This window comes from Gossypium arboreum, chromosome 3 (genome assembly GCF_025698485.1).
Source record: "Gossypium arboreum isolate Shixiya-1 chromosome 3, ASM2569848v2, whole genome shotgun sequence".
Classification (NCBI taxonomy): Eukaryota; Viridiplantae; Streptophyta; class Magnoliopsida; order Malvales; family Malvaceae; genus Gossypium; species Gossypium arboreum.
Genome location: NC_069072.1, coordinates 17,507,354 through 17,579,442, shown reverse-complemented (window position 1 = coordinate 17,579,442; position 72,089 = coordinate 17,507,354). Strand labels below are relative to the sequence as shown.

At 31.4% G+C, this 72,089-nt stretch overlaps 2 protein-coding genes and 4 long non-coding RNA genes across 10 annotated transcripts; 4 read left to right on the top strand and 2 right to left on the bottom strand.

The window, feature by feature from the left end:
- Window positions 1-1,466: 1,466 nt before the first annotated feature.
- On the bottom strand, window positions 1,467-3,810 carry LOC128290114 (uncharacterized). The gene is made up of 3 exons (XR_008279757.1): window positions 3,615-3,810; window positions 2,654-2,695; window positions 1,467-1,773 (listed from the first exon to the last, which is right to left on the bottom strand). It is a non-coding gene; the product is annotated as an uncharacterized LOC128290114 (long non-coding RNA).
- Window positions 3,811-13,658: 9,848 nt separating this feature from the next.
- On the top strand, window positions 13,659-15,935 carry LOC128290153 (uncharacterized). The gene is made up of 3 exons (XR_008279793.1): window positions 13,659-13,787; window positions 14,704-14,745; window positions 15,646-15,935. It is a non-coding gene; the product is annotated as an uncharacterized LOC128290153 (long non-coding RNA).
- Window positions 15,936-24,807: 8,872 nt separating this feature from the next.
- On the top strand, window positions 24,808-25,925 carry LOC128290120 (uncharacterized). The gene is made up of 2 exons (XR_008279762.1): window positions 24,808-24,896; window positions 25,697-25,925. It is a non-coding gene; the product is annotated as an uncharacterized LOC128290120 (long non-coding RNA).
- Window positions 25,926-39,649: 13,724 nt separating this feature from the next.
- On the top strand, window positions 39,650-43,249 carry LOC108454283 (BTB/POZ domain-containing protein At1g67900). The gene is made up of 4 exons (XM_017752698.2): window positions 39,650-40,577; window positions 40,663-40,732; window positions 40,821-42,086; window positions 42,531-43,249. Exons 1-4 carry the CDS (start codon window positions 40,519-40,521, stop codon window positions 43,029-43,031), a joined length of 1,896 nt encoding a protein of 631 aa, XP_017608187.1. The 5' UTR covers window positions 39,650-40,518; the 3' UTR covers window positions 43,032-43,249.
- A 4,097-nt stretch (window positions 43,250-47,346) lies between these two features.
- Window positions 47,347-52,525, top strand: LOC108454352 (uncharacterized). Of its 5 annotated transcripts, none has more exons than XR_001866711.2 (7): window positions 47,347-47,685; window positions 48,483-48,649; window positions 49,582-49,615; window positions 49,680-49,758; window positions 50,797-50,978; window positions 52,023-52,120; window positions 52,255-52,525. It is a non-coding gene; the product is annotated as an uncharacterized LOC108454352 (long non-coding RNA). The 5 variants fall into 5 exon arrangements; XR_008279966.1 differs by having other exon boundaries at window positions 47,371-47,685; window positions 48,483-48,611; window positions 49,680-49,817; XR_001866713.2 differs by having other exon boundaries at window positions 47,371-47,685; window positions 49,680-49,802.
- A 12,543-nt stretch (window positions 52,526-65,068) lies between these two features.
- Window positions 65,069-65,840, bottom strand: LOC108456510 (uncharacterized). The gene is made up of 2 exons (XM_017755069.2): window positions 65,699-65,840; window positions 65,069-65,573 (listed from the first exon to the last, which is right to left on the bottom strand). Exon 2 carries the CDS (start codon window positions 65,552-65,554, stop codon window positions 65,243-65,245), a length of 312 nt encoding a protein of 103 aa, XP_017610558.1. The 5' UTR covers window positions 65,555-65,573; window positions 65,699-65,840; the 3' UTR covers window positions 65,069-65,242.
- Between the last annotated feature and the right edge of the window lie 6,249 nt (window positions 65,841-72,089).

Below are 72,089 nucleotides of genomic sequence, written 5' to 3'. Positions count from 1 at the left end.
GATTTAACAAATTAAATATACATACCTATTTGAAATTGTAATTACCTTGTAATTAGCTCATGGAATACATACCAAATATAATCTCCTAGAAATAAAGATTTAGCAAATTAAATATACATACCTCTTAGAAATTATAAATTGGATGGAAGAGTCAATTCTAGCAAATTAAATTACACCTGCAAACAATAAACAACCATGAAATAAAAAATAATAACACCATAAACAAGAATTAAATAAGAATTATAAACATGATCCATTAACTAATTTTCCAAAGAAAAGCTATAAATTATTTAATTTAAGGATAAAAACCAAATTTATATTATTGTTTATGTATTATGAAATACATAAATAAATTAATGAATCCTTTGGATAATTTCTTTGTTTCTGCTTGTTTGGTTACTGTAATATTACTGAGTTGCTGCCAATTTCAAACTCATAAATTGAATTTGCACTAATTATTTAATGTGGATCATAAAGTATGTACAAAATGTACAAAATTCAACATGGAGAAAAAAGAGAAGCACTTTGTCATAGGCAAGTGAAATAATACCACTCCCATTCTTATTCTATATACAATATGTCACCGAATAGTATGACTATATCCTAGCACTATCAAATGGAAAAAGAAAAAGGTTATACAAACCCAATGAAACTCACACATACCATAATATACATGACATCAACATCATATACAGTTATCGAATCCTGGTCCAGCTTAATATATAAACTTCAAATTTTGACATGCCCATCCACAATTTTAAATAGTTAAACTCAAGCCTATTTAAGTTTGTTCATATTATTTTTTTAATATTTACATTATAATATATTATGTTTAATATTCATATGATATAAATTTCTTAGTGTATAAAAATAAAATAAACATAATATATTATAAAATTAAAAAACGAGGTAAACCAAACCAAATTTGAACCTTAAATATTAAAGCTCAAGCCAACTACTTTTAAACTCAAACCCATTTTGTCAAAACTTTAATCCCCAAATAAAACTCAAGCAGCAAGTAAGGCATGATTTAGCACAAATATAAACCAAGAACAAGAATCAGCAACTGACCCTAACAATGGGATGTGCTGGCCTAACACGTAGAGCTAGAGATGTCAGCACATTCCCTCCACCATTTCTTCAATATAAGGATATGAAGCTGCCTGCAATGTTGCACCCTTCTTACCTCAACAGTTTCAGTTTATAACAGAGTTGCTTAAACCTAATACATAGATAAGAGTACCTGTAACACCCCAAACCCGACCCAGAAGTTATGGCCGGATCCGACATGCCACATCAAAAATGTTAAAAAAAAAATTTCCATTCTAAGTCCAGAAAATCGTACTTGATGTTCAAAAGATTAATTCATTAAGGGTTAAAGTGAATGGATACCGCCATTGCCACACCTTAACGTCATGGATATTTCTAGGAAACCGATTTGATTAAGTCATTTTTAGGAAAAGTGATTAATTTTGGAAAAATACTTTCATTGCGGAAGCTTTGCTTATTGTCGTGTTATTTTGAAATCAACTGTTGTTTTTGAAAACGCGCCCTAAAGCTATCCAATTTCAACAGTTAAAATAAGTATTACCTATCTTAGTAATACATATTAAAACTATCAAAATAATTAAGCGGCCTTATTACATTTAAAAACCCAAAACTTCAAACGTAAATAAAAGGATGTCCAGTTCACCAGAAGAAAATCAAACTTTCAGAACGGGTGGCCACTCTGAATTCCCTCACAGCTCCAAACCCACTATGGTTGGGGATTTCCTGCGTGGATGAAAATAAAAGGGTGAGTTTGGGGAAACTCGGTGTGTAAGGAAAACCCATTCAAAGCCCAAGTCAGCTCAAGCCTATTGGGCCTAAGCCCATTCAGTAAAAGTGGTCTGGGCCGTAACCCTTTCAGATTACAATAAACCGGGCCTTAGCCCTTATTCAGATAAAAGATGGCCCATAGGCCCATTTCAAAATACATGCAACATCAATAACATATGCAAGCCCATTTGGGAGACTACTCAACCCACTTACCACTACACTCCACCCGTACCAGCCATACACTCCATGTGGGAATAGCTCAACCCACCCAAATTTCAACACTCCACAGTTGGTGACCTTGTCGCTCGATTATCAAATAAATTGAGGCAAAGCCTCTAGTATGTGGACAAGCCACTTTCAGTACGTCCTCCGTCAATATCCCAATCCCATGCATCAGATAATAACAACATGGCATGCAGAAATAACAACATCAAACATGCATTTAGGTCAATTTAACCCTAGGGGTATTTGGTAATTTATCTCCTAGGGGTAAAGCGTAAATTTTTCACTTTTAAAGGTATTTCAGTAATTTATCTATTTTAGGGTTTTTCATGCATATTCCTACCTTTCACGTACTAACAGAATCACTACTGAGGGTTCTTACCGAATTGGGCTGATTGGCCCATCATTCCAATTTTGGCCCATTAAGCCCAAAAATATCGAGGCACGTAAATCATGCACTTTGCAATCCAAACATTGCAGCTTACCAAAAACATTAATCAATTTACCTCACGAGCATTCGCACACTTGAAAATCTACAAAATACCGGTTTTCGGCATTTCGACTTTTCAACTTTTTCCGATCTAGACTAAGAAAGAGGGTGTTAGTTACACACCTGTTTGCGACGATATGCTGACGAGATCCACACATGAACCGCCTACAATTGGATTACTAACACGTTAATCTAACTATTCAAATACAAACTACGTATTAACCCCTTACAATATTCAGCCAACCACACCTACAGATCATAGTAAGCTTATAAGAAAACAATAAGAAACTCATTAACAAATTTTTGTCAATGTTTACCACATAATCATAATTTCACTGCAAGCTGTCTTCCTGAGCGACAGTCAGTAAATCATTTATAACTGGAGCTACGAAACTCCAAATCAAATGCCGTTAATTTTTCCTGAAAATAGACTCATATATCTTCTATCCATAAAATTTTCAGAATTTTTGGTTTGGCCAATCAATACCAGATTTTTCTCAATGTTTCCCATGTTTCACTGTTTGACTAATCTGACCACCCTTCATTACGAATCAAATTTCTCATTGTACAGAATTCAAAATATGTTCTTGTTTATTTCATTATAAACTAGACTCAATAAGCTTTAATTACATAATTTATTTAGCTTCTAATTCTTCTCCCACAATTTATGGTGATTTTCCAAAGTCACGTTACTGATGCTGTCCCAAGCAGATTTATTACCAAATCACTCTTTCATACACCTATCTTGCATGCATGTTATTTAAACATGTATATCACCAATCAATCATCACATATCTATGATTTTTACTTAAGCATAATCTCCATTTCATCATTTTAAAGCACAACATGTTAGCCGATTTTTCCCTTTAGCATCTAAGGCACATGTATGCTCATTTGTTTGGCTCAACTTCACATATCTTCCATTTTTCATCAAAAGAACATGAAACAACAACCATTTCCTTCATTTTAATTCATGACCAAATGCTCACAACACAACCAAAAACCAAAATATGCTTCAAGAGTTAAGGTAGAATCAATAAGAACTCATGAACCTCAAAATAGAAGCAAGGTACCAAGAACTTACCTTCAATTTTCCTCCTCCTAATGACCGAATACTCAAGAGCTTTCTCCTCTCCTTTCTCTTCTCTAACTTTCAGCTATGATGAACAAAGATGGACAAAACTTTGTTCTTTTCACCCCTTTTTCTTTTAATAAAACTTCATATTTCATCCATTTAATTCTTTAATACAAAAGACATGAAATTCTTATCATGAAACATTTACCTAACCCATTATCATGAAACATTTACCTAACCCATTATCATGGAACATTTACCTAACCTATTGTCAATTTGTATCAATTTGTACCATAAATTATGGATATCAAGTGCACATTTTATCTACAACAACATGATGGTTGGCCACTTCATGTAAAATGGGAGGTTTGTCATGCAAATCCTCCTATTTTGCACTCCTATTTATTTGGCCACTTCAATTTAGCCTATAGCATTTTCAAACATTTTCACATAGGTCCTATTTCATAATTTCACTCCCTTTTTCTTATGGAACAAAAATTAACTAAAATTACCGGGTTCTATCTTAAGCTTGGGCCTTCTAGAGGCCCACAACATAATTAAACCTATGCCAACATTCACAGGATTCCTGAAAATTGGGGCGTTACAGTACCTTTAAAATCAGAGCTCCACCAGTTGAGTGGCCAAAAAGGAGGCAAGGTACACCTGGGTTCTCTGTTTTGATCTTTTCCAAGAAAAACCCCTGAAGCAAGACAAGAGACAGTGCTTAACACCAAAAACTTGAAACCCTAATCCTAAAATGACCCAAACCAAAAACAATTCAACCCAAAACTACCGGAAATCAAAATAACCCAAAACTGAATATCCTGAACCCTAAAATGACACAGATATGAGATGACCCGGCTGGAAAATACCAATGAATCAGAATAATTTCAAGCCTAAATGAAACCGAACCGAATTTACCTAATCTGAAATCAATCTGACCCGCCAAGGTCTAGGTTCATTAGTAAATGGTTTACCACCAAAATAACTCTTGTTCATTGCAAAAAATAGCTAAATCAATAACAAAAAGAAATACTAAAACACAAATATCAGTAAAAACCCTAATTCTTACCTTGAACTATTTTCTTCAACCCCAAAGCCGACTTCTGAAACCCTTTGTTAATCTGATTTTCTATAGATGGGAAATCAATGGCCAGTGGGAAATCAAAGTCTAGGTTCAAATTGGGGAAAAAGATTGTTTTTTTCAGATGTCGAAATGGGGAAGAAGACACGATCAGTACTTTAGGGATTTGGGACTAAGGAAAATAGGGGAAATGAAGGGGAGAACGAGGAAAATGTTTATTGTTATTGTCTGGGTAAAAAAATAAGGCAGCAAAATGACGATGGTTTGACCAAAACAATTTGACATTTGCGGCGTTTTCACCGTAGCGCCGCTAAAATGGTATGCTATTGCGGCGTTTTACCAAAACGCCACTAATAAACCAATAAAACGATGACGTTTTACTATAAACAAAATCATCTTTAGCGGCGTTTATAAACTAGTGCCGCTAAATCCGAACCTATTGCGGCGCTTTGCACAAACGCCACAAAAAACCCATAAAACGGCGCCGTTTAGTTTTAAAACATGACGATTTTTTGCGGCGTTTTTCCAAAAACGCCGCTAATTTTTTAAAAATTAAATTATTTAATATATAAATAAAAACAATATAAATTAAAAAAATAAGTTATATAGCCAAAAACTTTAATTTTATTTTAAATAATAGTATTTTAATTTTTCATTTAAATAAATAATTTTTAAATTTAACTAATATTTAAAAGAGCTACATAAAATCAAATCTAGAAAATTATTGAAATTGTGAAATCATTAAAATTTGATATTATTTAAGATATATAAATTAAAAAATCAGTCATATACCTAAAAAACTTTAAAATTAATTATTTTAAATAGTAGTATTTGAAATTTTAATTAAAATTTTTAACACTAATTATCCTAACCCTTAACCCATGTCCTCTTAACCCCTAAACCCTAATTATTCAACCCTAAACCATTAACCCTTAATCCCTAAAATTTAAACACTAAACCCTAAACCATGTCCCCTTAACCCCTAAACCCCTCAACCTTGAACCATAAACCCTAATCCCTAAACTTTAAAAACTAAACCCTAAACCATATCCCCTTAACCCCTTAACTATTAACCTTTAACCCCTAGACCCTCAACCTTTAAATCTTAACCCCTAAACCTTTAGCCCTTGAACCATAAACCATAATCCCTAAATCCACAATCAATAATCCATAAACCTTAAAATAATATTAACCTATAAACCATAAACCCTTAAACCCATAATTAATATTCCCTAGACCCGCATGCATAATTCATAAACCGTAATTAAAATATTAACTCGTCATAATCGACAAACCATAAACCCTAAACCATATATATACCTTAAACCATGCATAAACCTTAAACTATAATAATGATAATTAATTAAATATTTTGAAATTAATATCATCTCTTTTATGATTATATAAGAATTTATTTAATATATAAATTGACAAACAATCAGTCATATATATACCCAAAAGCTTTAAAATTATTTTAATATATACTATATAATTTTTTTCATTTTTAACAAATATTTTTATATGTTTTTATTTTCAATTTTTTCTACGTGTCATTAATTTAGGATTAATTTATAGTTTAGGGTTTCAAATTTAAGGTCTATATATAGTTTATGGGTTAGGGGTTAAGGGTTAGGAGTCAGGGTTAATGGGTTAGGATTTATGGTTAGGGCAGTATTTAGAGTTTTAAGGGTTTATGGTTTGAAACTTAGGGTTTAAAAGTTTGGTAATTTAGGGGTTTAGTGGGATAGGGTTTAGAAAATGGTGTAGTTAATTTATATTGTTTATAAAGTCAGTTTCAGATATGATCAAAATTAAATCGAAATCAAAATAAAAATTCGTTATAATTTGGTCCTATCCAAAATAGATAGTTACACATCCATATCAATTTGCTACTTTTTTATTTATTATTCAATAAATAAGTTGTTATATTTTAATATATTAAATTTAATATTATCTCTTTTACAACTATATAATAGATTATTTAATATATAAATTAAAAATACTAACTATTCTAAACCTTAAACCCTTAACTATAATCTCTAAAACCCTAGATCATAAAATATAAACCATCAACCCTAAACCAACCCTTAAACCCATAATCTATAAATCTTAAAATAGTTTAGATCTATAGCGGCGTTTTTCCAAAAAGCGCCACTAAAAGTTAAATCTATTACGGCGTTTTTCTAAAAGCGCCATTAAAACTCAAATCTATAGCGCCGTTTTTGAAGAAACGCCGCTATTGTCACTATCTTTTAACGGCGTTTTTATACAAACGCCGCTATAGGTCGACCTATAGCGGCGCTTTCTGAAAAACGCCGTTAATACTCAAACCTATAGCGGTGTTTTTTATAAAGCGCCGCTATTGCCACTAAAGCTCACAATAAACGACGCCGTTCTGCTTAATCTTGTAGTGGCGTTTTTATAAAAATGCTGCTATAGGTCGACCTATAGCGGCGCTTTCCTAAAAACGCCGCTAATGCTCGATCTTTAGCGGCGTTTTTGGTAAAACGCTGCTAATACTCGATTTATTCAATTTTTAGTGGTGTTTTCTATTCAAACGCCGCTAAAAGCGCCGCTAAAACTCTGTTTTCTTGTAGTGTATGAATATTATTTGTGGCATTTTATTTTCATTTTCGTATCAATTATTCTCCATACATGATTGAAATCAGGTTATATTCTTGGTTAGTTATATTTAAGTGTTTGATAGTTGATTAAATAAATTATATTATCTTCACTCTTCCATTGTCGTGTTTTATGCTTACATATATTATCCCATATCATTGTTTTCCACTTGGTTTAAGAAATGTGGTCTTATAAAATCTAAATCTTTACGATTAATTTCGTCTTATTTCAAGTCACATTAATGCGTTTTAAGCTAGTTTTATAATTATTCATTTAAAAACTCTTTAAAACAAAGGCGATGTTCGATATTTGGCAATTCGCGGAATCGTGCCCTATCGTGCTGGGTTGCAATTTCTCGTTTGCTCAAAATAATCGAATGTCCTTTTAGAATTTTACTCATGTTTTCTAAAAACTCTTTAAAACGAGGGAAATGTTCGATGTTTGGCAATCCGGAGAGTCGTGCCCTATTGTGCTGGGTTGCAATTTCCCGTTTGTTCAAAATAATTGAATATCTCTTTAGAATTTCACTCATGCCTTCAAAAATTCTTCAAAATGAAGGTAATGTTCGATGTTTGGCAATTCGGGGAATCGTGCCCTATTGTGCTGGGTTGAGATCTCCTGTTTATTCAAAATAATCGAATATTCCTTTAGAATTTCACTCATATTCTCTAAATTCTAAAATAAGGTAATGTTTGATATCTAGAAATTCGAGGAGTCGTGCACGACTGTGCTGGGTTTCTATTTTCTCGTTGGACAAATAATTGGGCATCCTTTTGCGGTTTTCAACATATGAACTTTTGGAAGACGAAATTTATCGTGTTTTCGAGGGTATAGAGGATCGTGTCCTACCATGTTGGATGTGATGCTGTATTCCTTTGAAACAAGAGAATTTTGACGACCAACTTGGGCCATTCAAATGTTTATAAAAGGAACTACATTTCAAAAAAACATTTTTAAATTTTAGACATAAGGACAGTATTAAATCGATTTGGTACCAATTTTGGGCGTAGTGAGGTGCTAATCCTTCCTCATACGTAACCGACTCCCGAACCCGTTTTCTCATATTTTTGTAAGACCAAAATCGTTGTTTTAGTAAAAAGAAATATGTTATTAAAATAACCAAAATTCTAGGTGATCTGATCACACCTAAACAAAAAAGATTGGTGGCGACTCCACGTTTTATTTTCAAAAAGTTGATTCCCCGTTTTTCTTTAAATTTGAAAGCTGGTTTCGACAAGGCATTACCGGACTTAAACGCAAACAATCAAGCAATCCGAGCTATAAAATTTTGTTCAAATTTAAAACTTTTCAATTTCAATCTTAAAGTCCCTTATTTGGGCCTAAGAGGCCTTAAACGTGTTATGAAAGTAATTAGGGACTAAGCCGGGAACTTTGGAAAGTTCGGGAAAATTTATGAAATTTTTCCATGAAGCGGAGCTACACGCCAGTGTGGACACAAGGACACGCCCGTGTGTCTTCAACACTGTAACACCCTTAACCCGAATCCATCGCTGGAACGAGGTTACAAGGCATTACCAAACAATTCACAGCTTAAGAGAGAGAGAGAGAGTCATTCATAACTATGCATTTTTTTTAAAAGAAATTAAGTTCAACTAAATAAAACATATATGCATCTCCTTTATAACATTCAAATATCTAATTTTAAATTAAATGTTATCATGGAAAATCATATGTACAAATATAATAACATTCAAACTCTTATACCAATTCATGCCATTAAATCAATACAATTTGGCAATATCAAATATGACATTATAAATCATTATATGAACAAAATATACAAAATGAGTTACAACTCAGTCACATACCATAATTTATTTATAACTTGGTCTTACGCAACTAATTACATAATATCATAATCCATCTAAATTATTATCTTACAACCGTGAGCTTATACTAAACACTATATACATATATATAGCATTCACATTATTAGCTAATGTTTTATACATGTCAACTCAAAATACATTCATCCTTTACACTTTTACCGAAACACAAGATTAAAAACCACAACATATATATATGTATATTTCTTGAGATCACGTACATGCATATATTAATATTATATTATGTACCAAAATATAATAATATGGGCAAGTACCAAATCGCAAGTCAGTATTCACCTTATCTAAAATTTCAACATGTAACACCTTAATCAACTTAACAACAAATTTTTACATATATATTATATCATAGCACGAATCATAGTTGAACCAATCAAATACACTTATCAATATATATGCCATAGCCGATTTTTCGACCACATAAATATATATATACCATAATCATCAACCAGTTCCAAAGCGAACATCACATGATAGCAATAGCCGAATACCAAATTCACAAGTACCTTTATCCATACATAACCTTAGCCAAACCATACTTATATATGTCTAAAGTCATCAACCACTCCAAGCATATAATACCTACCACAATTACTATGCATTAATAGTACATAACAGTATAACCAAGACGTACATAAACTATAAGCATCATAACCAAATTCAAACATAAAGTTAAGCGATTTTCGCATGGCTTAGATTACACATAACCAAAAATCCAACATTACAAAACATAATCCAGCCTATACATGCCATAATTCTAGTTCAACTTATAAAGGTACCGAATACAGTCGATAGTGTAATTGACTTTGCTGACGATCCCCAAGCTCTTAACTTGAATCCAAAAATCTATAAAACAAACAGAGTAAGCTTTTATAGCTTAGTAAGTCATAACCAAATAAACAACCTAATAATATAATCAACTTAATTTAAACTAAACCGAATTACATTATCATTCAACTTCCAAAGCCTTATGGCTTTATACAACCTATTATACCTATACTCATATACTTAAACTCAAAAAAAATCATAATACAGTATCATGAACTAGTACTACTTATTTGGCTGAATATACATGGTCATATTTACACATATCCAAGAATCAATTCCATAATATTCACATCATTTTTCCATAAGGCCGAATATACATACCATAGTCACAAATGTCATTCATTTGCATCACACATATTTTGTAACAAGTAATCAAGTCACATACTTACCTTATTCAAAGTAAACAACAAGTTAATTCATACGTGGCCATTTAGCTCGTTATACACATTTGGTTACAACTTATCTTTTCCTGATGAACCATTCAAAATTGGATAGGACACTCAGATAATCACACATATCATACAATGCCAACGTCCCAGATGTGATCTTACATGTAGTCACATATCGATGTTACTGTCCCAGACAGGGTCTTACTCGCACACATATATCGGAGTCACATGTAAATGCCATGGTCTTACTCGTACACATATACCGGGATCCTATGTCATGACATATGTATCCTAACTATTCCTAAGGTTCATACGGGACTTTCGAATGTCGTAACTCGGTCGAAACGAATGCATGAACAAGGTTACCATGCTTATACACATTTGGCAATAGCATATATAGATTCATATATTTCATTTCAGCATGTATACTTTGTATTTAATAAAAAATTAAGTACGTCTATTTGCTTATAAACTTACCTCGGACGATATAAAACGAAATGGGACAGCTAGTCGACAACTTTCGTTTTCCCCCGATCCAAACCCGATTTCTTTGGTTCTTGATCTAAACATATTCAAATTAAGCTCATTCAAACATATTTTCATTCAATTTAGTTCAAAAACACATAAATGGCAAATTATGATTTTACCCGTGACATTTATACTTTTACAATTTAGTCCCTATTGCACAAAACACAAAATATGCAAAATTTCACTACACTTATGTTAGGCCGAATGTTACCCATATTCCTACAAGTCCATATATTTCATTTATTTCATATTTTAGTCCCTCAAATTATAATTTTTGCAATTTAGTCCTAATTACTCAAAATCATTAAAAACTTCAATACAAAACATGTTAATCTAAAACATATCTTTCATATTTCATCATCAAACAACGAAAATCACAAGCTCTAAATAATGGCACAACTCAAAATATTCATCAAAATTAAAAATTCAAGCATGGGTCTTGAAGATAACTTAGCAACGATCTCAAAAACGTAAAAATTATCAAAAACTGAGCTAAACACGTACCTTGATTGAGCTTAAAAGATGGTCGAACCCTAGCTTCTTTTATTTTTTTCTTATTTTTTTATTTTGGCAAGAAGAAAACATATGAAAGCTTGTTTTTAATTATGGTATGTTATATCATATAATAACATTTTACTTAATTACTTATTTAACCATTACCGTCCACTTTAATTACCGATGGGCTAAATGCAACATAAACCCTCCACATTAAAAGAACAACCACTATTCGAACCTTTTTAAAAATAACCACCAAATTTTCATTTTACGCGATTAAGTCCTTTTATTAAATCGGACAATCAAACGATAAAATTAAATCACGAAAATTTCACACACACAAATTCACACATAATAAACACAGAAAATAATTTTTAAAATATTTTTATGACCCGGATTCATGGTCCCGAAACCACCATTCTGACTAGGTTCTAAATCGGGCTGTTACAAACACGCCCATGTCCTTAGGCCGTGTAACTCTCTGACTATGATGTCATCACGCAAAATGAACCACATAGCTAAGCCACACGCCCGTGTGCTAGGCCGTGCCCTCCACACGGTTGAGACACATGGTCGTGTCTCTGCTCTTGTGACTAACACTTAGGCTAATTTCCAAGCCTTTGTGTTACCTTTAATTTACACAATTCATTACATATATTAAGGACACATATCATAGCATCATTTTAATGATTTAACCTCCTTCAATAAGATATATTCTTAACATTAACATGTCATTATTCACATATTTCGCATACTCGTGCAATATTAAGTCTAGATGCGAACGTCCATAACCATTAATCTTACTATTGCACCACCTTTACTAATAGTCTAGAATTATTCACTTATCATTTGTGTCACTAGACTTTGAGCATTCAAGTTCAATCAACATCATCATCTCTTTTTTTCTTTTTCCTATATCATGCATTTTCTCATAGCAATGAGTGGTTCGATTGGTCATGAAGCATTCATCATACACACATGTTATACACCAACATGCATTTTCAACAAGCATATCCACATCACAAGCATTAGGACTTAACATGAACAAATAGGCTTACAAGCCATAATCATTATAAGCCACATCTCATGGCTATATACAATGAATCATTATAAGCCAATACATTTGGCTACTCATAACAACATCTATCATAAAACTAAGTCCCTATACATGCCACTCACTTGGAATCGCTAGCATATATATATTAATATTCCAAAGATGATGTCTCAATAGTGTGATGCTGCCTTCGATGATCTCTAATCCCGAGCCTACCTGAAAACACTAAGAAAATAGAAAGGAGGGAGTAAGCTTTACACTTAGTAAGCTCGCATGAAAAATAATAAGCAATGTGATCACGTGCTATTTTTAAATTCTTTCTATTTATTCAAAGTCTAGTCAAGCTGTTTTCCTGAGTCACGGTCACTAAATTATTCATATCTGGAGCTACAAGACTCCAAATTGAGAAACATTAATTTTCACTGAAACTAGACTCACATATCTTCTTACCATAAAATTTTCAGAATTTTTGATCAAGCCAATACGTATATTTTATTCCTTAAATTTACCCCTGTTTGGCAGTTCTAACCTCTCTTCACTATGAATTAATTATCTCATAGTACGGAACCCGAATGATGCTTCTGTCTATTTCCCTTGAAAATATACTCATTAAGGATTTTACGCATATAAATTATAACCCATAATAATTTTTTCACAATTTTTAATGATTTTCAAAAGTTAAGACAGGGGAGTCCGAGATCGCTGTAATTCCCCAATTTTCGAGAATTCTGTGAATGTTGGCATAGGTTTAATTATGTTAGTGGGCCTCTAGAAGGCCCAAGCTTAAGATAGAACCCGGCAATTTTAGTTAATTTTTGTTCCATAAGAAAAAGGGGGGTGAAATTATGAAATAGGACCTATGTGAAAATGTTTGAAAATGCTATAGGCTAAATTGAAGTGGCCAAATAAATTGGAGTGCAAAATAGGAGGATTTGCATGACAAACCTCCCATTTTACATGAAGTGGCCAGCCATCATGTTGTTGTAAACAATATGAGCACTTGATATCCATAATTCATGGTACAAATTGATAATGGGTTAGGTAAATGTTCCATGATAATGGATTAGGTAAATATTCCATGATAATGGGTTAGGTAAATGTTCCATGATAATGGGTTAGGTAAATGTTCCATGATGGGCATTTCATGTCTTTTGTATTAAAGAATTAAATAGATGAAATATGAAATTTTATTAAAAGAAAAAGTGGTGAAAAAAATAAAGTTTTGTCCATCTTTGTTCATCATAGCCGAAAGTTAGAGAAGAGAAAGGAGAGGAGAAAGCTCTTGAATGTTTGGTCACTTGGGGAAGAAAATTGAAGGTAAGTTCATGGTAGTTTGCTTCTATCTTGATGTTCATGAGTTCTTCTTGATTCTACCTTAACTCTTGAAGCATATTTTGGTTTTTAGTTGTGTTGTGAGCATTTAGTCATGAATTAAAATGAAGGAAATGGTTGTTGTTTCATGTTCTTTTGATGAAAAATAGAAGATAGGTGAAGTTGAGCCAAACAAATGAGCATGCATGTGCCTTAGATGCTAAGGGGAAAAATCGGCTAACATGTTGTGCTTTAAAATGATGAAATGGAGATTATACTTAAGTAAAATCATAGATATGTGATGATTGATTGGTGATATACATGTTTAAATAACAAGCATGCAAGTTAGGTGTGAAAGAGTGATTTGGTAATAAATCTGCTTGGGACAGCAGCAGTAACGTGACTTTGGAAAATCACCATAAATTGTGGGAGATGAGTTAGAAGCTGCATAAATTATGTAATTAAAGCTTGTTGAGTCTAGTTTCAAATTAAATAAACGAGAACATATTTTGAATTCTGTACAATGAGAAATTTGATTCGTAATGAAGAGTGGCCAGATTAGTCAAACAGTGAAACATGAGAAATTTTAAGAAAAATCTGGTATTGATTGGCCAAACCAAAAATTCTGAAAATTTTATGGATAGAAGATATATGAGTCTATTTTTAGGAAAAATTAACGGCACTTGATTTGGAGTTTCGTAGCTCCAATTATAAATGATTTATTGACTGTTGCTCAGGAAGACAGCTTGCAGTGAAATTATGATTATGTGGTAAACATTGACAAAAATTTGTTAATGAGTTGCTTATTGATTTCTTATAAGCTTACTATGATCTGTAGGTGTGGTTGGCCGAATATTGTAAGGGGTTAATACGTAGTTTGTATTTGAATGGTTAGATTAACGTGTTAGTAATTCAATTGTAGGCCGTTCATGTGTGGATCTCGTCAGCATATCGTCGCAAAAAGGTGTGTAACTAACACCCTCTTATAGACTAGATCGGCACAAGCCGAAAAGCCGAAATGCAGAAAAGCTGGTATTTTGAGATCTTGCGAGTGTGTGAATGCTCATGAGATTAATAGTTTGATGTATATGGTAAATTAAAGTGATAAGACTGCAGAGTGCGCGATTCTGTGCATTTTGATATTTTTGGGCTTAATGGGCAAAAAACGGGATAATGGGCCAACGGGCCCAAATTGGTAAAAAAATGCGGTAAGTGTTTCTGATCGTACGTAAATGGCTATGTTATGTATAAAAACCTTAAAAATAGTTAAATTACTAGAATACCCCTATGTATGCAAAATTACCATTATACCCCTAGGGTTACTTTTGACTGAAAAGCATGACGATCTGATTCTGTATGATGTATGCCATGGTTATATATCTGTTGCATGGGGACTTGGGTTATACTATGGAGGAAGCGTCTTGGTGGCTATGCCACAATTATCTGATTTGGTGGCTCTGCCACATATATCTGTCCTGGTGGCTATGCCACAATTATTCGATCTGGGCGCCACATATATCTGCTCGTGGCTCGCCACAATATTCAGATCTGGTGACTTCGTCACAATATCTGGCAGCCTCGCTGCGATTTCTGTGGTGTGTAGCGGTTGGGTGGGTCGAGTAGTCTCCCCACATGGTGTAAGGCTGGTACGGGGGTGTTATGGATGAATCTGGGTTGGGTTTCTGCATAAACATGTAATATATGTTTTGTTCTGTTATGGGCCTATGGCCTTTATTCTAAATTTCTATTCTGGGCTAAGGCCAACTTATTCTGTTTCTGTGGGTTGAGCTGATTTAGACTATGGTTGGGTTATTTTACACACTGAGTTTCCCCAAACTCACCCCTTTTATTTTCATCCACGCAGGTAATCCCCAACCATAGTGGGCTTGGAGCTGTGAGGGAATTCGGAGTGGCCACCCGTTCTGAAAGTTTGATTTTCTTCTGGTGAACTAGATATCCTTTTAATTACGTTTAAGATTTTGGGCTTTTAAATGTAATAAGGCCGCTTATTTATTTTTGATGGTTTTTATATGTTTTATTAAGATAGGTAATATTTATATTTAACTGTTTAAATTGGATAGCTTTAGGGCGCATTTTCAAAAACAGTAATTGATTTCAAAATAACACGAAAATAAGCAAAGCTTCCGTAATGAAGATATTTTCCAAAATTAATCACTTTTCCTAAAAAGGACTTAATCAAATCAGTTTCTTAGAAATATACATGACGTTAAGGTATGGCAATGGCGGTTTGCATGTCTAGGATTGGATCCGAAGGGAGTTTGGTACTTAAGCAGTCCGATGGACTCACCTTCTCTTTTCCGGTTTCCTACCTGGTGCACAGCTTCCATTCACTTTAACCTATAATGAAATCATCTTTTAAAACACTCAGTAAGTTTTCTTTCTGGAACGGAAATGTTTTGAATGCTTCGATGTGGCATGTCGGATCTGGCCATAACGTCTGGGCCGGGTAAGGGGTGTTACAATCACTCTGACCCTGTTTCACAAAAATTCAAATATCTCATCATATGAAATTCCTTTGCTTACACCGTTTCCTTTATCTGAAATTAGACTCGATAAATTTTAATTTCATATTTTACTCAACCTCTAACCCAATTTTCGCTATTTTTGGTGGATTTTCAAAGTCAGACTGCTGCTATTGTACTAATCTATCTTAGTGCAACATAATGATAACCATCACAAATTTGTCATAGAAATTATTCTCATAAATATCACTCATTCATTTGCACTCTTATCACAAGTCCATTTCATTTCACATAGCAAACACATGCTCATGGGTTTCGAGTATGTACCTGTGTTATCTCTTAGCACAACCACTCATCCAAACATGACAATAATTTCCATCTAAGCATAAATGAGTTTATCATTTCAAGTATTTCCAATCCATTTCTCATATTAATTCCTGTTGAATTCCTCGGAATCTAGATGGATATCACATTTATCGTCAAGTCATGCAAGTGATCATTTAAAGTACACACTCCTGCGAACCTCTCTCATTACGGCCGGATTACCAGTCCAAGCTAAATCCCCCGTATCATAACTCACAGAGTGTTGTCGAGATTACCAGTCCAAGCTAAATCCCTTACAATGACATACACTCTCATAAGCTCAGATCTGAATCACCAGTCTAAGCTAAATTCAGTCCTTAATCGGATTACCCATCCGGGCTAAATCCTTAATGCACTCATATTCTTCGGGAGGCTCGATCACTTAAGGAACATCCGTTCGGGCTAGATCCTTTCTATATTGAGATCAGCGGATTACCCGTCCAGGCTAAATCCTTTTCTGCAACACATGCAGGATCTCATGTCATGTAAACAATGATTTATCCATCGGATATCCCTTTTTATTCAATCAGGAATTTTCTCTTTTTATCAAGTATATCAATATGCATAGATGATCATGCAATGTACATTCAATTCAACATATTTTCATGTTTATTTAGGCATTAGTCCATACAATAAAAATAACATATCACCTAGTTTTCATACAAACTTATTCATTTCATTGAAAATGTCAATTTCCATCAAATGTCCATTAGCGTCAAATTCAATACAATCATAGCAAGATATATTTCATGTATAACAATAACAGCATGAATAATATGCTTATTAAATCACGCGAACTTACCTCAAATACAGAAACGGCAAAATTACTATTTTAGTCCAAAACTTGTATTTTCCTGATTTAAGCCTGAATCTCGATTTCCTTGATCTATCACTTCAAATATAGTCTATTTAGGACTCACAGTATTAAAATTGACCCAAAATCATATTTTGAAAAAATTACATTTTTTGCCCCTAAACTTTGTCAAAATTATAGTTTTGCCCCTAGGCTCGTAAAGTGATTTTTATTCAATTTTCCCATTCTATAGGCCTAGCCGAACCATTTTCATAGCTATAGAAAACTACAATTCTCATCATAACACCCTTTTATACCATTTTTACAACTTTTACAAATCGGTCCTTTCAGACGTTTTCGTCGAAAATCACTTAGTAAAAGTCGTTTATTTAACACCCAACACTCATTTTCTACCATTAGATATCAAAATACAAGCATGTAACTCATGGGTAAATTTTTAAACATAAACCCTAGCTCAAAATAATGGTAGAAATAAGTGGATCATGTTACCAGGACTTCAAAAATGTAAAGAACATTAAAAATGGAGCTTGCGATCACTTACAAATGAGCTTGGAAGCTTGAACCAAACCCTAGCCATGGTGTCCATGCTAGTTTCGCCTGGATGGAGAAGATGATAGCCAATTTTGGCTTATTTTCCCTTTTTAATTCTTTTAATTATTAGATTACCAAAAATATATATATTATTAGATTACCAAAATGCCCCTAACTTAAAAATATTTTATTACAAAATATTTTATTACACCCATTTCATGTCTATTTTTGACCGAAAATTAACCAATGGTCTAATTACCATTTAAGGACCTCCAATTTGAAAACTCATAACAATTGGACACTTCTAACATGTGGAACTCAACTTTTGCACTTTTTACAATTTAGTCCTTTTGACTAAATTGAGTGTTCAAACGTCAAAATTTTCGAACGAAATTTTCACAAAATCATTCCGTGAAATCATAAACCATAAAAATATAATAAAAATAATTTTTTTAGGTCAGATTTGTGGTCCCGAAACTACTATTCTGACTAGGCCCTAATTCGGGATGTTACACACGTGTCCAGGAGCTTTGGGATAATTCTCCATTTAGTCCTTGTTGATTTTAGCGTGTTTCATTTTGGTCCCCTATTATTTTTTATTTTTATAAGTTAGGCTCTCAATTTCATTTCAATTTCGATTTAATCCTTATTTATTTAACTTCGATCCTTGATAGATTTTTTATATATATTATTTTATCTATTATTTGTTTATTTATTTATTATTCCTTTACTTTTTAATATTTAAAATTGATTTATTTTCTTTTTATTATACATTTTGTTTCTTCTTTTATTTATTTATTTTTCTTTACCTTCTTAAATATTTAGAATTTACATTACTTATTTTTTTTGTACTTTTATATTTTATTATCATTACCATTATTATTATTTTATTATGCATATTGGTATTCGATTTATTACTACTATTATTATACTTTCATATTTTATTATGCCTATTATTATACCATTGTTACTAGTCGCTAGCATAGTATTTTTATTTTACTTTTTAGTCTTTTTATTTCATTTATTTATTTATTTATCATTCTAATATCATTTTATTTTACCCATCACTATTTGGTTTTATTTCATTAATTACATGTCGTCATGTTAAAATATATTTATTCATTTTTACACTATGCCCAAATAAATTAAATGTATATCATTTTAAGAAATAACGTCATTTTATCAAATGTATAGAAAATACTCAAAATCGAGGCAATATTCGTTATTTTTGGAATTTGAGGAGTTATGCTCCTAACCTACGAAGTATGACATCTTCTTAAAACCAAAATAACCGAATACCCTATTTAAAACAACAAAAAGCAAGATTTAGATAGCGGTCAAATGGTGATTATTTTGGTTTTCGAGAATCCAATTTATCGTGTCCTAACTCTCGGGGCATGGTCTTTCTTTTCGATTAACTTGAAATAAGGCCTTTTTTATTTAATTTAATTTAATTTAATTTAATCATATCTTAATAACATTAATACAAAAGGATCGCATGTTAAATTCTCTTCAAATTTTCAATTCTCGATGTTAGGACATTAAGTAATCAATTAGGTACTAATTTTGGGCGTAACGAGGGTGCTAATCTTTCCTTGTGTGTAACCGATTCCCGAACCCATTTTCTAGATTTTTGTAGACCCAAAAACATTGTTTTAATAAATCAAACCTCTTATTAAAACGACCAAATTACGAGGTGACCCGATCATACCTCCTAAAAGTGATTGGTGGCGACTCCCATTTTAATTCTTTTTAAAATAAAAAGTCGATTTCAGAAAAAGGTTTCGACACATGTCATTATAACCCAAAATTTAGTTTGTTACATATACCAAACTGAGTTGATGGATAGTGTGAGATATCTCCACCAAGCTTCCAACCCAATGAGCTTCCAACCCAACAAGCTTCCGAAGTACTTTAAAACAGAGGAAATAAAACACAATAAGCATTTAATGCTTAGTAAGTTCGTATAACGGGAAATTAACTTACCATTTAATTCACATTTAAGGTAAGCAAACTAAACATGCTCAAACCAATTTAGCCAAATGCTTAAATACATATCCTTACCAAGCATATTAGTCATGTATTTCATAGAAATATCAAGAAACATATATGAGCTCAATAATAAAAAAATTTCCATATACATCTATTTTCCACATCATGTGTCCAGATAACATGTACAAATCATTTCCATATATTTCAGTAAATACGGATAATGATTCATTTCAAATTCATATATTTTCTCATTTCAGGATTTTGCCCGTTGAATCATTTAAAATATCGATAGAAACACGGGTAGTACACATGAAGTGTACAAATCTGTAATCCATCAACTCATATTCGAGAATGCTCATACGATTATATAAACAGGAAGCTCTTTCGAGCCTTATAACGGGAAGCTCGTGTGAGCCATGTAATGGGAAACTTCGGAGAGCCATTAACGGGAAGCTCATACAAGCTAATATCAAGAAGTTCAAGTGAGCCAATATTGAGAAGCTCCGAAGAGCCATTAATCGAGAAGCTCATGAAAGAGTCTTTAATTGGGAAGCGTCAAAGAGTCATATGTCGGGACGCTCATAAGAGCTGTAGTGTGTCTACAACACATCCAGGATTATAACCAATCAAGATGCTCCAAAGAGCTATTAACGAGAAGCTCGCAAGAACCATATAACGAGAAGCTCCTGAGAGCTTATAACAGGACGCTCTTTTAAGCTGTTGTGTGTCCGTAACACATGTAAGACCACAACCAATTCGGGAACCCTGTATCCATCAAATTTCATTTATTCAAACGGGACTTAATATTTGTTGGACATTGTCTGACATATGATTGATTTTCATACATGACCATTACAAAATTCACATACATAACATTCAACTCAAACATATAAACATACAGTTTAATTACACGAAATTGCCTCGATAATGTTCGTCTACACAAAAGCTACTAACATGTTACTTTCTCATTTCCCTGATCTACCTCCGTATTTGATCTATCCGGATCTACATGAATGAATTTAACATCAATTTATATTCAATTCAATCCAATTTACATCTTTGGAAAAATCACTATTTTGCCCTTATACTTTTAATTAATTACGATTTCATCCCTAAACTCGAAAAATAAAATTCATGCAATTTAATCCTTATTCCAAACCTATTCAATTTTTACATATAACATTAGCAGCCTATGTATTTCAAAAAATTTAAAAAAATTTCATGAATTTTACATCTTTTCAATTTAGTCCCTAAACCATAATTTCATCAAATTTCTCTTTACAAAACTTGTTTATCTATCAACAATCTTTCATTCTCTAGCATAAAACTTCATAATTCATGCATACTCATCCATGGCAAAACTTTAATATTTTGATAACTTTATAAATTAATCCTCGAGATAGCTAGATTAAGCTATTACGATATTGGAAATATAAAAATTATTAAAAACAGGACAAGAATGCTTACTTAATTAAGCCAAATAAGCTTGCTTGAACTTAGGTTTTCATGGCTAGGGTTTCCATCTTTTTATTTGGGAAAGATGATGAAAATGATGATATTTTAGTATTTAATTAATTTATCATCTTTTCAATTTAATCCTTTTCTTTTCTTAAATCTCCAATGATGAATCATCGTACTTATCTACTAACTCTACTAAATGGTCTATTTGCCATATAAGGACCTCAAATTTTGAATTCCATAGCTATTTAATCCCTTTAGCTACTAGAATTTAACTTTTGCATGTTATGCAATTTGGTCCTTTTATCAATTAAACATGTAATCGGTAAAATTTACTTAACGCAATTTTTATACGATATTCCTATAATACAGTAGACCATAAAATAATGTTAAAATAAATTTTCTTTCGAACTCGAATTTTTGGTCCCAAAACTACTGTTCTGATTTCACTGAAAACGAGTTGTTATAGAGTTCTTATACAAAAGAAGAAAAGATCAAGTGTTGCTAAGGTGTGTAGATGCTATCGAGGCCAGGAAAATCTTGGAAGAAATCTACGAGGGTGTTTGCGAAACACATGCTAATGGTTTTACAATGGCCAGACAAATTATGATATTCGAATATTATTGGTCCACCAGTTAAGGGGATTGTATCAACTATGCCAAAAGGTGTTATAAATGCAAAATTTATGGAGACAAAGTTCATGTGCCTCCCTCACCTCTTCATATTATAACTTCTTCATAACCTTTTTCTATATGGGGTAAAGATGTTATTGGGTCGATATCACCAAAAGCTTCCAATAGGTATCAATTCATCTTTGTGGTCATCGATTACTTCACCAAATGGGTAGAAGTCGCTTCTTATGCCAATGTCACGAAATCGAAAATTAGCAAATTCTTGAAGAAGGAAATCATTTGTCGATATGGAACGCCAAAAAGGATCATATCTGACAATGCATTGAATTTGAACAATAACGTGATATCGGAGGTTTGCAGTCAATTCAAGATCAAACATCCTAACTCATCACCATATCGCCCAAAAATGAATGGCGTAGTAGAGGCAGCAATTAAGAACATTAAGAAGATTGTAGGGAAAATGACAGAGACCTATAAAGATTGGTATGAGAAATTACCATTTGCTCTGTCAAGACCTCCACCAGGGCAACGCCTTTCTCATTGGTTTATGGAATGGAGGCAGTCTTGCCAATTGAATTCGAGATTCCTTCTCTCCGAATTTTATCAAAATTGAAGTTAGATGAAGTAGAATGGATCCAATCTCGATATGATCAATTGAAGTTGATCGAAGAGAAGATGCTAAAAGCTATCCGTCATGGTCAAATATACCAAAAACGAATGATGCTAGCTTATGACAAAAAGGTTCACCCCAAAGAATTCCATGATGGGGACCTGATATTGAAAAAGATCCTTCCCATACAAAAGAACTTCAGAGGGAAATAGATGCCAAACTGGGAAGAACCTTATGTGATAAAGAAGGTATTTTTTAGAGGAGCGTTGATTTTGACCGAGATGGATGGCAAAAACCTGTTCAATCTTGTGATTTTAGATTCTTTCAAGAAATACTTCACCTAAAAAAAAAAAGAGGCCGAGACAAAAACTCGCAAAGGGCACCTTAAGACCAAAGGGACTTTGAGTTGAAAACTCAAAAAATGGCAGCTCAAATTTGGGTTGAAGATTGAGCGTGTGGTAGTCATGTGTTATGGCCTAAACTCAAGGTTATCGGAACAATGGTTTCGTAACCATAGATCTGATTTAAAGAGAAATTTATTTCAATATTTTTGCTTGAAAATTGATATGATAGGAAAATCGTATGAAAATATTGATAGGAAAATTTTATCGATTTAGTGATTAGTTAGAAAAAGAAATTATTGAAGAAATTGGATAAAATAAGGTATCGGGACCTCTATCTCGTAAAACCGAGTCGAAAATAATTTTATAAATATTTATGAAATTTTATTAATGTGGTATTAAAATTTCGTTAGGAAATTTTAATGTTTGGGTAGTCAATTAAATGAAAAGGACTAAATTGTAATAGGTGTAAAAGTTGCTAGAGTGATTAAATAGCTTAAGAGTCTAATGAGAAAGGATTTAAAAGGCAATTAGACCCAAAAGTTATTTGGGCTGGACGGCAAGGGTATGAAATCAGCAGAAAAATTGATAAATTAAGGGTAAAATTGGAATATTGCAAAATTAACTAAATAAAACTAGGACTAAATAGGAAATATCTAGATTTCTCTTCATTTCTCTTCAATTCCAGCAGCTAAAAACGCCATAGGAGGGTTCTCTAAGCTGGTATTTCATAATTTTTGCACCAAGTGAGTTAATCCTTGCCTTTTTCTTGTAATTTTGTGTTTCTAAGACTTTTACAACTAGGTCCTCTTGTTAAATTCATTAGTTTTTGATTTCATGGATGAAATTGAAAGTCACCATGGTTGAGTGCTGTAATTTTATGATGAAATAGAATGAAATTAAAGCTTTAATTTGTTTATGAGATGATTTTATTAGGCAATTTCAATGGAAATTGATTTTTAGGACCTAATTGTGAAAATGTTTGGAATTAAAGTTTATTACTGAAATTTTGATTCCTAAAGGTTGTAAACTAGTTTAAGGTGATAGAATAAAATGTTAATTGAGAAAAATCAGCTCAATTGAGAGGCTAATTGAGTAGGGACGAAATTATCATTTATTAAAAGCTTAGGGGAAAAATGGTAATAAACAGCTTGCACTAAAACAGTTTGGACAGCAGCAGTAGACTAACTTTGAAAAATCACCAAAAATTTTAGGAATCGAATTAGAAGATGAAAAAAATATGGAATTAAATCTTATTGAGTCTAGTTTCTCATAGAAGAAATATTATAAGCAATGGATTTGTAAATTTTGAGATATAATGAATTTTGTGAGACAAGGTCAGAATGAATTTCGGGTTCCCCTGTTCTGAATTTGAAAAATTATAAAAATTGAATAAAAATAATTAGGGACTTAAATTTATATGTCTAGAATTCTGAATGAGTCTATTTTTAATAGAAACAAAAAAGAACATCATTTGAATTCTTTATAAAGAGATAATTTATTTTTAGTGAAGAAGGGTTAGAACTGTTAGACAACAAAACAGGGGTGATTTTGAAGAATAAAATGTACTGATTGGCTAAACCAAAAATTATGAAAATTTTATGGTAAAAATATATATGAGTCTAGTTTCAGGTAAAATTAACGGATCTTAATTTGGAGTTCCTTAGCTCAAGTTATAAATAATTTAGTGACTATGACTCAAGTAGACAGCTTTGAATGAACTATAAATAATAGTTGAATTATAGAGAATGTTGCATATGAACATGAAATGTATTAAAGTGATAATTAAATTTATTTATTTAGATCCAGAAGATTCAAATATGAAGCTAGATCGAGGAAAGGAAAAAGTTCGGGATTAGTAGATTTTTACTGTTTACAAACAAGTATCAAGGTAAGTTCGTAACTTGAATTATATTCTTAAATGCTTGAGATTGTATGTTATTGATGTGAATATGATTTGAATGTTCATTGTATGAAAATTTATGAAACATTGATATATTTGATAAAATGGGAAGAAATCCGGTTGAATGAAAGGAAATTGATGGATCTCGAAAAGGAATTGACGGTAAAAGGATCTAGCCGGACGGGTGATCCTATCTGATATAGCTTTCCGAAGAATATGTGTGAAATGGATTTAGCCGGACGGTAATCCGAATTAGGGTCTGAATTTAGCCTCGAGTGGTAATTCAGATCCAAGCTCATTAGAGTAATTGTCGCTGCAGGATTTAGCCTGACCGGTAATCCCGACAATACTCTATGAGTTTATATTGCAGGATTTAGCTCGACTGGTAATCCCGCTGCAAGGTTGAGGTTCGCGGGAGTGTGCTCTCTGAAATGGAAATGTGCGCACATGAATATGAATTGACAGACTCGAAATTGTACACTAAAAGTGTACCTCTGAAAATCCATCGAAAATTCCAAGAAATTCAACGGGATAAATATGGAAAAATAACAAGGAAATGGAAATCATGGTATTGACGAGCTCATCAATCATAGTATATATTATTGGTACATGGAAATTATTGTACTAACTTGAATGTTGAATTTGTGCATATTAGGGTAGTAATGCATTGAATGGATATATGGATGTTTATTGTATTGTATTGAAAATATTAGGTAAGTATAATTCTTTTTATATGAGCTTACTAAGCACAAAGTGCTTACCCCGTTTCCTTTTTCCCTGTTTTGTAGTGTTAAGAGCTCGGAGGTCGGATTTGGTCGGAGACACATCACACTGTCAACCTCAGGATTTCGGTATATAAAGAAACTTTATTTTGGAAATCAATGGCATGTATAAGCTAACAAAGTAAATGTTAACGTGAAATGAATGTAAAGTTAGCCATTAGTATGGTTAACAAACCTGGTTATAGATATGTGATGACGTTATCTTATATAAATGCATGAATCTATCATGAAAATATGTTGAATTGATTTGGTTGATGTGGATTGGTCTCGATTTAATATTACAGGGAAGGTTAGATATTTATAAAATGGGCTATATTGAATATAAAAAAAAAATTAATTCGTAAACTCCGGTAATGCCTCGTACCCTATTCCGGCAATGAATACGGGTAGGGGTATTACATCATGTCTTCTCATAAATAGCAAAAAAGAGAAATGTTGCATCTTGGGGCCTCAACAAAGTACTTTAGACCTCCTAGACACATATCAAGCTTAAAATTATCCTAGAAAAGGTTGTGTAGAGAAGCTCATGCTGCGATATCTAAGGTACCCGATTTCATTTTTACCCGCTTTGTTTTTTAACAATGTTTGCTATTTTGATTAATATTTTCATTAAGAGTTTTCCTCCCAATAAATTTTAATATTGTCCATTGTTATGACCTTTTTCAAGCATTTTTACATTGAAATAACGATTAATGGACTAACAATATTCAAGTAAAAGGATTTCTGCATATTGCTCTAAAAGGTTTCTAAATAGTACAAGGACCTGAAACAAGACCAACAGTTAGAACTAACCAAATTTGAAGGATGAAAAGATCTCGAAGTGAATAGTCCAAATTATGATTACCTCTTCGGGTTTCCTGTTAAAGATACCAGACCTGAACAAGAAGCATGGTAACACATCAATGATAGAACCTTGACGAGCAACAAGCAATGTCAACCTAAGCACTAAAAAGGGGATCATTCTAAAAATGTCATTCTGTGTTCATACAAATACCATTCATATACATCTTGTTAGGAGCATTTGATTCATTCTGATCATAACATCCTAATCGTTTGGCATAAAATATAGGCATATAAAATGGATTCTATAGGTCATGTTCCCCAGAGAACGGTGTAACAGATCAGTAAAACCACAAATCCTATACCCCTAAAGTTATAGTGAGTCAGATTGAATCTGCCATAGCGAATCTTATCTCCCTAAAGTTGTAGTAAAGCAAGATGAAGCTACGAATCCTATATCCCTAAAGTTACAGTGGATCAGATTGAAGCTACAAATCCTATATCCTATATTCTTGAAGTTGCAGTGGATTGGATTAAAGATACAATTCTTATACCCCTAAAGTTGCAGTGGGTTGGAATGAAACTTAAATGGTGAATCTTATCTCCTTGAAGTTGCAATGGAGTAAGATGAAGATATAATTCCTATACCCCTAAAGTTGCAATGGGTCTGAATGAAACTACGATGGCGAATCTTACTCTCTGAAGTTACAATGGAACAAAATGAAGCTACAAATCCTATACCCCTGAAGTTGCAATGGAGTAAGATGAAGTTACAATTCCTATACCCCTGAAGTTGCAATGGGTTGGAATGAGGCTACAAATCCTACACCTCTGAAGTCACAGTGGGTTGGATTGAACTTACTATAACGAATCTTATCTCCCTGAATTTGCACTAGAGCAAGTTGGAGCTACAATTCCTATACCCCTGAAATTGCAGTGGGTTGGTATGATACAACAACAAATCTTATCTCCTTGAAGTTGCAACAGAGAAAGATGAATTTGTGATATTAAATCTTGCCTTCTTAAAGTTGTAACGAAACAGATACAGTAAAATAGAGTAACCAAGGAACTAAAAGAGTGGGTTACTTGAAAAAGAAAAGCACTAAAGAAGTCGAGATCCAGCTGGACCAGACAGAATTGGTCCTCTTTTAAAGTATTTACTCTCTTCCTGTTACACGACAACGAGCAAAGAAGGGCAGCTATAAGGGCCCAAATCTGTCCGACCCAATGAATAAAAAAACAAAATAAACCAAATAATAACTAAAGTCTAAATTACAAGCCCAATTTACCCTAACCCAAATCTGCTGACCTAAAAACCCTAAAAGCCCAAAACCCAAAACCTAAAAACTAAACAAGAAACCTTAGCCACCTTTAAGCCTCCAGCTGCCGCCGCTTCTTTACCTCTCTATGTCAGCAAAAGCGTTACCCAAGGCCTGCCATCGTTTCACCGAAATGGAAAAAGCACAGGTCCCCATCATCGTTGACCACCACCGCCACTTGTAAAAGGAAGAAAATAGAAACAAAAAAAAAGAAGAAAAAAAAGATATTGTAATTGATTTGGCTATAAAAGCCTAACAAACACATTGTAATTTTTTTATAGTGGATAAAAAAAGAAGAAAATCTAGAATATGAAAAAAGAACAAAGTTAAAAAAAAGGTAGCCTTTTTATTTGTCCTTATTTTGAAGCAAAAATAAAAAATAAACAAGCAAAGATTTTTTTACCTATTAAATGTTATTGCAAGTCCCTTTCCCCCGACTCGAGAAGCCTCAGAACTCCTAGGGTTTTGTTGAGGGCCTCATCGGAAAAGGGAGAAACCGAAGGTTTCTTTTTCTTCGGCCAAACACTGGTTAATTTTCTGGGGATTTAAACCCCAAATCTACATTCTACTCAAAAAGGGGATCAAAAGAGGCTATTTTGGGGAACTTCGGCCACCGAGGCTACAGTTTTCGTCGCCGATGATCGATGGCATAGGGGTGGCTTGAGAGAAAAAGTAGAAGCAATTTTTTTAAAAAAAACAGGTTTGAAATGAATTTTTTTTTCAATGAATTTTACTTTATATAGGCTTCCAAAACGATGTCGTTTTGGCCTGGTTTCAGAAGTCCCAAAACGACTTCGTTTTGAGCATGATCCGACAATCCGACCTAGCCCCCTTTAGATCCTCGTGCTTTCAAAAAGGGTGGTATAATTATTGCCCCGGTCCTTCTACTTTTGAACATGTTTTGATATAGTCCTGATTTAGTTTTCTTTTCTCTTTTAAATTTTACCATTTAATTTTATTTTATTTTCATTTTGGTCCTCTGACTATTTACCACTCCTGGAAATGGCACATATACTGGGGTTTAGAATAATTTCCCATTTGATCCCCACACCTTTCACATATTTTAATTTAATCCATTATTATTTTGTAATTTCTTTTCCTTATATATTCTTCTATTTTATTTTTCAATATAGTACTTTATTTATTTAATTATGCTCCTTTACTTACCTTTATATTATTTTTCGCATTGCAAATTTATATTATTTGCATTTCGCCCTTTTAAACTATGCATTTTTATTTTTTATTTTTTTTCTTATCCTTAGGTGATTATTATTTTATTTATGTTGTATTATGGTATTAATCATGTCGTAACTATGGTCATTATTATAATAAATCAATATTATTGTTACTATTATAGTAGTATTATTATCTATTAGCATAATTTCTATTACTGTTATTATCATGTTATTATATCATTATTTTGCCCTTTTTTACTCACGTAGTTACTTCATTTCTATCCATTTATTTATTTATTTATTTTTTCCATTATCATATACATGACTTGTTTAAATATAATCATTCATTTTTCTCAAATAAATTAAATGTACATTTTAGCCGATGTATAGGAAATAATTAAAATCGAGGCAATGTTCATTATTTTTGGAATTTAAGGAGTCATGCTCCTAACTTACGGAGCATGGCCTCTTTCTAAAACCAAATAAATTGAATATCCTATTCAAAAATAATAATAAAAAAACAAGATTTAAGTAATGACCAAATGGTGATTGTTCTTGTTTTTGAGGATTTAAAGCATCGTGTCCTAACTTACAACGCATGATCATTTCTTCTCGATTAACTCGAAGTAAGGCCTTTTAGTAAAATTTAATTTAGCTAAGTGATATTTTAATAAATAAAAAATCATCATACAAAGAGGGATCGTATTTTAAATTCTCTTCAAATTTACATCTTTTGACATCAAAATATTAAGTGATCAACTAGGTACCAATTTTGGGTGTTATGAGGGTGCTAACCTTTCCTCATACATAACCGAATCCCGAACTCATTTCCTGGATTTTTTAGACCGAAAATTATCGTTTTAATAAATCTAACATTTTATTAAATGACCAAGTTTTGAGGTGATCCAATCTCACCTAAATAAAAAAGGATTGGTGGTGACTTTATTTTCATTTTAAAATAAAAGTTGATTTTCAAAAAATTTCGACAACTATTATTAATATCAAAGTAATTATTATTATAAAATTGAAGATTAAAATTTCAAGACTAAAAGCATCACATAATTAAATGAAGGAGAATGTTATATTTAATATTTGTATTTTCATAAAATATCCAATGTGATACTTATATTTTGAAAATATTCAACTTATACTTTCATAAAATGTACCATAATAAAACAGATTTTTTTAATTCAAATATCACATTATATATTTTTATAAAAATATAGATTTTGACATAATAACCCAACATTGTTAATATAAGAAACAACATCAAAAAGCATCAACATGAATGTACACTTTAAAAATAAAAATAATTGGAGCTACTAAAAAATCTAGAAAATACAAAACCAAATCTAGTAAAATAATCTATTTAATTAAAATATATCAAATCAAATTTTATGCATTAATTAAAAATATGTTAGATATATGATTATAGAAAGATTTGAAATTATTAATTAGTGAGATTAACAAAGAGGAAGAGATGGAGTTATAGTGGTGGTTCATCCTTGGTTGGGATAAAGAGCCACTAGATAATAAGTCAGATAAAATGGTTGTAGGAGATAGGTTTGGTAGAAAAATGATGAGTTTATATATGAGAGATAAATGTGTCAACATATTTCCAACTCATTATTTCGCAGTGATGTAATATCTTAAGATATAATTTTTTATATAATTAAATTATTAAATACATGCAATTGTATTATTTAACTAAAGGCTTGAGGCTATTTAGATGTTGAAGTTGAAATATGGTTTTTAATTATGTGACAACTTCTCGAAATTTTATGTGCAAACATAAATATAGTTTTTTATTTTTTTAATTTATATTTATCACGTGACTTTTTAAGAGATTGTCATGTGGCACCACTAGATTGTCTAGCAATATCAAGTCAACACAAACTAATGTTGTTAATTCAGATGTACCAACCTGGTTAATGGAATATAAGTTCATGTACTAACTAGGTAAAAAAAAATTATAGACCAACTGGGTACAAATGGACAAATTCAGGGGCTAAATTATATATTATCCCTGAAAACAAAGTAAAGAATGCATGTACTGTTGAAGAGTCCTGATATAGATTTGGGCCACTACATTTTTGGTATGCAATGGATTTTCTTTATGGTGACGTAAAGTTTGTGCTACATCAAATTCAGCCATTCACTTGATCAATTTAGTTTGTTTATCCAACAAAATTTCAAAAATTAGGTTGTAATATGATGTTTTTTTTTTTTTCTCTTTTTCCTGCAAACCCAAATTTATTAGTTATGTAGTACTAACTTTATTTATTTTGCTTAACACTATGACCATCAGAAATAAATATAAATCATATTGTGGCAGATGTTGGGTCCATGGATTTTCTTCACATGTAGCAACCAACAGCCCATGCTCATGGATGGTTTCCTTGGGCTTCCTCTGTTACTGTTCAAACTCTAGAATAATGAAATTTGTGCGACAATCTTCACGTGGGTATGGGCGTTGTATACATATCCTTAATGCTCACTGACCCAATTCTACGCCGCTGTTTTCTCACTGACTCAATACTGTTTATGACAATGGCGGCAACTTTTGTAGGCCATTTCTGATTTTTGATCCTTCAACATTTACTACCGCTTGGTTCAACACTTCCCCCACTCCCTTTTATACTAAAAAGAAGCTTTTGTTTAAAGAAAAAGTAACATTGATTAACGTAGTCAAAATTGATACACTAAAATCTAATGTAATCCTTAAAAGAAATGATTGAAATCTTTGGATTAATTAGGGTAGGCCCATTAAATGAAAGCCTCTACGAACAAAACTACTACTTTCCCAGTCCCAATGATAAAAAAACTGTTGCCACTTCTTCTACTCATTCATGCACTTTTGAGCCACAATCACCTTAAAAAAGAAAGAAAGAGAGAATGAATACTCATTGCCAATGCCTTACACTGGATTTTGGATTAACATTCCAAACCCTATCTTATTCTACTTTTTCTTAAATTGCAATTGACTAATGACTTAATTTGTTGTTTGGTGCTGATCCATATCTTGATTGGGATGGAACCTTATCATTATCCCTTCTTCTTTTTGAATGGAAAAAGGGTTTTAGCCCCCCTTGGGATTAGAGTCTCCATTGTTTGTATGAAAAATGCTGCAGAATTGTAATCATTTTCCCCCTACTTTTTGGATTTCATTGATTGCATTTTGATATGTAGTTAACCTAATTTTTACTGCTATATTTAATGGGAGATTGATTTTTGCAGCCATAGTTACTAAATTGATATGACAAACAGTTTTTTTTTTTAAATTAAGAGTAAATTACCGAGTTGGTCACCTAACTTTTAGCACATTTTCATTTTGGTTATCCAAAATGAAAGCCTTCTAATTTCGATACTCAACTTTTAGGTGCTTTCATTTTAGTCACTCCACCATTAAATCTCTAAACAACAGTTAACTTGCACACGACACACCATGTTTACACTTTCATTTTGGTCTCTCAAAAAAAAATTAATATTGAAACATTAAGGGTTAAAGTGAAAAAGCAGTAGAAACTAAAATAATGCTTTAAAAATTATTAAATTGTACTTGTTTACCCTTTGCCGAAAGTTCTATTTTTTTCAATATTGAATTTTAAATTTCAAAACATCAAAATCAATTAAATAAGTTATTGAAAATTTTTATCCCTTGATAGTGTCAACCGATTAGTTCTTGTAATATTAAAATTAATTAATTTAGTCTTCTTTTAAATCTTAAAATTTTATTTTATGTTCCCAAATTAAAATCAACTCAAATAAAACATATTTAATAATTGTACATGAAACCCAATTTTCTTTTGATTATATGATATTGAGCTTTTCATACTAAGCTAAAAGTAAAGAAAATCTTTACAATTAATTAAATCAATTAAATTTATCTTCCATGCCAAACAAAACCTAGAATTTTTTCATCACTTCTTTAACCAAATGAAAAACAATAAATTACTTTAATTAATTGCAATGACTTTTCTTTGCTTTTAGTTTAGTATGAAAGATTTGTGATTATATAATTAAAATAAATTTATGTTTCGCAGAAAATTATTAAATATTTAAACAAATCAGTTAACATTATCAAGGGATAAAAAATTCAACAATTTATCTAATTGATTTTTATGTTTTGAAATTTAAAATTTCAATATTGAAAAAAATTAGAATTTTCGACAATGTGATAAACAAGTACAATTTGATAATTTACTAATACATTATTTTAATTTCTACCGCTTTTTACTTTAATCTTTAATTTTTTAACCTCAATCAATACTTTTAAAAATTATATTTTTATTTTGTTAAAAAAGATATTTTTTAGTGACTAAAATGAAAGCATCCTAAAAGTTGGGTGGCTAAAATGAAAGTGTGAACTTAATGTGGCATGTACAAGTTAACCGCAGTTAGAGATTTAACAGTTGAGTGACTAAAATGAAAGTATCCTAAAAATTGAGTGACAAAATTGCAAGAATTTCATTTTAAATAACTAAAATAAAAATACTCTAAAAATTGAGTCACCTTAAAATTAATATAAAGAAAGAGATTAGATTTAGATATAAACCATGTTTAAAGATACTATGAATCTATGATGGTATTAAAAGTTGTATAAATAATGTAAATATATCATATAAAATCAACTCTTAGGGAATTATAAGAGTTAATAGGATATTTTAGATAATACAAAAAATCAATAGGAATAATTTAATCATTACGACTTAGTAAGGGTTATTTAAAAATTTTACAAAAAAATAGTTTATTTATAAATTTTATTATTTTATTTTTATTATTATTATTTATTATTTAATTTATAAATAAAGAAATATATTTTTATTTTAGTTAATTATGTATAGGTTGAATTAATTAGAACGGGTGAAAAAAATCAACAACATTTTGATTCAAAATTAATTAGGCTTAGATTTTATGACTTTGAACTTAATAATATTGTTGTTACATTTTAATTAATATTATACTTTAATTTTTTATTGTTTGAAATTACTTTTTGTAATTTTTAATTTCATAAAAGTTACAAACAATCAATTATATATACACATAAGCGCATACACATACGTGTAACATTCTTTGAGGTTTTTTTTTTTGGGTGGTAATTTTATTTCACTTTGATTTGTTTTTCTTCCATTTTCACTGTCATCTTTACATAAATATATACATATATATATATATATATATATAATCATCCCTTATTTTCTCAACAAAATACTTATATAGCTAATACTTTTTCATGTTTTTTCTGTGCTTTTTTTTTTGCGAATGAAAGACAAGAAGTCAAATTGTTAAAATAAACTACCAAGATGAACAAGCCAGAGAGAGAGAAAAAAAAAAAACATTAGACCCATCCCAACAAAAAATCAAGTGTAGAAATCAACCTAAAAAAATCAACAAATTCAACAACAATAAAATCTTGAACCAACATTATCTTAGCTCAAATCATGGAGTCATCAACAATAAATCGTTAGCTAATATAAAATTAAAATAAATATAATATTGATAAAATATTAACTTAGAATTTTAAACACCTAAAATAGCATATTTCATAATATTAACTGGTCTTTCTTTCGCTCCATTCCCATTTTCCTATTTCTTTCCCTCAAAACATTTTTTTTTCTTTTTCTTATTTATTCTTATTTTTAAAGAATTATTTCGAGTTTATTTGTTATAAGTTAATATGCTTTAATTTTTTTATTATCAACAAGTATAAAACAACGACTAGAAAGAGCATAGGTAGGGCAACTTAATTTCATCATATATGTATTTAGAACAAAAATTTGGGATAAATATCAAAACTATACATCAATTATGGTTTATGAACTTTGCTTTTGTACAATTTTATACATGAAATTTTGATTTGACCTAATTCTTGTAAATTATTAACATAATTATTGATATAATATCATTTTATGTTTATATTTTACATACATAAATAATTATATTTATCCAATATAAAATAAATTGATGTATTTGTTTCTTTAAATGTATATGATTAAATCAAAATTAAAGTTTTATGTGTATAATTGCATCAAATTAAAATCTATGTATATAACATAATTACAGATTAAATCAAAGTTAATATATAGTTTTGAGATTTTATCCCTAATTATTATTATTATTATTATTATTATTATGGAGTATCAATCATTTAATTTAATTAATTAAATTCCTGAAAGCGATGATTAAATCTTGCTTTTTTAAGGAAAAAATCAGTACAACATTTATAAATTAAATAGCGGAAACGACGCTCCAAAATGATATCGATTTAGCATACTCATTGCCTATATACTTTTTTTTAAGAAAAAATTTAGAGCTTATTCAAATTAAACATAAATTAATTGAAGTAATGCTTTTTATGATTGTGAAATCCCTCGTGTTTTTATTAAACTATCTGCTTTACCAACATAATGTCTAAGATGTTGAAAATGTAACCATTTGTATCCTAACTTCTACACCCTATTTTCTGACTTCACAAATCAACGATGCTGCTTATCAACAATGCAATGATTGATTGCAAAGCTAAAAGTGAATGAGACGTATTTGTTTATCAGACACTGCTTTTTGTAATTACCAACATGCAAAATTGCATGTATTTGGAGCATATTATCAACCTACATATAGCTGGCACCCTAGTTGCTTTTTTATTATTATTTAACTTTGGTGCTGTCAACTTTTGAAGTCTGGTGTAAAACTTTAGACTTTTGAAGATGATGAGGTAGTAATTGGAGATTCAAACAAAGGCAACACTGTGTCTTGTCTTGCTGTCTCAGCAGTAAGCCTCAAATTTTAGATTTGACATGCATTTCTCAGCTGGATGAAATCATCTTCTCTTTTTTCTACCCTAAAATACAAAATCTTGAATTTTAGGCCCTCCAAATAGTGAAAAGGTAAAATCGGGTGTTATTATACCGACACATTCATCAAATTGGGGTCATATTGATGATTGGATTACTACTAATCATTCACACTCATCCAAAAACAACAAAATCTACTACATTCCTTTTTTCCCCCTGCTGCTAGTCTTTCACGGTAAATACTAATAAGGTAAAGCTACTGAAGTGTACTAGTTTGGAATTTGTGTTAAGATAAAATCATAAAATTTTAGGGACCAAGTTAAAAGTCTTTAGCTACTACGTTAAGTGGTAAGGAGTTTAATACCTTCTAAAATAATATTTCAATTTCAACACTGTTGAATTCTGGTTTTAGATAATAATAAAAAACATGACACTGTTTGTGGTATGACACTCAATCCTGGCATTACCATGCGTTGCACGCGAATCTCAAGTTATGGCGGTTTACTTGAGAGAAAAGACTTAAAAGAGTAGCCTAAAACCCATCATTTACCAACTGCTACTGTGATGTTCAGGCTTTACTTATTAACTAATCCTCTTACTTTGTCCATAAATCCCACCTAATGTTGATGATTAGAGACAAGTATTCTGAGATAGTCATCGTACACTTTGACTTAAACATTAGACATGTTGCCATCATTTTGTTTTTGGCATATGGTTAATGATCATGACTGAACAATATGCTATTTTTGGTGGGAAAATGTTAAAACAACTATACAAGTATCGCTATTCACTTTTAACTAGATTATCTATTCATAACTTCTCCTTAAATTTGTAGGTTCACCAGTAGAAAAATCAGACATTAGTAAGTCAAATTAATGGGGTTGGACCAACTAACTAATGGCAGGAGGTGGAACTTCAACTTGTGTGAGAGTTAGGACCTTCTTCTTCCCCTCTGTGTAAAATTTGGTTAACTCGGGTCGGGCCAACTCAGTAGAAACACAGAAACCCCACATGGGAAAAAGCTGAAAGTGACTTTTTGTTGGAAAGCAGGGGCAGATGAGGTGGTGACACCGTGAGAAGACTGAGCTGAAGGTTAAAATTCATGAGTCTCTATTACAACATCAACATACCAATCTGGCAGAGATGGTCGTTAGGGTGTGCGTGTGAGTTACTTTTGTTAATATGCACACGAAATTCCAAACCCTAAAAAGGGAGTTTACATAACATGACAGACAGACAGCGATGACACAAGCTTGTAACCTTTGCTCAACACCTAGAGTATTACCAAATAAACCAGACAAATAGCTTTAAATATCATCACCAGTCCTTCCAAGTTGCCAGCATTTTTCTGATGACTAGACTTAAACTTAATTTTGGGTGTCGGGTGCAACCCTGATCACCGAGCATTTCACTGTTATGGGCCCATCTTTTATCTCTCTGTGCTTAACTTGTATGTTATGTAAATATCAAACTCAATAGTTATTTGCTGCAGATATTGTTTTTGTTGGAATGAACTTTGGAATTTCCAGCACGAAAATGTACAGAGAAAAAAGTATATATTCTTCTGTGAAAGACAAATTCGTTTATTATTGCTTTGAAGTTTGATAGAATCTTGAAGTTCCTTGATTTCCCTAAGTAAAATCCCTGAAAGAACAAACGGAACAGTGGTGCATTAGGGAGGATCCCACATCAACCTGTCAACGATCAAGATTGCACATTTCTATAATAATTAAATTAAAAAGTATTAAAAGTAAAGAAAAATAAGTTTTAATATATATATATATATATATATTATGTATATGTTATTTGGAGAATTAAAATTAGTAAATAAAATAAAAGAAATTTAATAATTTTTGTCTGCTTCAAGGGAAAAGAAAAAACTATTATAATACTTTTTAACTATACTTAAATGGTTCGTATAAAAGATAAAGAGAATAAAATAGGCAAAATTAATAGTATATGCAAATTTCAGAAATTTTTATTTTTGATTTTTTTTCATATTTTTTAAATCTGGCAGAAATTTTAGCAAGAAACTATTTGGTTCATTCATCTAATGTAGATAGACAATTTATCTATTTTTTAATAAAGAGATTAACATGTAATCTAAAATAAAATATAAGGACTGTTATGGTAGTTTTACCGCAACTCAATTAGTGAGGTAACAAAATTTGGGGTTGTTAAAAGAGGTGAAAGGGCCAAGGTTGAAAGCACCAAAATTCAACCCTTGAGGATCCAAAAGGGTTTCCATTGAAAGAGTGGTGGGGTCCTACAAAAGGAGGAGTTGTCGGTTGGCCACCCCGTTGGGTAGCACAGACAAGGACCATCAATACACCCATTTTTGGATCACCTTTTCTTTTCAACATAGGATTTGAATTTTGACATCAATTTATACCCACATACACTTCACCAGTATCCAATGCCACTCATTTCTTCACAAATTATCCTTCTGTTTACCCATCATATATCATTTCTTTTTAAGTTTTTTTTTATTTTAGGATTAAATATTAAATTTATATATGATTTGTAGTTTAATGTGTAATTTGATATACATAAAATTTGAATTGTGTGAAACTTTAATTTTGATGCAATTGTGTATATTTAAAAAATAATTACATGCATTTATTTTCATATTGAATTAATATATTTTAATAAACTTTTGGGTGCGTTACTATTAATTTTAATACTTATTGCATAATTTTTATTTAAGTGTAGTAGTCTAAAATGTAAAGAATAACTGAAAACATGAAATCACATTAAAGATTTGAATATGAGAGTAATAATTTGATATACAAAGTTTTTAAACTTTAAGATTATTTTATTTTATTTAAATATTTTTTTAAATATATTTATTAGGAGTTAAATTAAGATTAGGTTTTATCCTTATATTTTATTTAGATAAATATTTAATTTTATCTTTAATAATTTATTTATGAATAAAATACAAGGAAAAAGTTGGCATGGTTCAATGCGGAGTACATTTGGGTGATGTCATGGGATAAAGTGATCTAATTTAAATGATTCATACGGTTGATATCATTAATTGGAGTCGAGTTCTTCTAGTTGCAAGGTTATCGACGGATTAAATTGTAGAAGTATCTTTCAGGCTTATTAGTTCAGTAATGGTTAACAATTGAGCAATTCTTGTGGTTAATTTACAATTAAAGAAGAATTGATGGCTAAGGTTTTTGATCACTATAAACTGCTTACCAATGAATGAGAAGACATTCATAGTCCGTAATAAATTTCGGGACTAAGACCGACGTCTTACCCGAGGCTAAAACATTCATAAATTGGCTTTGCCTTATTTAATTTCAAAACCAGTTTTTATTTACTGTTTTACTGTTGTTCGATTTTTATTTATTTGATTTCGTATTATTTTAATCTCCCTTAATTTATTTTATCAAGACTCCAAACGAAGTACCTTAATTGTGAAAATTCGAATACTATCAGACCAGATGGATCCTAATATTTTATATTTTATTTTTAGACATAGTATTTATTTTTGGTATTTGATGAGATAAATGGCAGTGTATGGAGCAGTGAAAAGTGTAGGTAAAGCTTTAGAACATGAATGATGTGTGTTGGTTGAAGTGAAGAACACATATTTTCCTATGAAACCATGAAATGCTCATCATTCTTGCTGAACCCACATTCATGTCCTGTTACTAAAATAAATATGATTCAATATTTGATAAATGAATCCCTTGAAGAAGCTATATTTAATCCATCCAGATATAATATGCAAAGTGCAAAGCCGTCGATAAGGATTGTAAAAGGCTTTAAAGCATAAAGGCAACTATACATGATACTCTGTTCCTTTTTTCTTTTTTTTTTTTGTAAAGCTAGAAGATAATTATTTAAATGACAGAAACTTTTTTTTTCTAAAATCATATTTGATTTTATTAAAAAATAAAATAGTAAACGAGAATGAAGAGGCGTACAGTGTGGCGTATAGATAAACTAGAGTTTGACTAAAATAATCCAGGGGTGTGCGTACAGGTGAAAACATCAATGATGAGAGGGAAGGGGCACTAGTGGGCGCAGGTTAAGCACGTGGCTGCTTCCTGTCTCATTTTGCACGCTGCCATGGCTTCGTCTTATGTGTTAGTAACTCTCTCACAAGACACCGCAGATTGACCTTCATAGCCTTCTACACTTGAAAGTTGGAGAAACCATATATTTTTTTTCGATATTACAAAAGCCTTACTATATTCAGACATTTTTTAAAAAAATTACAGAGTTTTCTTTTCCCTATGTACTCAAGTTGAATTTTCCGATGAATGATTGGGAGATGTTTGTGAATAGTATCAAAAGCGTTAAATTTCAGGTAGCTGTCTCAGAAAAAGAACACTTATTTATTCGAGTGTGTGAGACAGTGTTTCTACTTTAGAGTAAGGCAGTGAGAGAGAGAGAGCGAGAGAGAGAGAGAGAGAGAGAGTTGGTTTATGGTTGATTGAGTTGGTGAGAGCTTTAGAATACTTAAATATTGATGGGAATGCAATGGTTTTGATTCCTTGTTTATATATCCTAATCAGATGGGTATCTGTCTTTTCCATGATTTCATCTTCTGGGCTTTGATTCCTTTTATCCTTTCTTCTTGGATAACCTCTCCTCTCCAGTAAAATCGTTTGTTTTTACTCCCTATTTAGAAGATTTTGAAACTTTCTGGAGTTTGAGCTCTTCTTTCTTTCCTTTTCTGGTTATGGTTTGCTTTTAGGTGAAGAAAAAACCCAACCCATAAAACAAAAGCAAAATCAGTCATGAAGTTTATGAAACTAGGATCTCGGCCTGACACTTTCTACACTAACGAGGCTGTAAGGTATGGCTTTTCAGCGATTGAAGCCAAATGGTTTTCTTTTCCCTTATTTGAGGGAAGCTGCCATGAATTTGTTTTGTTGATGCAGGTCTGTCTCTTCTGAAGTCACTAGTGACCTTATAGTCCAAGTGAAAGGAAGTAGATATCTACTTCACAAGGTAAAGTTATCTAAGACTGATATATGTTTCAATTGAATTATGTTGTTTTTCTTTTATATGCTTATCTGCAAATTCATTCTACATGCAGTTTCCTCTCTTGTCCAAGTGTTTGCGGTTGCAGAGGATATGTTCCGAATCCCCTGAAACATTACAGCACCAGATAGTACAAATACCCGACTTCCCTGGTGGAACTGAGGCGTTTGAGCTTTGTGCTAAGTTCTGTTATGGTATCACAATCACTCTCAGCGCCTATAACATCGTAGCTGCACGATGTGCGGCTGAATACTTGCAGATGACCGAAGATGTGGAGAAGGGGAATTTAGTTTACAAGCTCGAAGTTTTCTTCAATTCCTGCATCTTACATGGTTGGAGGGACTCTATTGTGACTCTTCACACCACCAAAGCCTTTCCTTTATGGTCTGAAGACCTTCGGATTACGAGCAGATGTATCGAAGCCATTGCTTTGAAAGCGTCCACACACCCTTCCAAGGTGAGCTTGTCACATAGTCATTCGAGAAGGGTCCAGGATGATGTATCATGTAATGGCGTAGAGGGCCAGCGGCAACGACCAGCAGCCAAACGTTGGTGGGCTGAGGACATTGCTGAGTTGGGTATTGACCTTTACTGGAGAACCATGATTGCAATTAAATCTGATGGCAAAATACCCTCTAATCTCATTGGTGAAGCATTGCAAATCTATGCATCTAGATGGCTACCTAATATTTCAAGAAAAATAAAAGCTACCAGAGAACCAGCTGGGTCCAACTCGGATTCAGACTCAGCTAGTGAGGTTACTTCGAAATCTAGGCTGCTGTTGGAGTCAATAGTGAGTTTGCTTCCATCGGAGAAAGGCGCTGTTTCGTGCAGTTTTCTACTTAAACTCTTGAAAGCAGCCAACATTCTTAATGTTTCATCTTCTTCAAAGATGGAATTGGCTCGAAGGGTGGCACTTCAGGTAGAGGAAGCAAGAGTCAGTGATATGTTAATACCCTTATCAAGCTCAAGCAATACCCTCTATGATGTAGACATAGTCCTTACAATTTTGGAGCAATTCATGTTACAAGGACAGAGTCCACCAACTAGCCCTCCAAGATCGAAGCTGGGGACTGAAAGGAGAAGACGATCTCGTTCAGCCGAGAACATCGATTTTAAGCTTCAGGAAAGTAGGAGATCTTCTTCAGCATCACACAGTTCCAAACTGAAAGTAGCCAAAATTGTAGATGGGTATCTGCAACAGATTGCCAAGGACATAAATTTACCTCTATCAAAATTCATTGCAGTAGCTGAGACAATCCCCGATTTCTCCCGGCTCGACCATGACGAGCTTTACCGAGCCATTGACATTTATCTCAAGGTAACAAAAAAAAAAAAAAGGAAAGAAAGAAAACTGATTTCATGCTGTCATTAGTTTGCCATATTTCAGACTTGTGTTGAATTCTAACAATATTGCTGCATTACCATTTAGGTTGTGGATCACCACTTTCAGAGGATAACTAAACTAAGCCAACTCTATTGACTTAGTAGCCTTTTTCATGTTCTTGATTTAGGTGCAGTTAGGATACAGCTGACCTAACGAATGTAGCATAAATGATTTTACATTCTGCTGACTAAAATGTGACCGCAATTCAAATGCTCCCTTTGTTGACATTTACAGAGTTGTATTTCCTTGACTTTCATCATGGAGGGAAATCCTTGGCATAATTGCAATCATATCATTGAATAACATTAGCATTAAATAATTCTATTAGTGCTCACATGAAGGGCAGATAACCCTAGTTCTTGTTTTTCGAATATCCAGGCTCACCCTGACCTAAACAAGAGTGAAAGGAAAAAACTGTGCCGCGTTCTAGACTGCAAAAAGCTCTCTGTTGAAGCCTGCATGCATGCTGCACAAAATGAAAAACTTCCGCTTAGAGTAGTGGTACAAGTTCTGTTCTTCGAGCAAACTCGAGCTGCGACGACCGGGCACAAAGTGACTGACCTCCCTAGCAACATTAAGGCACTTTTAGCCTCTCATAACATTGATCCATCTAAGCCTCCAAGGGCTTTAAGCACTACTACTAGCATTCCAGGAGATGACCAATGGAGTACCGTCTCAGGCCTTAGATCACCAAAGTCTAGAATCTCAACATTAAGGATGAAGCTTGCCGAAGATGATGATTTGGACGAAAACGATATGAACCCTGATGGAATGGGAAGGCCTTCCAAGTTTAAAGGTTTCTGTGCTCTACCTACAGGACCCAAAAAAATGTTCAGTAGGTTGCTGTCCACCAATAGAAATGCCACTGAAAAGAGTTGAGTGATATTTTGTTCATTTCCAAGTTGGGGATGGTAATTTTAAGGGTAAAATATACACACTTCAATTTTTTTCCCCTTCCTTTTTGGTTCTTTGAACAAATTGCCTTGTAAGTTTAGCAGAGAAACAGAGAATCTCAATGTGCATTGTTGATGTAACCTAAAATAATAAGAATCAGAATTTCAAGGAGAAACTGGAAATTTCTCCTTGTTGAACTTGAATCTCTCTCTCTTTTAAAAAAAAAAGGGGACTAACTCCCCTAGTTGTAAATGACAAAACGTGGGGCCAATATGGCTGTTTTTGTCCATGAATCTGCAAACACTTTACTTTGTCACATAGTTGCAAATACCTGGATCCTCCCCTGTTAATCAAAGATTTTAAGTGTTGCTTTTTTCCCCCTATCTGACAGGAAGGAATCAGGATGCAGTGCTGTTAAATTGGAATTTCTTTGTCTTACATCTTTGTTTTCAGCTAACTTCGGATATCTATGTACTCCTTATCCGCACAGAATCAGATTTTGTTTTTGCTTGAAATTCTTTGTAGGGAATCAACAGCGAAGTTGGAAAAAAAAAAAACAATGATACAAGGAACAAAATCTGCAGGGTTTTGGCACTTCACATGGATGAGATACTTTGCTATTTCATATTATCAACTTTCAATTTAATTAAAAAATAAAAACCCAAATTGATATTACCTTGATTGAATGTAGAACTGCAAAAATATCCAAAAGTTGAGAATTCCATGTAACCTGGGCATATACAATGAAGAGAAAAAACAGCAAATATGTGATAAATGATTCCTTGTTTGTATTAATGAGATTTAGATGCATGCTAATTCAGATGTTCCTCACTTATCCATAGAATAGGCTAAAATTTTCGACATTACGTCAAATCATAGAGCACTACCACATCATAGTCACGTCGGTCGTAGTTGTTTTATAACCATCATTTTATTCATCACCTTCATCATAGCTGTCTTCAATAATTCATTCCATTTCCAATGGCCATTCGCTATGTGTTTCCTTCCCATTTAATTTTCCCCCTCATATTAGACAGCTGTGCTATATATGCACTATGATTAACTTGGTCGGTTATCTAAATCAGATTCATCTATCAAGCAAGGGTTGAGGATTAATTATACAGTAACTCTTTTTATAATAATCTTGCTGTTTTATAATAAAATTTATATCCTTAATTTGGAAAAATTAATGCATGCATTATTATTTTTATGCATATTCTGTTTTATATTACTTCACATGATTAATTATGAAGTTTATAATTTAACAAGTTCAATTAATTGGTATGAATATTAAATTAAATAAATTAATTTATCATGAGCTATTAAATTCAAGTAATTAATTTTAAGTTTATGATGTTCTAAATTTATAGTAAAATATTTAATTAAGAAACTTAATAATTTTCATTTAAAATTATAATTAAGATCATTGTTATTTAATAAATTATAATTAATAGATTTGCTTATGTAAAATAACTATAATTATACTAAAATTTTCGACTTGAGAAAGAATTTAATAAAGAATGTATTTTTAATTATGAAAATTGTCGTTGTTATAAAAATTAAAATAAAACATAAAAATCGATACTTGTGATATGGAAGGTGGGTGTAAAATGAGTAGCATTAAAAAGAATAAAATGATAACCAAAAGGCATACAAATCACAACAGTAAATACAACACCAAAATTTTACCACCAACCATTAACACGTTGATTTCTCCTCGTTGATTTCTCCACCTCATTATCTGCAACAAACAAACATATATTACCAACTTTATACCTCAACATATATATTTCTTTAAACATAATCCACAACTTTCATGGTTAACTGTAACAATTAGTTCACTAAGAAACAGTAACCTCCCCTTCATTAATAAATCCACAAAATTTATTTCATAAATAAATTAATTAATTTTTAACTCGATTGAAAAAATTTCACTATATTTGTAACACTTCTTACCTGTCCCGATGTACGATATGAGTGAGAAGTGCTATCGGTACACTTCAAGACTTAAACTAAGATTTTTCTTTAAATAAAACACCATTTAATAACTTTATGAAATTCCTTAAAACAATCCTCATAATTTTGGAAAGAATCAAATGTGGTTTGAAATCATTTTGAGTTGTTGTATACATACGAGGACCTTACCAAATCATAAAAATGGGTGTTTGTAGCTCTTTAGCTTAAAATGACATTAGTCGTGTTGAGGAAAATAGGAATTTTGTCATAAAAATTTTAAATAATTTAAATAAAATTATAAAAAAATATAAAATCATTGTAAAGGCTTTAAAATCATGTTAAAATCATTTAAGAAGGGTTCAAAAGGGAATGGGGTTGTTCGGGGACCCAAAACAAACCTTGGGAGGTAAAAAGGCTCAAAATAGTGCAGTGGCCTAAATCTTGCATTATGGTATAAGTACAGGTGGGGAGAAGTATCATTACTTCTCCCTAAATTGTAGACTTTTACATTTGTATATTAAAAATAGAAAAAACTCGGTTCAACTGGCACATATTGGTTCGCGAATCAATCAATTCAACCTCTTTCTTTGAATCTGTGTATTGACTGGTTCTCAATTCAATCGATACTGACCTGTTTAAACAAGTTCTAATAACCTTGGAACACATTATACATTGATCCACTACAGGAAAATAGGGCTTTAGCGGCGTTTTGCAAAAATTGTAAAACACAGAGCAATAGTGGCATTTTTGGTAAAACGCCACTAAAAACTGAGTAATAGCGGCGTTTTTGTTAAAACGCCACTAAAAACAGAGAAATAGTGGCACTTTTGGTAAAATGCCTATAAAAAACAAAGCATTAGCGGCGCTTTTGGTAAAATACCGCTAAAAACTAGAGCAATAGTGACGTTTGTGGTCAAAACACCACTAAAAGTCATATAACTCCTAAAATTCTAAGCCCCCAAAAAATCATAAACACTAATTTCTAACCCCTAAAATAGTAAACCTCTAAACCCTAACAAACCTTAAACACTAAACTATAACCCCTAAAACCCTAAATGCCGCAATAGGTTCATTTTTAGCGGCGCTAGGTTATAAACGCCGCTAATGTTAAATTATTTTGTTCAAAACTTCGTCGTTTAGCTATCTTATTTTTTACCCACACATGATACACTTAACATTTTCCCCATTTTCCCCAATTCTATTTCCCCCTTCTTCCTCATCCTAAATCCATTCGACATCCCAAATCCCTAACGAATTTAATAATAATAAAAAGTAATTTTAACAATTAAACTTAAATTCAGAAATTTGAAACATAGAGGGATAAAATTGTTAAGAATAGAAATATAATGACTAAATTTTAATCTTACGAAAAGTACAAATACTTATCTCATATTTTAGCTTTTACAAATTAAGTGGTTTAGTATTCAATTTGTTAAAGTATGTTGCTTAATTACTTTTTCTTTTTAAGATTTAATACTCCTATGCTAAAAGATATTATTTAACTTGTATATTTATTAAAAGTTTATATAAAATTAATTTAAAAGTTTATATAAAAATTAATTGTTATTTTGGTTATAATCATAAAGTTAATTGTGTCTCAATTTTTATTATAGAAAAATATTTGTTAAAATGAAAAAATTAAAATACTATTATTTAAAATAATTTTAAAGTTTTTTGGATAAATAACTTATTGTTTTTTAATTTATATATTAAATAAATTCTTATATAATCGTAAAAGAGCTAGTCTTAATTTTAAAATATTGAATTAATTATCATTATATTTTAGGGTTTAAGGTTTAAGAGTTACTATTTTAAGGTTTATGGATTATGGATTATGGATTATGGGTTTATGGATTATGATTGAAGGGTTGGAGTTTAAAGTTTAGGTGTTAAGGGTTATGGGTTTAGGGTTATGTTGTATGATTTAGGGTTTAGAGGATAAAAGTTAGGGGTTTAGGTTTAGATTAATTAGTGTTTTAAAATTATGATTATAGTTTAATTTATTTAAGAGATAATAGATAAACTTTATATATATTTAGGATTTAACTTGAGATTTGTTAAATGATGAAATTTTATGTAATCAATTAATGCTTTTATATTTAAAAATATTTAATCTAAACAATTTGATATATAAAAATATATAAAAATTCAAAATTTATCTAATTATTTTAAATATTACTTAAATTTTTAAAAATATTTATTTAAAATTAATATAAAAGATATAATAATTCAATATAAAAATTATAAAAATCAAATATTAGGGGCGTTTATGAAATAAAACTCTGCAAAAGGCAAGCAATTTATTTTAAATAAAACGCGCCGTTTTGATATAATGCGCGGCTAAATTTTAGTTTTGATTGAAACCATGTCATTTTATTTCTCTCCCCCCCAATTCCCTTCTTTCCCGATTCCACTTTCTTTCTCAACCATTCTCAGCCTGTACTTCTATTTCTCTCCCCCGATTCCCTTTTCTTTCCCAATTCTCTTTTCTTTCTCAGCCTTTCTCAACCTGTTCTTCTATTTTATACCCGAAAAACTCTATTAGTCTCTCATTTTTGTTTTTAATAGGTAAGAGGTAAGCCTAAGCTCTCATCTCTTCGACTTAGGGTTTATTGTTTATCCTCCTCCTGTCAAATTGCTTTGATTCCTTCCCAAAATTTCATCACTCTCACGCTTTTTAGTGGTACATTTCTCAATTCCTTATCCTCCCTTATGATTTCTTGGTTTTCCCCCTTATCTTATGTTGAATCTATCTACTTCTTCTCTTTATTCGTTTATTTCGATTCTGGCCGAGGATATTTTGTTAAAATGAAAATTTTTAGGGTTTTGAGATTTGATTGACGATTAATATGCTTCTACGTACGATGTTTCAAATAAAATACCTTATTTCCAATTAATTTTATTAGGGTTGGTTTTCGTATCTCGAATAATTTCAAGGTTTTTGTTTTTAGATATTTGAAATCAGGATGGGTTTTCTGGTTCTTTTGAGTCTGTTTCTTTTCTCTCGAAAATCAGATGATGTTATTTTGAGCTTGTAAGGTTATGATTTATGACACTTTGTGTGGTGTATTCTTGTGTTGACAGTGCGGGGTATTGTTTGTTGGAAGAGAGGATGGATAGTCGTTTCACCATTGTTTTTGCATTTATTCATGTCTATTGATCTTTGATGTGTAATGCGGCTGAGCTTTCCCACTTTTGTACATTTGTTATCAACTTATAGTTCAGTAGTATTGTTGTGAACCTGAAGTTGTCATTACAACCTCATTATGGTTTAAACATGACTTCGTTACAACCTGATTATGGTTCAGTAGTATTATAGTTAGGATGTTTTATCTACCTGAAGCAATGTTCTGGGTCAAAGTTGACCCCTAATAGTAGAATATATATATTTTTCCTTTTTCAAGTGCATCTTAAAGCATGTTGTATCAATAAAGAATTTGATTTCCTAATTTTTAATTATTTCAATTCTAATTTTTGCAGGATGACGACTTGAGTTCCAATTATGGTCTCAAGCAAAAGTTGTATAAACACTGGTTGGGTGTCTACAAGACATCTGGAGGCAATGACTTCCACTCATTTAAGCAGAGATGGTTCTTCACTCTTGAACATGTATTTGTGATGAATGAGATCTGTTCTTGACTGCGAATGTAATCCTTGACACATATCATTGTAGCATCTAGACATTTAAATCATATAGCTCCTGCCGCTTTCTTGCATTCATTATTTTAAATTTTCTGCCGTTGTTAATGCTATATTTTTTGAGTTGTGAAGCTTGAAATATTAGATGTTAGACCCATCTAAGTTGATTCAAAACTATCACCTAACAGCAGTGGTTATCACATTATTAAAGATGTTTAGAGAAAGCAAATGTCTCTATTTAATACCAAATGTGTAATTAACCCTTTTTTTGAAGAGAACATTGGTTAATTTGTCAGCATTTGATTGTTAAGGTTTGGGAACATGATTATCTATTTTTCAACTTGAATTGATAGATGGAAAAATGTGTAATTAAACTTAATTGCTTTCCCACAGCACACAGACACACATAATATGTTATAACTAAGTTGGTATTTTTTGGGTGTCTTAAGATGTGCAAATCTAGGATCTAAAAGCAAAAGAGGCTGAACTGAATAAGCGTGAACATGTAATTTGTTGTTGGCTGTTTACACTCGAGTGAGGCTGGCCCTTGAATAATAAGTGTGGTGCTTCCGATTTATTTTTGCAGTATTCGATATCAATTGTGATAAGTTGTTCCTTTCGCATTGCAGTTACAAATTATACAGATTTCTGAAGCAATTTAAATATTGCTATCTTGGCACAAAAAAATCAAAACCATAGTTTTTGAATCTGAATTTCCTATTCATATTTCAGTTTAGTTTTTCTGTCTGAATGCTTGTAAAATATCTTTATGTTTTGTAGTCTTTTTATTATGAAAATACTAAAATTATGCAATGACTTGATTCTTATATGTTCGGATGCAATATGTAACTGTGTTGTATGTAAGGTGGTTTTGCTATTCATTTTGCTCTTAGATTAATTTGTCCTTGTAGTAACTGAATGTTAACTTTATATTTTGCAGGAGTTGAGAAGGAAAGAGGATGCAATAGCACGAGGTAGGTTCTTTTTTTTGTTTTTCTCTCAGTTGTTTATTTTAAAATTTTCTTCTGCACATTCCAGGGATGCATGGGACATGGCTGCTGAAATTTGCCTTTCTCAGCTTCCATCATTGGTTGAGGATCGTAATGCAGAGTTCCAGGTGTGTTTTTCTTCCAGAGTTAGAACTTACTTGGAGAAATTTTAGTAAGTTCTTCAAAGGTAACGTGTAAAATTATTATGTTTGAAATATAAGTATTTCATGCGGTGTGGTTCGGCAAATGGACTGTTAAAATTATGAATTTAGGAGTTAAAAATACATGCTGATTTTTATTTTTATTTTACCGAAATGTTGCTGTTAGAAGAGATGTAAATGTGAGAAGTATATGCACAAGTTGACTGCTGAATGTATTTTGTTTCAGCATGCGACTTGTATAACCGGTCTGCTGCTTTGGTGTTAAAGGAAAATAAAATATTAGTGGTTAAATGTTAAACTTGGCCCCTGTTTTAAAGTTGAATAAGTCATACTGTAATTGTAACATATGTTATGCTACTAAATTAATTGAGAGTAAAGTGTGAAATTTACTATCCAATGCACTGTCATTTGTGCTGATTTTCTTCATTAAGTTCAGCTGTCCGAATCTGTTGTTGATATCAAATTATATGCAATGCACTATGAGATTGTATATGCATGTAAATTTGGTTTTTTGGAGGTTTGGATGGGTTGGATGGAGATTGAATATATTGTTGGAGACCAGATGTTGCAGTGATTATTCCTATAAATGTAAAGCAAAGAGTTTGCAGAATTTATAATGCAAGACCAGTTATATTAAATGGTTGATATGTAGACACTTATATGTTTGTTCCACATTAAAAACACTACTTTAGGTTCAACATTTTTTGATGTTTTATTGTCATTTTTGGGACCTTATTTGCAGTACTTTAGGTTCAACATTTTTTGATTTTTTTTTTATGAGTATGAAACTAACTTATTTATGATCAGTGACTCTAATGGCACATATTAAAGACTCAATATACTTTGTAAATATGTCAGTTTCATGCCTACTTGAAACTTGCCTTATGGTGTAATTGATGATTTGGTCCTCGTGATTGTAATGTGTATATATATATATATCAATATGCATATATCTTGGGATGTTTATTTGATCTGGAACTCATATATATTTGTTAATGTTGACAGTTGGTCAAGAATTCTGGGTTTACGTCTGCTGCATCGCCTTCGGTAGTCCTCCGCATCGTCGTCGGCAGCCTTCTGCTACATCTCCGTTGGCATCCCTCTGCTACATCTCCGTCGGCATCCCTCTGCTGCTTCTCCAGTTTTCTGCCATCCAATTTGCTTAGCTTCAATCCACATTGACTTAGGTAAGGCTTTGGGTCCTCCATTGTGGTAATTGCGATGACCATGACTTTCTCCTTTCTTCTTAGATAGTGCAGCAGCATACCTGCTCTGCCTCCAATGCTTGCCTCTTCTAGCAATGCATGTTTCAATACTTGAACACCATACAAAAATGCAATTAAAATCGTAAATGTGAGACTTTTGAAGTTGGTGTTTATATAGTATAATTATATTATAATCTGTTAAAAAATTATACTTTTATCTTATCAAGCACATGTTTCTTCTATTTTTTACAAAATGGTGATTGATTGGTTAACCATTATGGTTGTATCAAATTTTATGTTATAATTATATTATACTTTATCAGTTGAAAAATTATATACAATTTTTATAATTATTTATAATTATTTATATAACTCTTAATAAATGTTCATCTTAGTTTATAAATTTTCAAGTTTATTACTGTACATTTTGAACTTGTGCATTTTTTTTGCAATCAATTAGTTGCACCATTTCAATGTAATTTTGCTATTTAAATATTAACATGATTTTTCAATATTTTGACTAAAAATATTAATTTATTATATGATTAAATATTGTCTTCTTGACTAAAAGTATATATTTAATACTAATTAATTTTTGGTATTAATAATGTTTGATTTTAATATTTATAATATTTAAATATTTTTAAAACTTATAAATATATTTTTATCAATATAATAATATTGATCATTATTTAAATTTATTTTAATATAAAAATCAAATTACTATTCTTTTTTCCAAAAAATGATTTAAAAGCTTTTAAAATGAAAAGTTATTTTTGTTACTCATCAAATTATATCGTTGTAATTGAGGTATATAAGTGTTGTTAATTGAGATGTTAAAGTGCTACAAATTGAAGTGTTTAAATGCTGTAAATTGAAGTGTTAAAGTGCTGCAAACTGAAGTGTTTGAACGCTGTAAATTGAAGTGTTTAAATGCTGTAAATTGAAGTGTTTAAATGTTGCAAATTGAATTGTTTCAGTACTTATTTTGGGTTTTTAAACTTGTGTGATTATTTGTGTTTCTAGCTATTGGTTTCAATTAGATGAGGCTAACATCTCCATCATCGGTATATAGAGGTATCTTCACCACGTTCCTTACAGGTTCAAGACAGGTTTCAGGGAAGGTAGGAAAATTCTAATGTCCTTAGGCTCGTTGCTTTCTGATTTTAGTTCCATTGCGTATTTCTGTTCTTGTAAGAAATTTTGGTTTTTTTTTTCTTTCAAAATGTTCTCATTTTTTATTGGGGGTGATGTATAGGTACTGAAGCAGCACCAAGAAAGAAGGTTGCGGCTTCTGCTTAAAAGGTAAATTGTAATGGTATGAGGTTTTGTTTTGGATGAAGCTATGTTTATGAGGAAACATTTAGTGATGAAGAGTGAAATTATGTTCCATTGGATGCTTTAGTTGTTATTTAGTTTCTATTTGAATGTAGCTGTCTTATATTTTGAACAATTATTGGAGCTAATGTTTGACCCTTAATTTCTTCATTGTCTTTTTTTTAACTTAATCAATGTTCTTGTTTCGTTAATTTAAATTCATTAATTTTATATTTAGTTTTGAAGTTCAAAGTTTAATAGAAAATTTAATTTAATTAATATTTTTATTTATCCTTAGAAGTATATAATTTAAAGTTCAAATTTTAAAATTAAACATAATATAATATTTATCATAGAAATAAATATTATTTAAATTAAATATTTTGAAGAATAATTAGCGGCATTTTTGGAGATAAACGTCACAAAAATTTGTGGCGTTTTCTATAGCGGTGTTTTTTGCGCTCTTGTGAAAACGTCGCAAATAGTTTTAGCGGCGCATAAAAACGCCGTTAAAGGCTACAAAAAGTGCCGCTAAAAGTCTATTTTCTTGTAGTGATTTTGTAAAGTAGCAAAGAAGAAAAAAAAAAACTAAAGAGTAAAATAATCACATCTATACTTTATTTGAATTTAGAGTTTGAAAAATTTATTTCATTATTTAAATAAAGGATAAAAGAAAAATGAAAAAAAAAGATGGGGTGTTGAACAATTTATTTTAATGATATAGGATAAATATTAAAAGCACCTTTTTTTTGGGGGGGGGGGGAGTGCTTGTTGGTTAGAGCAGTTTAGTTTGGATCTAAATAAGGTTTTCGTACCTAGAGTGATCCTTTGCAACCGATAAAAGATTGGGTTGTTCATAGCATTAATATAGATAGATTAGAGAACAAAACCAATAGGTAATACTTTAGAGATTTGACAATATATCTTTGGAGGATTTGGACTCACAAAAAAAATCATTTATGAGAATATTAGACCAAACTCGATTGCAGTTGTTAAAGAAGCAGATGTGTATATTAAACAGGCCAATGAAGCTTTTAGCATGTCTATTAATTCGTCAACATAGGTTGGGAATGGTACAAGTAACACAAAAGACACTACAGCAAAAACAGGTTTTTAGCGGCGCTTATAAGGCCGCTAAAACTATTTGCGATGCTTTTACAAGCGTTACAAAAAACGCTGCTAAAATTTGTAGAGTTTATGTAAAAAACATAACTTTTAGCAGCGTTTTTTAGAAAGCGCCGCTAAAGAACGTGACTTTTAGCTGCGCTTTTCACCCAAACGCCGCTAAAGAATGTGTCCTTTAGTGTCTTTAGCGGCACTTTTCTCAAAAATGTCGCTAAAGAACGTGACCTGTAGTGGTGCTTTTCACACAACTGTCGCTAAAGAATGTGTCATTTAGCGGCGATTTTCTCAAAAACGCCGCTAAAGAATGTGACCTTTAGCGTCGCTTTTCATACAAATGCCACTAAAGAACATAACCTGTAGCGGCGCTTTTTATACAAACACCACTAAAGAACATATCCTTTAGCAACACTTTTCTCAAAAATGCTGCTAAAGAACGTGACTTTTAGCAGCGCTTGTAGCACCCCAAATTCGGCCCAGACGTTAAGGCTGAATCTGACGTACCATTTTTAAGTAAAAAATACTGTGTTTCCTTTTTAGTGTTTTAAAAAGCCGACTTTTGTCAAACTAACCAAGTGAATGGAAACTGGGCACCAGGTAGGTATCCATAATAGAGGAGGTGAGCCATGAAGGCTGCTTAAGTACCAAGCTCTCCGATTGGATCCAATCCTAGACATGTCCACATCTATTGCCACACTTGGTTATAACAAGTTGAAATTTCTTTGGTAAATCGAATATTCGTGCCTGGTCTGGGATCTTTCCCATAGCCTTCTTTCTTTATTCTTTATCGCCTGGTCTATATAAAACGTAATTAGCAGAGGTAAGTCTGTCCGGCGTTCCCTCGCGTAAAGAGCGACTTTGGCATCGGCTCTCTCTCGTTAGGTAATTACCGAGGCGAAAGCAGCTCTCTCGGAAGTTAGTTTCCCCGCCATCTTAGTGGGACTAGTCTAATAAACTTTCACTTGAACTGCCAAGACTCGGATTTTTTTTTTGTTGTGGTAACGCTCTTCTAGAATTACGTTTAACGTGTGACGTCGTGTTATTTAAAAAAAACAAGTATCATCTTGAAATCATGCCCTAAGTCTAGCCCATTTGAATTAGTATCCATCAATTTAAAGTTGTTTTTAATAATATAATCCCAGAAAAATCAAATAAGAAAATAAAGTTAAAATGGCCTTATTACAACCCAAAAATTAAATAGCAATTAAAAATAACTTAAGAAAACCAGTCTTTTTTTTCAAACAAAAAGTATTCACCATGGCCACTCTGAATCCCCTCCCGCTCCAAGTCACCCACATCAAGGCTCACCTGCAAGGTTAAAGAAGGTGTGAGTTTGGGGAAACTCAGTGTGTAAGGAAAACCCATTCAAAGACCATTGGGCCTAAGCCCATTCAGGTAACAGTGGTACTGGGCCAGAGCCCTTTTCAGATTATAATAAACTGGGCATTAACCCTTTATTCAGATAACAGTATGGCCCATAAGCCCGTTTCAAAATACATGCAATATCAGTAAACATATGCAAGCCCATTTGGGGAGACTACTCAACCTACCAACCACTACACTCCACCCGTACCAGTCATACACTCCATGTGGGGAATAGCTCAACCCACCTAGCCCAACACTCCTAAGTTGCACCTTTGTCGCTCAGTTATCAAAGAATTGAGGCAAAGCCTCCAAGACGTGGACAAGCCACTTTCAAGCTTCCTCCGTCAATATCTCGGTCCCATGCATCAGATAATAACATGGCATGTAGTAAATAACAACAGTCAAACATGCATTTAGGTCAATTTAACCCTAGGGGTATTTCGGTAATTTATCTTTTAGGGGTAAAACTGTAAATTTTTCATTTTTAAAGGTATTTCAGTAATTTATCTATTTTAGGATTTTTCATGCATATTCCTACCTTTCACGTACTAACAGAATCACTACCGAGGGTTCTTACCGAATTGGGCTTGTTGGCCCATCATTCCAATTTTGGCCCATTAAGCCCAAAAATATCGAGGGCACAGAAATCATGCACTTTGCAGTCCAAACATTGCAACTTACCAAAAACATTAATCGATTTATCTCACGAGCATTCGCACACTCACAAATCTACAAAATACCGATTTTTGCCGATCTAGACTAAGAAAGAGGGTGTTAGTTAAACACCTGTTTGCGACGATATGCTGACGAGATCCACACACGAACTGGTTACAATTGGATTACTAACACGTTAATCTAACTATTCAAATACAAACTACGTATTAACCCTTTACAATATTCGACCAACCACACCTACAGATCATAGTAAGCTTATAAGAAATCAATAAGCAACTCATTAACAAATTTTTGTCAATGTTTACCACATAATCATAATTTCACTGCAAGCTGTCTTCCTGAGCAACAGTCACTAAATTATTTATAACTGGAGCTACGAAACTCTAAATCAAGTGTCGTTAATTTTTCTTGAAAATAGACTCATATATCTTTTATCCATAAAATTTTCAGAATTTTTGGTATGGCCAATCAATACCAGATTTTTCTTAAAGTTTCCTATGTTTCACTGTTTGACTAATTTGACCACTCTTCATTACAAATCAAATTTCTCATTGTACAGAATTCAAAATATGTTCTCGTTTATTTCATTTGAAACTAGACTCATTAAGCTTTAATTACATAATTTATTCAGCTTCTAATTCATCTCCCACAATTTATGGTGATTTTTCAAAGTCACGTTACTGCTGCTGTCTCAAGTAGATTTATTACCAAATCACTCTTTCATACACCTATCTTGCATGCATGTTATTTAAACATGTATATCACCATTCAATCATCACATATCTATGATTTTTACTTAAGCATAATCTCCATTTCATCATTTTAAAGCACAACATGTTAGCTGATTTTTCCCTTTAGCATTTAAGGCACATGCATGATCATTTGTTTGGCTCAACTTCACTTATCTTCCATTTTTAATCAAAAGAACATGAAACAACAACCAAAAACCAAAATATGCTTCATGAGTTAGGGTAGAATCAAGAAGAACTCATGAACATCAAGATAGAAGCAAAGTACCAAGAACTTACCTTCAATTTTTCCCTCTCCTAGTGATCGAATATTCAAGGGTTTCCTCCCTTATTTGCTCTCTCTCAAATTCGACTATGAAGAACAAAGAATGAACAAAAACCTTTCTTTACTTCCTTTTGTTATTCTTATCACTCAACATTTTATGACACATAAATGATATACTAATATTTGTGCCATACTCATGCCATAATTCGAATAAAAATATGCCCATAATGCTTACTATGCCCATCATCCATTAACTATTAAAATGCTATTGCCCATTATCCATTAACTATTAAAATGCTAAAATGCATACATTTTCAACTATCAATCACCTTGGCTGGCCACTACATTAAAAGTGGGGAATTTGACATGCAAATCCTCCTATTTGCACTACTATTTATTTGGCCACTACAAATTAGCCTATAGCATTTTCAAACATTTTCACATAGGTCCTATTTCATAATTTCACTCCCTTTTTCTTATGGAACAAAAATTAACTAAAATTATCGGGTTCTATCTTAAGCTTGGGCCTTCTAGAGGCCCATTAACATAATTAAACTTATGCCAACATTCACAGAATTCGCGAAAATTGGGGCGTTACAGCATTTTTCATACAAACGCCGCTAAAGAACATAACCTTTAGCAGCGTTTTTTTTCAAAAACGCCACTAATTTTAGCAGATTTCTAATATCCTATTTTCATTCATATACAACCCTTCCTGTAATATCAAATCCAACCAATAACAGCAAATCTAAATGATATTTCAAAAATCCAACAAAAGATATATTATCTAAATTAATATATGAAATAAAAAAATATTCTTACAGTAATGTTAAAAGTTATATTGTTAAAACATTCTTACAATAAGAAAATAAATGTCTAAGATGGTGGATTCTGCGACTGCTGAAACATCTTCATCATATTCTGAAGTTGTAGCTGGAGTTCGTTGTATTTTTTGTTTTGGTCTGTTTCCCTCGCTGCTGCCTCCGCTTTAAGTTGAGCAATTTGCTCAACTGTGCTCGCTTGCATCTGAGCCATCTGGTCTCTTAACCTCTGAACTTCAGCTTGAGCTTGACTCCCCGAAGTCATGTATTGCTGCGAGCTGGATCCAAAATATTGGGTTGGGTTAACACCAGATCCTTGAAATCAAACCCGACCATACCTTTCAGGACCCAAAACTTTAGTACTAATTCTGTTATCAATGTTCTCAAGATTAACAGAACTATCACTCGAAGCAATTGCTTCATACTCTGCCTTTTTATCCTTTAGTTTATCCTAATAAATCAATCAAAGAGTTAGAAACGAAATATATAATAAAAACAAATGCAACATAAATTAACATTATTTAAAACTACTAACGATGAATATACCATCATATTAAACCATTATGATTAAACATTATAAATATTTAAAATAAATCAAATTTTATTAAGTAAATATACCATAATTTCTTCACTTCAGATGTCATTGGATATCCATCTTTCTTTCTATGTGTAATGTCAAAAAGCTGAAGGTGTCTAACTTTTTTACCAGACAAGAATTCTTACAATATGGTAGTAAAAATATTATTTAATAGAAAAAATTAATATTTGACACAATTAATAAATTCAAAATACCTCGGCCTCAGCTACACAAGCCAAACTTTTCGACCCTGCTGTGTGCGTGAATTTTTGTTTTTGCTTACTGCTTGTTCCAACTCGCTCACAGTCCTACTTTATGAAATTATTATTACGTATATAGTCAATACTATAAACCGAAATAATTATAAGAGTTTGGAAGTACGTAATACCTCTCTTTTCTTTGAATTCCAGAATTTAACCGCATCTTCCCATTGGTACCTCAGCATTCCAGGCGGGACATTTCACAATTTCTCTTTGAGACTTATATCTTTCTTAAAATATTCTTTTTTTAAAGTGCTTTTATGGTATCTCCATTTTTTTCCCAATGCCTTCTTGATATAAGCATCCGAGACCTTTAAAGCAAATCTCTCCTAAAAAAACACAAGTTTAGAAAATAAATATAAATGAAATTTAAACCAAAGTATTATAAATTACATTAATGTTTTGTTACCTTAATATTATCGAGAGCTTGATTTTTGTTACTATCAGACATTTGATGCCATGATTCGTAGTTGACAGGCAACATATTAACATTTCGTGCTATAATTCCCAAATATCCTGCTAAAAGTCAAGTTTCTGATCCAACAGGCTGACCAAGATTGTTTCTAGATACTTTGACATGCTCGATAGGATTTAACTCGTATAAATCTTTTAGTAGCGTATGTCCTCGAGTTCTGCGCGACCCACCGCTTTCAGCTGAAAAATGGTATATTATAATATATAAATTTGAAAAAGAAATTAATAATAGAAGTCAACACGCATGTAGATTAAATTTAACATTACTTTGAATTTCTACAAGCTCGCCAGGTGTTTCCGGAATATTCGAAGATCCAATAGCAGTCTGTCCTTCACTATTTATTTCTTCCGAGTTTGGAGTATTCTGAATGATACTTAGATCTCGTAATCTTCTTCTAGACATTTTTTCTGCAATACACATAAAATAATTGAAATTTTAGTAACTAATTACAACAATAATAGTACATATAAAATAGTTGAAATATTTAACAAGACTAAAATTTAAATTATAATATTACATATAATTAAAAATCGTAAAATCTTACTACATCATAATTCGTAAACATCTTCATCCACATCCTGGTGAACCCATTGAAATTGTGTACTAGTACTAGGGATATTTTCATTTAAGTTTTGTTCTGGAAAAGGCAAAGTTTGTGATCTTTCAACGATGTCATCTCTACTTTCATTTCCCATGTCAAACAAGTCTATAGGGGTGTTTTGAAGTACAACGTACCAACCCTCATCAGTTTAGGGTTAATTATTTATTTTGGGTTAATTATTAGATTAAATTTACAAGTTTAGGGTTAATTATATTTTAGACTTTAAACTATATACTTTAAATACAATTTAATTTAATTAGGTAATTTAAAAATAAAATATAAGTAGACAAAATATTTTTGTGAATCGATTAACTCTAACAAATTATTTAAACATTTTATATTTTAATATTTTTCGAGAAACAATTGTTTTATTAAAATCAAATCATTATGATAAAAACATAAAAAGAAAAAGAAATAACTTTTCATTTTAAAATAACAAAAATAATATACCTAGCGAGGTATATTAGCCCAATACGAGAGGATGAAGTTCCTGGTGAGAGATTTATGTTATTATGCTTATGAAAGAGTTAACTAAAAGAACATAAGCAGTCGCACGCCTCCATAATAACCTTCGCTTTGCAACCGATTAACCTTCGAAGTAAAAAAATTCGTGTTTCAGCCCGTTTATATCGAACATGCAATGTAGATATCTATACCTATGAATGCAAGTGGAACCAGATATAATACAAGGGGAAATCTCATTATTAAAGCTCAAAAAGACCAATCCAAAAATAATGTTGCTTGCATTCAATAATTTGTAAGATTAAATGATAATACATAAAAGACAAGCATACATGCATACATACATACATACATTTATGAGATTCATATAATGAAGTTAAAAATCTCATTACTAAAGCATCTAAAGAAGAAGCAAAGCAAAAGCATGTGGCTTGCATTCCATAACTTGTCAGACGAAAGATAATACATAAAAGACAAGAATACATCCATGTGGCTTGCTTTTAATCATATTAAAGATAACACATAGAAAACAAGCATACATACATGCATGCATGCATACATTCTTATATGCATACATATATGAAATATATATTAGCATCAGAAAGGCCAAACTACAGAACCAATCCTAAGCACTTCATCAACACATAGTAACCATTAACCAAAGAATTTCTCGTATATAATCTACAATAGGTACCACAAACAAATTACTCTTCTCAAAGAGTTCTGAATCATAATCTTCGACACTTGAATTTAAAAAGAAGAAAAAAAATTGCAATCAACAACAGAGCATTACATCTCCCACTTTAAATCAAAAAACTATTATAGAATCCATCTTATATAATTAGAATGGGGTGCAAAATTAACTCAAATCAAAACTCAAAAAATATCAATCATATCAAACTAGATTAAATAAAAACCCAACAAATCTCAATCTCGGTATCTTCCGAATCCTTTAAAAATGCAAATGATATTGATTAATTACCAAATTCAATTTTGCTTCCATATTTCATTTCAAAACTATATATTATATTGTTCACAATTAATTTTTAAAAAAGAACATGGCTATCAAGTGTCACATTTTAGAGATAAATTACAAAAAAAAAAAAGCCAACCTGCTTCCTTGCTCGTGAACCTGCTGCAGATTACCTATTACCTATTCTTTATCATCCTCTTTTGTCTCCTTTAAACATTTTTCTCAACGATGTCCTTGGGGGCACCTCTTTTCCTAATATTTGCGAATGCAAGATACAAAGAAGATTCGTAGAAAAAATATTTTGGGAAATAGATCGAGGTTAAGGGTTATAGGAAAACTACCGGTATTTTTAGCAAAGCAAATCAAAGGGACTTCGGTGAAAATCAAAGGCATTTTGATTTGGGGATTTTGGGAACCGACTTGAGGATATCGAATTGAGGGAAATTTTAGGGGATTTGGGGATTCAGTGTTTGGGAAAATAGATGATTGGGGTAATCTGAATTGGGAAAAAGTAAAGGAAAATTGGGGCTCCAAAAAGCGACGCCGTTTTCAATCTATTAATAAATGTTTGTGGTGTTTTTTATGAAAACGACGGTAATTCATATCTTCTGCGGCGTTTTTATAAAGCACCACTAATAACATGACTATAAACGACGTCGTTTTGCAATCTGTTAATAGATGTTTGTGGCATTTTCTGGTGCAAACGCCGGTAATTCACACCTTTTGCGGCGTTTATAAAAGCGCCACTAATAACAAGTCTATAAACAACGCCCTTTTGCAATATCTTAATAGATGTTTTGTGGAGTTTTCAGTGAAAACGCTAGTAATACATGCCTTTTGCAACGTTTTTTAAAAAGCGCCACTAATAACAAAGCTACAAAACGGGCTCGTCTAAACTCTTAATACATGTTTGCGGCATTTTTGTTTGAAACACCACTAAGTATGCAGTATAAAGCCTAATAATTTTTCCTTTCTTTTTTTTCTCTTTTATTATTATTATTATTATTATTATTATTATTATTATTATTATTATTATTATTATTATTATTATTATTTACTAAAATGGTTAAATTTTCATTTGGTCTCTCTAATATATTTAACTTTTAGATTTATTTGCATGTACTTTAATTTTTAATATCATTTAGTCTATATATTTTTATAATATTATTAATTAATCCAAATAGTTAATATTATTAACTTTTTGATTAAAACATTACATGGTAATATATAATTTGAATATTGATTCTTAGAGAATAGAGATTGAAATGTGGTTTCCCATTTTTATAGGTTTGTGTCGTTCTTTTTACATTAATATCTATATCTATACACATCAAAATATATCCATATGAAATTTATTCTTACGGTTTATAGTTTTAGGATTTAGGATTTTGTATTTAAGGGTTTAAGAGTTTACTATCTATAGTTTAAGATTTTATTGTTTAGGATTTAGGGTTTAAGGATTTAGGATTTAGGATTTTGTATTTAAGGGTTTAAGGATTTAGGATTTAGGATTTTGTATTTAAGGGCTTAAGGGTTTAGTGATTTGGGTTTAGAGTGTTAGGATTTAGGATTTTGTATTAAAGGGTTTAAGGGTTTAGTGTTTATAGTTTAAGGTTTCATGGTTTTGGATTTAGGGTTTAGTGTTTAGGGTTTAAGGTTACAATTTTAGGATTTAGGATTTTGTATTTAAGGGTTTAAGGGAGTGTTTATGGGTTTAGGGTTTAGGGATAATTAATAATACTATCTCTTTTACGATTATATAAGAAATTATTTAACATATAAATTAAAAAACAATAAGTCATATATACCCAAAAAACTTTTAAATTTTTTTATGGCGTTTTTCAAAAAGCGCCGCTACTGATCGACCTATAGCAGCGTTTTTGTAAAAAAACGCCTCTACTGATCGACCTATAGCGGCGTTTTTGTAAAAAAGCGCTGCTAATGCTCGATCTATAGCGGCGTTTTTCAAAAAGCACTGCTAATGCTCGATCTTTAGCGGCGTTTTTCAAAAAGCGCCGCTAATGCCACTATAGCTCAACATAAAACGACGGCGTTGTGCTTAATTTTTTTGTGGCGTTTTTCAAAAAGCTCCGCTAGTGCTCAACCTATAGTGGCGTTTTTTAGAAAGCGCCGCTAATGCTCGATCTATAGCGGCGTTTTTCAAAAAGCGCCGCTAATGACACTAAAGCTCGACATAAAATGACGGTGTTGTGCTTAATTTTTTGAATGCTCGATCTATAGCAGCACTTATTGAAAAACGCCACAAAAAACGCCGTTAAAAACCTGGTTTGCTTAGTGAGACATCCTTCAATATGGCATGGATATGCATCACATTACTGATGGGTGGCACAAAAGAAATGATCTCATGGCATGGGTGGCTTACATTAGAAACCCAAACAATAAGATTGGTTTTTTCGTTGATGACATTCTCAAACATGAAAATAGCACCATGAGAAAATTGATGTTGTTAAGGTGGGTACTAATAGTGGTGTGACAATATGAGATCCGGGCTTGCAACATAGACATCAAAGACAAACTAATTGAAAGCATCATTCGAAAGAAATCTATAGTTATACATTGGGAGCAAAAATCAATCCTTGACGACATCCATTACCTTAGCAATTTGATCAGAATTAAATTTAAGAACGAAATGTGCGAAGAAACACTCAATGGGCTCGAAGGAAAGCAAAGGAGAAACTAGGAGTTTGTCATTAAGTTTTTCTTTTTTTCTTTTTATTTGTTTTGTTATTACATCTAACATAAAGAAAAAAAACATTTATTTTAATTAAAGGATAGATAATATTTAGTTCTCATTGTTCTTATTATAAGTTTTGGTTATAGTTATCACCGTTTCTTATTTTTATTTTTTTATGTACTCTATTTATTTGGTATTTTACATAATTTATCATGTTTATTAAAATTTAATTCTAAATACATTTATATAAAATATTCAAATGTAATTATTTAAAATAATTAACTTAAACTTATTCCCGAGGATAAAATCTAGTACATATATAGAGTTAGGGTGAATTTGGATGGACGGTACGTTTATCTGTGGTTAGTGTAAAAATAACTGTGGCGGTGTGATTATATACTGTAACTATACTGTAGCGTATGACAAAAAATAAGCTGAACGCACCGCACCTAATCGCCCATCCAAATCTACCCTTAAACTCGTAATTTTAAAATGCATTTGATATAATAAAATGAGAAGGCTTTCGAAGTATACTGCATCATAAATCACAGAATAGGTACGGGTCTATATAATATTAGCTTATAGCTGTCCTCTTCCTCCTAAGCAAACTATAATACTATCAACATTCAACTAGCGGCAATGGTCTATTTCTGTTTTAGATCTTTTAGTTTCCTCCAAGTTCTTCATAAAAATCCTTAATTTTGAGCTGTCGAGGACCGGTGCTAGCAAATTAATCATGGATTCCTTCTGCCCCTCCTACTTTATTCTACAATCAGCTGCCTCATCCCCATTTGTATTTCTTTCGTTGTAAAATTTCTTTACTTCCTAACTTTTCATTTCCTGGTTAGTATACTTAGAAACCTTGTAATGAGGCAAACATTTGAGACTGTTATGAGATTTCCATTATATATATGCATCAGGCAACACTGAACATACTCCGTGGCGGTCAATTTCTTGAATCTTTATAAAATTCCCCCTAATTGTAGTTCAAGTCTATAGTTTCCACTTCATTTTTTATTTGGGAATCATCCACTCCGGTAAAGAACTTGTGGGGATTTAAAGAAAGAGGCGTAAAGATACGTTGTGGAAGGTAATTAAATCATGACCTGCAACTTTATCCTATATCAAAGCGCATGTTCCAATGCATGAGTGCCCATTTGTCTTGCTTGGTAGTTCAGATATCCTCAGGTCCAATATTATTTTAGTGCCGTCGACAAGCACACACTGTTAAGATAAGGTACCATGGCCTCCATTCCTTATTTTCTCACAACTCACCCCATCCATACCATGCCATATTTCAGCTGCTATTGTTAGATTCATAGACAATTCTATGTTACAACCTTACGATTACTCGTCATTTTGATAATCTTAATGCATTCGACTAGACATTTTTTTCTGGTTCCTTTGAATTAATGTGATAAAATTGTGAAAACCATAAGATATGTATACAACATATTACCTTGAAACCATTTAACATAGCAAAACAACTTAACAAAATTTCAATCAAGCTTTGGAAAAACTTGGCTATTGGCCGATTCTAGGTACTATAATTAATTTACACTAAAAGGATATTAATATTTCAAGAGAAATCGAGATGGGGTCATGCTATATTATTATCCGCATCTGATGTGACTCGGGTAAGGAAAATGATGCATTTTAGTCCTATTTTCTAAGGCGAAAAGATAATTTGACTTGATAGTATGTAAAATTCACCATTGATGAAACCTAGAATCGACTTTATAAATGTTTCCAGCATGCTGAAGTTAAAAACTCAGGCAATAACGCTGAAAAATTATACTATTTTAGCTGATTTGGTAGGATCAACAAGATCAGTCAATGATACAAGGAGAATTATTGGTGCCCTGTACATCTGCACTAATACTACATTATTACTCAGCAGTGTCAGAATCAGGCTTAGATGTATGATCCTGAAGGGTTGCGGATTGAGATTCAATGCTTTTGGTACGCTGGAGGCTTGGGGCTCGATGAACCCTGCAACGGAATGAACCGGGATGCGTCGTTGGAGAGCATAAGCAATTTGTCTTTGTGACACTCGGTTGTCGGCTAAGTCCAGGCGCACCTTGACCTTGCCCTGATGCTGGCCCCGCCGCATGAGACTCTACAGTACTTGCTGTTTTCGTTTCAGTCTTTGATGGAATCTCCACCTTCAGATTCTTCTTTGACATTGTCTCACTTTCCATTATCGCTTTTTTTTTTCTCCTGCCAAATTTCAATGCTTAGGCATATAAATATAATACTTGATCGACATGAAATACTACACTATGTGGCAAGACAGGAAAATACAATTTAATAAGTGAAAGATGGAAAAGACATAGATATTGTACTTGTAACGAGGGCCTTGAATGGCCTAAAATTGGTTGAGTTTGCAATAGCTTTGAAGTGAAGAAGAGAAGAGATAACAATTGGCAATGGCTAAAAATAACAAAAGAGATAGAAATGGCCTGTCACGGGATCTATAATCCAATCCACTACCCTCCCACCTAAATTTATCACTTTTCTTAACGCTTCAACCACTCTAAAAACACAGAAAATAAAAGAAACAGTTGATCATCAAATAGGACCCCAACACCATTCATCTTTTCAAATTTTCTTTTTTATATAACTAAAGAAAAAAGCATGCATATGAATCATGAGACCTAATGTTTCAAAAACGATTTGTCATATCTAAAGTACGATATATTTACGGTTATCATAGCTTCTTTTTCTTACCATTGCCTTAAATATATTTATAAGAGAGTTGTTTTGATAACCATGACTCGAGACACAAACGATTGGATCAAATTTTTTCAGGATTTTTGAACATTTTATTCAAATAAATTTATTCAATTAATGTTATTTTTATTTCTGAATCCATACTTGATTTAAACTCATTTACAAAATTAAATACCCAACCCAATCACAAACAAAATTATAAAACCATCACTAATTAACCTAACACTAAACAAAAAACCATCAGCATATAAGAACATAAGGACGACCTTCATCTTCACTTGATGTAATTCTTGTCGTGAGACTTCTTTTCTTGATTTTTTTTTTTGTTCTTTCTTGGGTTAAAATTTGAAGTTTTTTCTTTATATATAGGAAAATATTTTTGCCACATAGCATGGTTTTGAGGTAGTAATTTGTCTAATATACCCCCGTTGTGATTTAATATTAATAAAAAATGTTGGTTTTTTACACAAGAAAGAAAAAAAAAACAGATGAAATTTTAGCAATAAAAATTACTTTTGTCTTTTTTATATTCCAATTCTTATGTTTACATACAAAGTATACATTTAAATAGGAAAATTTTACCAAATGTAACTTGACAAGTTGACATGTCTAAGCACATAGGATCACTCATTAGTTAATTTGTGTCTAATTGGTACTGATTACATTAACCTATTAAATTAAAGATAAATAAAATAATCTAACAACTTTTTTTAAACAAGGACAATTCGCAGTTAAACTAACTACCACTTTAGCTCACACTTGGATTGTCCGCCACTTTAACTTGCACTATAGGCCTTTTTGACTTGCACTTTTTTTTGCTTAAAGTTTTGGCTTGTCCACCACTACTGCATAGTTGGCCAACTTTCAACACTCCTCCTTCATCTCCGTTAACTCCGATCATTACTTTCGCTTCTTACTATTTACACATATAAGAGTCATCATATTTATATTTATATTTTCATTTAATGAATCATATAGCTCTTTTGAGCATGGCAACCCAATCACATTAACTAATGCACATACAAGCAAAATTTCCAATAACTCATGTTTCTCACATTCTTAAGCATACGTGACATTCCTAAAATATATTAACGCACACGTTAAACAAGAAAGTATAGTAAGTTCCGTGATAACTTACACTCAAGCAATAAAATGGAATGAGGGCTCTTTCTATGGCTTTCACTCCACAACCTTTTCTTTTCCCTTACCAGAACATCCTCTAGCAAGCTCTTTCTCTTCACCAACCATACAAAAAAAGGTAAGATTTAATGTCTTAACAACAAAATAAAAGTTTACAAATACAAAATGAGATAAAGAGATGTTGGAATATTAAGAGCTCTGACCAAAAACCACACTTTCTCCCTCTAGGACCAAATTCTCACACTAAAGCAGCGAGTGCTGGATACAATGAGAGAAATGGCTCAAATGGTGTTTAAATCAAGCTGGGTTTCAAAGAAAATCAAAGGAGAATGATGAAAATTTGAAGAGGAATGAATGGAAAATGACCAAAAAAAAAGGGAAGCTTTCTTCTTCCTTTCAAGTGATGGTGGACTAGTAAGGGAAGAGGAGGGGTTTTCTCCCTTTTTTCCAACATTTTAAACATTTCAAAATACGATAAAAAAAAGTGCTCAAAAAATCAAAGTATCTCAATATGTGGCACATAATTGTTTTTTTAAGATAAAATTTGGTTTTTAATGGTCAAATGCATAAACACTAATTTTTAAACATAAATATGTGTCAAATGATCAAGGCCAAAACTCTAAAAATAACTTAAAATGCAAATAAATCCAAAAGAATCAAAATTTTCATATATTCTTAAAATTTTTATCTGTTTTAGTGTATACATATAAATTAAATCTAACCTTAATTCTCAAAATACTTTTAGTTAATCTCTAATATATTTAGATGGAGTTACTATTCTACCTTTATTCAAACTTTTAAGTGTGTTGGATAAACTATTAAAAATTTTTATTTGTTATATATATATATATATATATATTTAATATTATACAAATTCTCAAATTATATTTTGAAAATATTTTTTATTACATTACATATGTCTTATTTATCTTTAAGGTTAACTTATGCTATTAGTTCTATACTTTTACAAAAATTATAGATTTAACCCTTATACTTTGATTTGGTCATTTTTAATCCTTGTACTTTTCAAATTTGAAAATTTCAGTTATCAACAAACTATAACTGTTAAATTAATTAGGTTAAGCTCTTTTATTTCCAAAATCTGATGCGTTAAACATATTAAAATATATGTAATGTTATTTCAGCTTGTTATTTCAACATATTAGTCCCTAAAATCCAATTAATAGGTTAACGATTGTCATTTGCATCAAGATTGATATTTCAAAATTTGACAAGTATAGGGACTTAATATGATTTAATTGGAGAATATAGACCAAATTTATAATTGTATGCATAATTGAATTTAACCAAACATATTTAAATGTTACTGTTTGGGTTAAAATTTTGAAAAAGTATAAGGACTAAAATTTACTGGATTGAAAAGTTTAGGGCCTAAAATTGATTATATTAAAATATAAAGACTAAATCTACAACTCTAGCAAAGTACATGAACTAATAGCTGGATTTAACCTATTTCTAAGAATGATTACTTATTTTAATTACATGAAATAAAAAAAATTATAAAATAACAAAAGTAACAGTTTTTTTTATTATTATAAAAACTCAATTAAAATATGTTAAACTTTAAAAACCAAATTAAAATTTTAAGCAATAATTTGGGAACGTTTAACGAAATTAACCCATTTCTATTTACAATATTTGCTTCGTATTTTCGTTTCTTGTCATAACCCACGACGAAATTATGGTATTTTCTTAACCTTTTCCTATCTACCATGTTTTTATGTGTTTTCCTTTTATGCATGTTTAATGTAAACAGGTATGTGCTCATAATTTCAACCAAAAAAAAGAAAAGAAAAAAGTATAACCCTTATTTCATCACATTTGATTACCCTATAACTAAATATAATAACATAAAAATAGCTTCTCCTAACCTAATTAAATATGAGAGACCTTTCATCGTATCCATGGACCATAAGCTACATACTAGCATTCTATCGGGACGGGAGATTCAACCAAATAACTAATACTTCCTACATTTAAGGTATAATAAGTTTTTGGTCCTTCAATTTTATAAAAAAATTATTTTAGTCCTTTCATTTATTTCTCGCCTCTTTTAGCTTTTAAACTTTTTTTTGTCAAATCAGCATAAAATGGATGAAAAAAATTAACATTTATTAGTTTTGTTGATGTGGCATATACATGGATTATCATATAGATGACACATTAATATTTAATTAATTTTTAAAATTTAAAGATATTAAAAATATATATATATAATTTTTAATACTTTTAATGACTTAATTTTGAAAATATTTTTTAAATTTTAAAAATAATTAAATGTTGATGTATTATCCACATGGTAATCCGTATCTATTTGCATCAAGAAAGTTTAAAAAACATTAACTTTTTATTCATTTTAGGGTAATCTAACAAAAAACATAAATTTAAGGCCTAAATTTAAATTAAAAAAAGTTAAATGAGCCTAATATTTAAAATAAACAAAAGATATCCGCCACCACCATCATCAAAATTTTTTTTCCCTATAATGTTAATTGCATCAAACAATCCAAATTATCATCTAAATTTTAAATTGGACCCTAAGCTTTAAATTATTCTAATTGAGTCCTTAAAATATCATTATTGTATCACTCAAGTTTTTTCATTAACTTAACCTTCAATTTAGGCGTTAAATGTCAATTCAGATTTGACATGAATTATATTTAAAACACATATGTTGCCTATAATATGGACAACTTGGATATGACATATTAAAAAATCAATAAAATTAAAACGTGTTATAATTTAAAACACGTTTAATTTAAGCTTACCACGTAATAGATACATGTGTGTATAATGTTATTTATATGCTTCATATAGAATTTATGTCAAATTTAAGAAGACATTAACATCAATAATTAAAGTGGTATGAACTTAGTTAACACAATATTAATAATTTTAAAAGAAATCAATTACAACAAAGTTTGGAATAAATTCCAAATTTTGACCACAGTTTAAAGATGTATCATGCAATCAACCCTTTAAAATATCAAAGGTTGTTAGATTTATAGATTTTGGGCCGTGAACTAGGCCCGCTACATAAAAATGGCCAAAAAATTATTTTTAGGTGGATGCGTGATAGTTTAACATTTTAAAATTCCTTTTTCTTTTTAAATAAATAAAGTGTTGGATTGGGAAGAGCAAAAATAGTGTTTGAAAATAAATAAAATTAGTTTAAATTTTGATTTCAGTATTCAGAGTCTAAATTTGGTTTGACTTACTTAGCACAAAAATTGGTTTTACTCATTTTTATAATTAATTTATATTTCTAAAATATCTCACAAGTTTTTCTTTTCATAAATTTGAGATTTTTTATATTTTTACTTTTTAGAATTTAGCTTCTTTATTTTTAAATTTCAAAGTTCAGGTCTAATGGTTAATATTGTTAAAATTATTTTATTAAATTCAAGTTTGTTATAACGTCAATTTTTAATTACATTACTACCAAATAAGTATTTTTTATTTGAAATCTCACGTCTACAAATTTAATAACGTTAGCAATTGGACTTGAAAATTGAAATCAGTAAAGTAGAGAAACTAAATTCCTAAAAATAAAAGTACATAGATTAAATTTCAAATTTATGAATGTTGAGAATCAACCCAGTTAAGTATAAGACAAGTAAAAAATAGCAAAAGAAATTAAGAAATTGAACACACAAATTTAACATGAAAAAAACCCTCTAAAGAAGAAACAAAATCACGAGTAAAGATAATTTTAATATAATGGAAAATGAACGAAGAATACAAAAGATGAAGATAAAAACTAAACCCCGAAACCCGAAAACAAAGAACCCACAAAAAGTAAAGAAAAAACACTACAGCAAAACTGATTTTTAGCGGCGTTTTTACAAGCGCCACAAAAAATGCCGCTATAGATGGTGCCACAAAAGTTTGCGACGTTTATTTTAAAAAACGCCGCTAAAGGTCATAAATTCAAAAAATATATATAAAATATTATAAAGGTCATGAAAAATATAAAAATAATGTCCATGATATAAATATAAAATTTTCTATTAAAATTCATTATCAAATTCAATTTTCTATTAAAATTTTAACTTTAAAACTAAATACAAAAATTAATGAATTTAAATTTAGAATTTAAAATAATAAATTAATAACACAATTAAAATCCAAAAGTTAGAACTCAAGTTATCTTAAATATTAAAATAAAAATAAAATTTAGAATCAAAACTAAAATAAATAATAAAAACTAGATTAAATATAAAAATATCAATAAAATAAGATATTATAATGAAGTTACTTAAATGAAATAAGGACTTAAATCATAACCATGTAAAATATAAGATTTGAATATCCAAAATTATCAAATGTAATGTTTACTACAATGTTGCAGAGAGCATCGAAGCAGTGGAAAAGAAAGAAGGAAAGAAATACGTTTTCTACTAATTTTCTTCCTATCGTGCCATGGTGGATGGTTTAGACAAACTGGAGGTTACCTTGTGTCATGCATTAGATTTGGCGACCTTTTCTCTCCACCCATTCGGCGAGCTCTTATTTCCCACATTGTTAATTTCATTTGAGCCGACGAGTGCTTCTTCACTTTCTCCTTACTTCTTCGCGCGTCTCCATACCCGAATTGTATTTGTCTACTTCCTTTTGATATTGTGATGCTAACTTCTTAGCCCCGAGTAAAAAAAAAACATTTATGTAAAAATTATAACAATTAAGCATTAGTGACATACAATTAACGATTAAAATAAAATAAAATATATATGTAACAAATAAATTGTTGGTCGAAAAAGTTGTAAAAATGAAAAAGAAATGCGATCAAGCGGCTCATCAGTAAACTTAACTGCAGACTTTGAATATGCCATAAAACATAAA

Coding starts and splice junctions, on each gene's coding strand:
- LOC108454283 (XM_017752698.2), top strand. CDS start 40,519: ATGAAGTTTATGAAACTAGGATCTCGGCCTGACACTTTCTACACTAAC. Junction 40,578..40,662: donor TACACTAACGAGGCTGTAAG/GTATGGCTTTTC, acceptor TTGTTGATGCAG/GTCTGTCTCTTCTGAAGTCA. Junction 42,087..42,530: donor CCATTGACATTTATCTCAAG/GTAACAAAAAAA, acceptor TCGAATATCCAG/GCTCACCCTGACCTAAACAA.
- LOC108456510 (XM_017755069.2), bottom strand. CDS start 65,554: ATGGAAAGTGAGACAATGTCAAAGAAGAATCTGAAGGTGGAGATTCCA.